We start from the raw sequence: 72,089 nt of genomic DNA, 5'->3' as shown, positions 1-72,089 counted from the left end.
TAATATATGTTAATATATACAAAACGTATATATAAAAAAATATACATTGAATTAACACATATAAAATATACAAAAAATATACATTAAAAATACATCCTCAATTAAGATGACACTTAGACATGTGAAATATACATAAAAATAATATATCTTAAATTTAATTAAGATGGCATATAAATATACAAAAAACATATATATAAAAAATACATCCTGAATTAAAATGGCACTTGACATATAAAATATATTTGAAATATACATTAAAAATACATCTTAAAATAAGATGGCACTTCACAAATAAATATACAAAAATTATATACATAAAAATATATTTTGAATTAAAGTGATACTTGATATACAAAGTATAAAAGACGTATAAATCAATACATCTTGAATTTAGGTGGCATTCACATATGCATCAGATTTTTAAAAATGGAGTGAAGAAGATGAATGTTGGAAAGGGAGAATGGAGATGGACAAAAAAAGTACTTCCTATAATTAGTGAGTCAGTTAACTTATTAAATGTTGAGCTTAATTTTTATAATATGCTAAAAATGAAAAATAAGTGCACTTTATGTAATAAACAATAAATGATGCTATTTTTTTTTAAATAATAGTTAAAAAGAATCAAGCGTATAAGAAAGCCTTAAAACTTGGCCAAATTCTACAATAAGTAGTCTTTTGGGCCACTGTAAAGCCTAGTCACAGGGTCTGGGCTTTGTACCACTACGCACAAAGGAGAAGAAATGGGAAGAAATAGCGTGGGATAACCACTTTTTTAATATGGTATTTAGTTTTTATCTAGTATTTTTAATGCTGAGCACAAATAACCACGACTTTATTAAAATTAATACGAAAAGACGTTGTTACCCTTTCTTCATGAGTGTTGTATAAATATTAAGGACATAGTGTCCTTAACATTTACACTACACATATGAAGTTAAGGACATCATGCCCTTAATATTTATACAACACTCATAAAGCTAAGGACACTATGTCCTTAACATTTACACTATACATATGAAGTTAAGAACATGAGATCCTAAAGTTTAACAACAGAAGGTGCAAATACAAGTTAAGAACATTATGTCCTTAACATTTACACTGCACACATGAAGTTAAGGACGTCGTGTCCTTAACATTTACACTAAACATATGAAGTTAAGGACATGATGTCCTAAAGTTTAACAGCGGAAGGTGCAATTACAAGACACGTTGTCCTTAATATTTACACAGTATTTATGAAGTTAAGGACATCATGCCCTTAATATTTACACAACACTCATAAAGTTAAGGACACTATGTCCTTAACATTTACACTATACATATGAAGTTAAGGATATGAGATCCTAAAGTTTAATAACAGAAGGTGCAAATACAAATTAAGGACATTATGTCCTTAACATTTACACTGCACACATAAAGTTAAGGACGTCGTGTCCTTAACATTTACATTGAACATATGAAGTTAAGGACATGATGTCCTAAAGTTTAACAACGGAATGTGCAAATACAAGACACTTTGTCCTTAATATTTACACAGTATTTATGAAGTTAAGGACATCATGTCCTTAATATTTACACAACACTCATAAAGTTAAGGACACTATGTCCTTAATATTTACACTGCACACATAAAATTAAGGACACCATGTCCTTAATATTTACACTACACATATAAAGTTAAGGACATGAGATCCTAAAGTTTAACAACAGAAGGTGCAAATACAAGTTAAGGACATTATGTCCTTAACATTTACACTATACACATGAAGTTAAGAACATTGTGTCCTTAATATTTACATTGAACATATGAAGTTAAGGACATGATGTCCTTAATTTTAGTATAAGGGTATTTTTGTCCGGACGAATAAAAAATTATTAAATACTAACTAAAAAAAATATTTTAAATGATGGCTAAAGAGTAAAAGACATCTTTAATTAGTGGTTAACCGTAAGTTTTTTTTCCCCACAAAGGAAGGCCAGCTAAACATGCAACTGGATAATTGAAAAGCGCCAAAAAAAAAAAAAAATATAAAAATGCACATATAAATAAGTGACGGTAAAAGGAAAAACAGATTCAAATTCCAAAACCCAACGCGGTGACTGGTGAGTTTGTTTTTGTTTCTCAAAATCTCTCATTCCCGCCCACTATTCGTATTTCCAGGCAAGCTTGAATTCTTCTCTTTCATCTTTTTATTTTGTTTAATTTTATTATTGAATCCGCTCAGATTTTGAATCTATTGAATGAATTGTAATTCGAAGATCTGAATTTGAATTTTCTTCAATCGGAATTTTTATGTGTATATCTGCGTTGTTAATTTGTTTGTATCTATTGATGCTTAATCGAAGAACAAAAAACCCTAGTTTTTCATTCGAATTTGAACCTGCCCTTCGCAATTGGAAGAATTTCAATTGGAATCGACATGAGAATGTCTCTGTTGGTTCAACCGATAGATTTAATTCAGTCTCTATTTATTTATGACCGAGGGAGCAACCCCATTTTTCACCTTGAATTGGTCAAAATATGCGGACTTTCTTACTTTTCGTGGAGGATTAGATCCAGTAACTGGGGGTCTGTGGCTGACTGATATTGCCCATCACCATTTAGCTATTGCAATTCTTTTCCTGATAGCGGGTCACATGTATAGGACCAACTGGGGTATTGGTCATGGACTAAAAGATATTTTAGAAGCTTCTTCGTTTTCTTTGAATCTCAATTTGCCGCTTTAGAATTGAAAGATTTTCAATTGGAATTTGGTATGAGAATATCTCTCTTGTTTCATTCCATTGATGTGATTCAGTTTTGTTATAACTTGCTTCTTAAAGAAAACACTAATTTGGTAATTTTTTGCCCTTTAGCTGGAAGATGTTAAAAATAAGGACAGAGGAGAAGGAAAATGTTGTCTGCTAGTGAGAAGAAATACTCAATTGCGCTGTCTATTTAACAGTGTTTAATTGGACCCTGACTTAAATGTTACAGTGGTTGAGAAATTAGTTTGATAGAGAAAAGCATCACTTCAAAGTTCAAAATTTGAATTCTTGAAAGTTGTAAAATGATTTAGAATAAAATTATCTGCAAAATAATGTCAGATGTTTTAGGACATTTTAAAATAAAAAGACTATCACATTAATTAGGACGATGAGAGTAGTTGTTAATCAACCCCTCCTGAATTTGGCACTTTAAAAACCAGAAATCTATGCTACAGTTGGGAACAAAGACAGGAATGGTTTAGGATTGATCTTGAATTTAGATTTTTGAGGAAGTCTGTGAAGTACTTTAACTTGAATCTGCCCAAGCTTTGACTTAACCCTTTTCCTTCCCCCTGTGACAATTGATAGAGAGCGTGAGTCGCTTTCTTGACCTTCAGTCTAATTACAAACCTTACTTTGTAATGTATTCGATGTGAGATTCTTACAGCTGAATTAACTTTTGCATCTTGACTTTACAAGGTTTCAGATAGTAATGGTTATCGCATTCCAGGCATCAGATAGGGGGTACATTTCGAGTTTAACCTAGTTGATTTTGAGGCAGTTATGAAAGAAGCTATTTGTTAGGACAACTTTTAACAGTTTGTGATCCATAGCTGTAAAAATGAAACGGGAGAATTATTTTGGAAACTGAAATCAAAGGATATTTCAATGAGAAGAAGTGTGCTATTTGGTGTAATATGAAAGAGAATTTTATAATTAGTTAGAATATAAATGAGATAAAAACTGCTTCGCCTAGGCTTGAGTAGAAGAAGAGTTACTTGAACAAGGTTCATGGAAGTCGGTTTTGCATGAGATTCACTAGATATTTCTCTCTGTTGCAATTTAAAGCTTTAGTTTCATCCTCTAAATTAGAAGGGGAGCCTTGGCGTAACTGGTAGAGTTGCTGCCATGTGACAAGGAGGTCACGGGTTCAAGCCGCAGAAACAACCTCTTGTAGAAATGTAGGGTAAGGCTGCGTACAATAAACCTTTGTGGTCCGGCCCTTCTCCGAACCCCGCGCATAGCGGGAGCTTAATGCACCGGGCTGCCCTTTTTAGTTTCATCCTCTAAATTGAAAAGTTTTAGTCAGAAGACCGTGGGGCTTGAAAGTGTTCTAGATACAAGTATCGAAATTGATCCACAGTTTATTGTTTAATATTCAGCTAGTATTTAGTGGAGAAAGTATTGGGTTATGAGAACTTGGAAAGGTGAGATAAATAATGCTAGGACTATATGCTTCATTTGCAGGTTTGGGGCACAAGGTCTATGAAGTATTTACCACCCATTATATATGTTCTTATTTTTTTATTGCTGTTTACGTATTGCTACAGTTTGTCTTTGAAAATCAGATGAGAGGAATCATCGCTAGACTTGCTGCTGGTGGAACTTGCTTGACTGAAAACACACTGCTTATTGTTGACTTTGCTTTTCCTTAATATTGTTTGAATTATTGACATTACAAGAAGAAGATGTTGATTTAATTCATTTGGTGCTTATATAGGAACTGAATTTTTCAAATCTGTTGTTGTCAAAGATTTGATAAATGCCATGTAATATAAAATAAGAAGATTCTTGAATGACATGTGATTTCTGAAGTAAAAATAAATGGAAATACTGAGTTTTTAAACTTCTTTTGCAGCAGAGCAAGAAATTTAGCCGATCGATGAAGAGAAAGAAAAGTGAGGTTCATGAAAAATACAGTGACAAGGAGAATGTTGGATCAAAGAAAGCAACACGTAGGATTGGTCGGCAACATCTGAATGCAGCAGGTTAGGCAGCTGACATGAATCTGTAGACAATTGCTGATTGAGTTCCATTTTGTTTGGCTTATCTCTCAACTGGGCATATGACTTTTCTTGTGTACTTCCCAGGGGAATGTAGAAATGTTTCAGCTGGGGAAAATGATGGGATTTTGCCCGAACAGGCTGCTAAATTATCTAGCCAAATACTCCCCAGAAGGGTGACTTGTTCCCCTGTAACAAAAGGAGATGATGCAGCAGGGACTGGGAGTCAACAACTTGATTCCCATAAGAAGATTAAGCTACAGCTTTTTCCAATAAATAAAAGTATCCGACAAAGATTGGAGAAGGTATAACTCATGCATTAAATGAATAGGACTATGCGTAACGTGCACCAATTGAATCTTGATAGTTTTGGTATTTCTGGTAGGATGGCTGCAATCCATTCCAGGAACTTACTTTAAGTACTCACAAGAAGATATCATCAGTGATTAAGCACCTTAATACGAAGTGGAATTCTTCGAGTGTGAGGTTGGGGGAGCTCTTTCTATTCCCCTATAATATTAATACAGAAAACTTGGCATCAGAGAAGCGATGGAGCTCAAAAGATACCAACGTTTATGCAGGACAAGTGTATGCAGCAATAGAAAGTCCTGCCATTTTTCGCTTAAGGTTTTAGACTGGTCTGATTCCATTTTTTCGCTTATAGCTCTTCAATCGAAAGGTTTTAATTTTGCTTCCAATTTTCTAGGTATGGCTGGTTTTCTGATGTTAAGCTCAAGGCCTCTGAGGTACCTGATATATCCCCTCCCTCTGGCACTCATTCACAATCAAGGGGTATTAAGAGAATTTTTGCTGCTGCAATGGACATTGGAAATGACAAAGTAGAAGGAGCTAAATTGAAAAATGAAGAGCTTAGTAAACCAATCTGCATGAATGAGCAGAAGATGCCTCTGAACATACCTGTTGATAATATGGTAAGTAATTATGTCATTCTGGTTCTTTTCTTTAATATCTTGTTCTGTAAATCTTCTCAGTCAATCAATCTAATGCCATTTATAAATGAGATCCCAGTGCATTAGAAATACCCCACTACAGATATTTCTTTTTATGCTAATTAAAACTGATGTATAGTGGCTTGGGGAGAAAGAACTTGCAGGAAAGTAAAAAAATGTCCAGATTTAGTATGTTGTCAATGTATGAATAAATATATGTAGGCATACCCTGTTAAATGCTGATAGGTTGGTAGCTAGGCACATCATTTGCTGGGGATGTCAAGTTTATTTCAAGTTTTACTGCAGTTCAAGGAAGTACGGGCTCAGGTGCCCGGTAAACTTCTCAAATTCCTATTTAAAATCCAATGTTAAAAAAATTTGACAAACTCGATAAAAGATGTACCTTTGCTCCTCTACCTCTGCATTCAGGCATTCCAAAGTGAGTTTTTTTTTAAGCAGGCTTATCAAAGTGGATTCTGATACCTGTTTCCTTGGGATATCTAACCCTCTCAATTGGACAGTTTGTTTCCGAAAATACTCTATGGTGATTTGGATATTCTGAATCTGAAATTGATATGCTTGTCCTGCAAGATGTATACAACCCGCATGCACCATAAACTGACAACAGAAACAACCTAGGATATGTCATGTTTATGTAACCTGTAGGCTGTGGCTAGGTCAAGCAAACCACTGTCACAATAATTGGGAAAAACTCGATGCTCGAGATGTGTGCTTAAACAAAATTGACATGGTTTTTTTTATAGGATGAAAACACAGATTAATTAATTGTTGAAATTGCCACAAAAATTGGAGGTCCTTTACTGCATGTGTAAGATCAATTGTTAACGACTACCCTACCCTCTATGATTGTATTTTCATGTGTTCTAGAATCTAGTCTCTAGGACTGGTCTAACTAGATGATTTTTACTATCGGAAATGGCTATATATGTCTTAAATTTGGTCCTTGATACTCCTTTCTAGGTTGATGGAGCAAGAAAGCAAAATGTCCCTGCAAAGATGGTAAGTCCATGGGATGATATTTTCACCAACTTAAGCATTGGCGGATTGCTGTCTGAGGCATCTTTGCAAGGAAAGATCACCAACTCGGAAACTAAAATGGATTTGCAGCCAATCCAGTTAGTTTCTGATATTAGTGTTGGAGGCTTGCTGTCTGAAGTGTCTTTGCAGGGTAAGATGTCTACTGGAATGAAACAAGAGAACAGAGTGGGATTGCAGCCATCTTCATTTGCTTCTTTTATTAGCTCAGGAAGCTTCTTTTCTGAAGCATCTTCTCAAGGAAAGGTTAGTGATTGCAATTTAGCTTCAAAAGGAAGCAAATCTGGATTGAAGGAAACGTCAGAGTATGGCCAGCACAGTGAGTCAAAATTTTCATGGGATTTTAATCTCACTAATTTGAGCATTGGAGGATTGCTATCTGAGGTGTCTCTGCTGGAAAAAGTAAAAAATCATGACCAAGGAACTGAGGGCAAACCAAGCTCACAACCTACGTCATCTTTTCCTGATTCACTCGATGCTTTTATAGCTGCCCGCCTAAATTCACACCCTGAAATTTCAAAGTTATCATCTCATGAATTGCACTCGTCTATCTTGGATGCTGAAGAGACATGCCATGCATTTCCAGTGCGTAAAATTTCACCAGGAAACGAAAATGCAACTACTTCGTGTGGAACAGCTGGTCCTGGCAATTGTCACGAGTATACAAGTTCGAAATCTTTCAGAATTCCATCATCCTCTAGCGCTCCTGAGGTTTGTTGCTCTATAATCTTTTCTGGTTTTCAGGCTAAAAAAGCTTCATTTTAGCCATCATTAGTTTTTGGCTTTTGATAATATTGCTTCCATGTGATCAATTCTCAATGTGGAGCTTCCTAATCTTGCTTCCTTCATTATTACATAACTTCTTGATGTTCTTATGGAAGGATTGACGATTTCTTACATTCTGGTGTTGTTACAGCGCACAACTCAAAGTGTGATTGCACAAGATCAGTCATCTCAGCAACCAAGGACACCCCTCATTTCCTGTCCAAGGGGGATTTCTGATGAAGACAACAGCGTTGGGCTAAAGGGCATCAAATGGGTGCTTTTCGCTCTTTAACTAATCTTGTGTCCATTTGAAATTTTGCTTCTTGTCAAGGAACAGGAGAAGTTAACATATTCCTTTCCTATGTTTGTTTGCAGGAAGACTCTTTAGGACCATTTGATCTTGGAATGCCTATCTTGCGATCGGTTAGTGGTGGCGACAGTGTTAGCCTCAGCGAGTTCATTAAATAACATATTTATGTAGCCTTGAACTGATACCATAGACACTAGGAAAATTTTCCTCAGCTCGAGGATCAAATTCTTGAACAGTTGAAACTCGAAAGTAAAAATGATGCTGTGAATTGTCCATAAAAATAGCTAAAAGAACGATACTGTGATTATCAAAGACAGTTGTATTTTTATGTAATATTAGCCTTAAGTTGGGCTTTTCATTTTCTTCAACACCTAAGACAAGGACTTTGTAGTATCTTTCATATGGAAGCTAAGATATGTTAAGTCACTGAACATGGTCGTGTTTGGATTGATACGGATAACTGATCACGTTCAACTCTAGTCCTAAAAAGGATAAGCGGTCGCTGCAAATATAATCCGGTCTAAGAGTTCGGAGTTGAATTTCACAGAGAACTAAGGTTTAGCTACAATTGTTCATTATCATCAAGAAGAGAAGCTCGAACAATTCCTAAGTTGTAAATATAAAGATCTTTATGTCTAACTAATTAACTAACAAATTAAAGGAGTGAATTAACAACTAAAGATACTAAGGGTTGGAGACAAGATTAAGGAGGCCTAGAGTTATGATTTTTCCAATTGTCGGAATCTTTCCCGCTACATCTCCTATAATATCGCCCAAGTATTCTCTACCGATACTTCGGGTGTTGTAATTCTCTTCCGAATAACTACCACAGTTTACTAGGTGTATTCTTCTGAACTACGCTAGCTGGCATTAGTTTACCGCTCACTAAGATCACAGCAAGGTTTCGTTATTCCTAATGCAACCTTTAAACATTCCGTATTGATTCCTCACGTACGTTAGGAGTGATGTTGTTCAACAACTACCTAAATGTGTACCCTTTTCCAAGCAATACACACTAAATAGGCACAGTCAATTGATGGCCATTCAATCAGCAACAATAAATACGTAGTTGAACAAGTAGAAAAATCAAACGGCTCAATTATATAAAAACATAACAAGAATCTATCCTACAAAAGGTTCCATCAAAACCCTAGATAACAAATTAGCTATTCATAATAGTATGTAAAACTATAACACTAAAATTCATAACCAATAATGGAAAATTGGAAGAAGAAATGGAAAAACTCGTAGAAGAATTCTCCACCTTGCTTCTAGCTATAACTGTTTATTATCACCAAGAATACAAGTTCGAACAATTCCTAAGTTGTAAATATAAAGATCTTTATGTCTAACTAATTAACTAACAAATTAAAGGAGTATATTAACAACTAAAGATACTAAGGGTTGGAGATAAGATTAAGGAGGCCTAGAGTTATGATTTTTTCAATTGTCGAAATCCTTCCGGCTACGTCTCCTATAATATCGCCCAAGTATTCTCTACCGATAGTGAGTACTTCGGGTGTTGTAATTCTTTTTCGAGCAAGTACCATAATTTACTAGGTGTATTCTTCTGAACTACGCTAGCTGGCACTAGTTTATCGCTCACTAAGATCACAACAAGGTTTCGTTATTCCTAATCCCACCTTTAAACCTTCCGTATTGATTCCTCATGTATGTTAGGAGTGATGTTGTTCAAGAAATGTGTGCCTTTTTTCAAGCAAGGAGAATCACACTAAATAGGTACAGTCAATTGATGGCCATTCAATCAACAACAATAAACACGTAGTTGAACAAGTAGAGAAATTCAACGACTCAATTATATAAAAACATAATAAGAATTTATCGTACAAAAGGTTCCATCAAAACCCTAGATAACAAATTAGCTATTCATAATAGTATGTAAAACTACAATACTAAAATTCATAACCAATAATGAAAAATTGGAAGAAGAAAAGAAAAAACTCGTAGAAGAATTCTCCGCCTTGCTCCTAGTGTGTTCTTGCCTCCTCAGGTCGAATCCTCTCTCAAAAACTTTCATTCCCTTTCTCAACTTGTTTAAGGAGTATTTATATATTAGGGTCAAGGTCCTTGAGTCCAAATCCGGATTGGAGTCTTTTAATTCGCGAACTTTTGACCATCGGGCTACAGACCTCACGAGGCCAGGCTTATAGCGCGGCCAACCTGGCTACAGAACTGGCTACGCCGGGCGTGTAGCGTGGTCAAGCTGGCTACAAAGCTGGCTACGCTTGGCTTGTAGCGCGATCAAACTGGCTACAGAGCTGGCTATGCTTGGTCTGTATCCAGGCTTGGGTACTTTTTTTTTTGTGCTCTTTTCTTGCATTTTCGTCCTCTGTTCATGCAACTTTCATTTGACTCTTTCTTCTGATACTCCTTGTTAGGACCGGGTTACCGGGTAGTGCAAAATTTAGCCAAACAATGTTATAACGACAATAACAAAGACAATGCAAGTTGATAATAACGGCAATTAAAGAAGATAAAGAAAACACAAATTTAACATGGTTCGGTCAAGGTAACCTACGTCCACAAGCGGAGAGGAGCAATTTTACTATACCAACAAGAGTACAAAAGAGAGTACAAAATTAGAGTAAATACTCTAATTAGTCCCAAATACCCCAAAGAGAATAACCTCACAAGATCACTCCAAAGAAAGGGTTCACACAAGCATTTCCCAACACTCACTCTCTTACAAAATACTCTATAATGAAATAAAGGAGGAGAAAGAAAGACAAGAGTAAAAAGTTCTTGAATTGGTGTGTTTTCAAATGAGGAGAAACTCCTCTATTTATAGCAAGAAATCCTTGGCCTAATAGTAGATATTATGTCATGGCAAATGTCATGATCCACAAATTTGTTATAGTGGATATTATGTCATAGCAAATGTCATGAAAATTTGGCCCCCACTTGAGAAGAAGCCAAATTAATGTCCATATTACAAATCTCCACCTTGGCCTAATTTCGGCTTATATAGTAAATTTTCTCCACCTTCTCCGCAAAAACCCCAATGGGCAAAATCATTCTTCATAAATGCCAATCAAGTTCAGGCAAAGCTTGAACTTGGACACTAGAAGAGGTTTTGTGAACATGTCAGCAAGATTGTCTCTAGTGTTGATCTCCTGAACAGACTCTTTTCCTTCAGCAATGGTTTCTCGGATGAAATGATACTTTATATCAATGTGCTTCGTCCTTTCATGGTACATCTGATCTTTAATCAAGTGAATGGCACTTTGACTATCACAGAAAATGGTAAGACCACATTGGTGTGAATTGAGTTCCGCAAATAGACCCTTCAACCATAAGGCTTCTTTGATTGCCTCGGTCACTGCCATATATTCTGCTTCAGTAGTAGATAAAGCTACTACATGTTGTAATGTAGCTTTCCAACTAATAGCGCAACCACCAATGCAAAATACATAGCCTGGTAATGATCTTCTTTTGTCAAGATCACCTGCATAATCTGAGTCTACAAAACCAACCAAAGTGTTAGTATTTCTCCCAAACTCCAAACATGTGCTTGAAGTACCTCGCAAGTATCTGAGAAACCATTTCACAACCTGCCAATGTGCTTTACCAGGGCAAGCCATATATCGGCTTACCACGCTCACTGCTTGTGAAATGTCTGGCCGTGTACAAACCATTGCATACATAATACTGCCGACTGCACTAGAATAAGGAACCTGTGCCATGTACCTCTCTTCTTCCTATGACTGCGGGGATTGAGCAACTGATGACTTAAAATGAGCAACAAGAGGGGTACTAACTGGTTTAGCATCTTTCATGCCAAACCTCTCCAAGACTTTCTCCAAGTACTTCTTCTGGGTCAGAAATAGCCTGTTGGCTTTTCAATCTCTTTTGATCTCCATGCCAAGGATTTTCTTAGCTGCTCCCAAACCTTTCATCTCAAATTCACTTTTCAGCTGACCTTTCAAATTGTGAATTTCTATTAAATCCTTAGCAGCAATGAGCATGTCATCAACATATAATAATAGGTACACAAATGAACCATCATTTAACTTCCAGAAGTAAACACAACTATCATACATGCTCCTCGAATAACCATGACCCAACATAAAGGAATCAAACCTTTTATACCATTGTCTTGGAGACTGCTTTAATCCATACAAGGATTTCTTCAACAAGCAAATATAATCTTCTTTTCCTTCAATTTCAAATCCTTCCGGTTGATGCATGTATATTTGTTCCTCAAGTTCGCCATGCAAGAAAGCTGTCTTAACATCAAGTTGTTCTAATTCCAAATCATACATGGTAACGAAGGCAAGCAAGATACGAATAGAGCTATGTTTAACAACAGGCGAGAAAATATCATTAAAATCAACTCTTTGTACCTGGCTATAGCCCTTTGCAACTAATCGTACCTTATACCTCGCATCTTTAACCCCTGGAATGCCATCCTTTTTCTTGAAGACCTATTTGCAACCAACAATTCTTTTTCCTGATGGCGGCTTCAGAAGAGACCAAGTACCGTTCTTGTAGAGAGACTCAATTTCTTCATTCATTGCAATCAGCCATTTGGCTGAGTCAGCACCAGAAACTGCTTCTGAATATTTTGATGGTTCTTCAATTTCTTCAGTTTCCTGTGCAACTGAAAAAGCAGATGCAACATAATCTCCAAACCTTAATGGTTGTTTACCTTCTCTTCTTGGTCTATGTTTGGCTATCGAATACTCTTCTTCTTCTGGTTCAACTTCAGGAGTCTCAACGTCAGAAATTTTAGCTTTTGTCTCAACTTCAAGAGTTTCAACTGTATTTTGCTCCAAAGTTGATGAGCTTGGCTCAGAAGGAATGCCAATCTCAATCTCCACCTGGTTCTGTGTACTCTTTCCTTTATCTGTATTACAAGAACTAGAAGACTCTTTTCTAGAATGTAACATAGAAGATTCATCAAAGGTTACATATCTGCTAATTATAAAGTTTGGTGCCATGGGATCAGGATACCATAGTCGGTATCCTTTCACCCCAGATGCATACCCAAGGAAAATGCACTTTATAGCCCTTGTCTCTAATTTTCCATCATTTACATGAATGTATGCAGGGCAACCAAATATCTTTAAATCAGAATAATTAGCAGGAGTACCTGACCACATTTCCTCTGGAGTCTTAAAGTTCAAAGGTGCAGAAGGAGCTCGGTTGACAATATAACAAGCTGTAGAGATAGCTTCTGCCCAAAAGGCATTTGTTAACCTAGCATTTGAAATCATGCAACGAGCCCTTTCCAAAAGAGTTCTATTCATCCTTTCTGCCACACTATTTTGCTGAGGTGTCATTCTCACAGTATGATGTCGAGCAATTCCTTCATTCTTGCAAAATTCGTTGAATTCATCATTACAAAATTCCAAGCCATTATCTGTTCTAAGCCGCTTAACATGTTTTCCTGTTTTCTTCTCAATCAAAACTTTCCATTGTTTGAAATTTAAGAAAACATCACTTTTATTTTTCATAAAATAAACCCAAACTTTCTTTGAATAATCATCAATGAAAGTTAACATATACTTGGCACCACCTTTTGATGGGGTACATGAAGGACCCCAAAGATCTGAATGAATGTAATCCAAAGTACCTTTTGTTCTATGAATCGCTGGAGATTTGAAGCTGACTCTTTTCTGCTTTTCCGAACACACAATGTTCACAGAACTCCATATTTTCGGTACTTTGGCCACATAAGAGACCTCTTTTGCTGAGGATGGAAAGACCTTTTTCACTCATATGCCCCAATCGCATATGCCACAATTTGGTGATGTCAGAATCTGATTTATCTGATATTGAAAACTGCAGCAGCACCTGTAACAGTAGATCCCAAAAGAGTATACAACGTACCAGATCTGCGTGCTTTCATGATCACAAGAGCACCATGAGAAATTTTCAGAACTCCACCTTCATCTGTGTACTTGCACCCAAGAGATTCTAGAGTGCCCAAAGAGATGAGATTTTTCTTCAAGTCAGGAACATGTCTAACATCGGTGAGAGTTCGCACCACACTATCGGGCATTTTAATTCGGACTGTACCTTTTCCAATAACTTTGCAGGCATCATTGTTGCCTATCAAGACAACTCCACCTTCAATAGATTCATATGTGGTAAATAAATCCCGACTGGGACACATATGATAAGAACAACCCGAATCTAAAATCCACTCATTGTTAGATTTGAAACTATTATTAGTTGCTAAAAAAATAGTTCTCTCAGTCTCATCAGCAGCTATACTTGCTTCGGCAGTGTCAGTATTTTTGTGCTCATTTTTTTTTCTGTATGCTTTTCTTTGTTTTTCAATTTAAAGCATTCACAAATAATGTGACTTTTCTTATGACAATATTTGCATATGACATTTCTGTATCTGGATTTTGACCTTGATTTAGGTTTCTCACTACTTGAATCTTTCTTATTGGATCTACATCTTATGAATAAGTCTTTCCCTTGGTTCCCACTAGTTTCCCCAGTAATATCTCTATCTATTTATTCTTTTGATTTCAAAATAGATTTGATATCTTTATAAGAGATATTATCCTTCCCATAAAGCATAGTATCTTTTATATGTTTAAACGACTGGGGTAAGGAAACAAGCAATAACACAACTTGATCCTCATCTTTGATTTCAGCATCTATGTTACTTAAATCCATAAGAAGAGAATCAAAAGTATCAAGATGTGTAAGTATATAGGTACCTTCAGCCATACGAAAAGTATAGAGTTTTTGCTTTAGGTAAAGCATGTTTTCTACTGCTCTTTTCATATATAGGGTTTTAAGCTTTTCTCATATGCCTTTGGCTGAGCTTTTTGCTGCAACTTCACGCAAAACCTCATTTGAAAGATTTAAAATAATACATGCTTTTACCTTTTTATCTATGACGGCAAACTCCTCGTCCGTCATTTTATCCGACATCTTCTCCTTTCCTTGCAGTGCCAAATCTAAGCCATCCTGAATTAGGATAGCTTCCATCTTTAATTGCCACATTCCGAAGTTTGTACTTCGGTCAAATTTCTCAACATAAAACTTTGTTAGAGTCATTTTGGCTATTTAAACTAACCCGGTTAGATCTGGCTCTGATACCAAATTATTAGGATCGGGTTATCGGGTAGTGCGGAATTTAGTCAAACAACGTTATAACGACAATAACAAAGACAATGCAAGTTGATAATAACGGCAATTAAAGAAGATAAAGAAAACACAAATTTAACGTGGTTCTGTCAAGGTAACTTACGTCCACAAGCGGAGAGGAGCAATTTTACTATACCAATATGAGTACAAAAGAGAGTAAAAAATTAGAGTAAATACTCTAATTAGTCCCAAATACCCCAAGAGAATAACCTCACAAGATCACTCCAAAGAAAGGGTTCACACAAGTATTTCCCAACACTCACTCTCTTACAAAATACTCTATAATGAAATAAAGGAGGAGAAAGAAAGACAAGAGTGAAATGCTCTTGAATTGGTGTGTTTTCAAATGAGGAGAAACTCCTCTATTTATAGCAAGAAATCCTTGGCCTAATAGTGGATATTATGTTATGGCAAATGTCATGATCCACAAATTTGTTATAATGAAAATTATGTCACGGCAAATGTCATGAAAATTTGGCCCCCACTTGAGAAGAAGCCAAATTCCGGCTTCCAGTGTCCAAGTTCAAGCTTTGTCTGAACTTGATTGGCATTTATGAAGAATGATTTTGCCCATCGGGGTTTTTGCGGAGAAGGTGGAGCAAATTTACTATATAACCGAAATTAGGCCAAGGTGGAGATTTGTAATATGGCCATTAATTTTGTTTTTTCTCAAGTTGGGGCCAAATTTTCATGACATTTGCCATGACATAATATCCATTATAACAAATTTGTGGATCATGACATTTGCCATGACATAATATCCACTATTAGGCCAAGGATTTCTTGCTATAAATAGAGGAGTTTCTCCTCATTTGAAAACACACCAATTCAAGAGCTTTTCTCTCTTGTCATACTTTCTCCTCCTTTATTTCATCATAGAGTATTTTTTAAGAGAGTGAGTGTTGGGAAACACTTGTGTGAACCCTTTCTTTGGAGTGATCTTGTGAGGTTATTCTCTTGGCTTATTTGAAAATTAGAGTATTTACTCTAATTTTATACTCTCTTTTGTACTCTTATTGGTATAGTGAAATTGCTCTTCTCCGCTTGTGGACGTAGGTCACTTTGACCGAACCACGTTAAATTTATGTCTTCTTTATCTGTTTTAATTTCCGTTGTTATCAACTTTCATTGTCTTTGTTATTGTCATTATACCGTTATTTAGCTAAATTCTGCACTACCCGGTTCCCGATCATAACACTCCTACACATAAAACAATACAATTTAGATCAAATATCGCATAATTAACCACTAAACCAACCAAATATAGGGTGAGTAATGTACTAAAAGTATAGCATTTTGGCCGAACATCAATAACACAAAAAAAACTTAATTTTCATTTGACATTAATCTACGAGTTTGCAATGTCATAATAAGAAACTACTGTCGCTGCGATCTGGTATTATGAAATCTTTGTTGAAAGGGATTGTTCTTCTTTTGTTGTCAATTTTAATTCAGTTTGATGTAGATTATCTAATCTGATTCAATTGGAATTTCCTCTAACATAGTTTTAAACTTTTATAATCGAAGTATATAAATCACCTTTTGAGCAGATAATTTACATTATCTTAATGAAATTGAGTAAGTTATGGTCAACTAATCTTACTGATCATTTAAAGTATGAAAACTATTTGGAAAATACCTAGATAACCCTCTCAAACTTGTTAGCTAGTAATCACATAAATATCTCAACTCGATGAAAATGTTTAGTAGAGTTACCTCGGTAGATTTACCTTTTGGCTACATATTCACATATAACAACTAAGACTGTATACTTAGTAAACCATTGATAGTCTAAATGTCTTGATTTCTTTTCTTGTAATTTCAAATCGAAGTTAATTCTCACAAATGAAAGACTCTTTCACCTGCTTTTAGCTCTACTTACAAGTTATCCTTTAATAAACTCATACTTGAAGTAAAACTAATTAATTAGAAATTTATACCAACACAAAGAGTATTAACAGAAAAATCGTTTCGCCCAACTCATTTTTGGAGTCAAATAAAGAAAAAAAGGATATGTGAGTAATCTAGCATGACCAAACACTCTTCGAAGGCATGGACTGTCTTTGTAGATTATGTGGTCGAAATTAGGGAAAGGTCAATTCAATTCTGGATGGAAACGAAATTTTATGAATTTCCTACTAACTAAAAGATCGTTTCGATATTTCAAATATATTGGAGGGTTCAATGTTACATGTCATTTCTTGTGATTCATCCATTTGGAAAGCTAATAGGAAAAGGAATTATGTAGCATTTATGCATACGTGGAACGCAAAAGAATACTCTATTGCCGGGTACGAACTCTTCTATAATTCCCATCATGGAGGAGTCGGCAAGAAATATCATATGCTTTGTATTATATTTATAAGTCATAATGGTGGAATTTTAGGTTTCCCTGACGCATAAGATAATAACACGTGGCGTAACCTAACTGCAGGCCTAAAGAAAAGTCTCGTTATTATTTACTAGTATTCATACTTGCGCGTTGAGCGGAAATATTAGATATACAACAACAACAACAACAACAACAACAACCCAGTAGGATCCCACAAGTGGGGTATGGAGAGGGTAGAGTGTACGCAAACCTTACCCCTACCCCGGAGGGATAGAGAGGCTGTTTTCGGGAGACCCTCGGCTCAAAGACAATAGATCCGTAACAACAATAGAAACATGAAATAAATAGAAAGGCCAAAATGTGAAAGACATCAAAAATGTGAAACACAACAAAAATCACTAGCACTCCTAGACAAAACACTATCATCCTAGCATGCACAACGAGGATACACGCTCGCTACCCCTAACCTACAACCCTAATGCTCGACCTCCACACCTTCCTATCAAGGGACATGTCCTCGAAAATCTGAAGCTGCGTCATGTCTTGCCTGATCACCTCGCCCCAATACTTCTTAGGCCGCCTTCTACCTCTTTTCGTACCTGCCAGAGCCAACCGCTCACACCTCCTAACAGGAGCATGAAGGCTCCTACTTGCCCGAACCATCTAAGTCTCGCTTCCCGCATCTTGTCATCCAAAGGAGCCACGCCCACCCTCTCCCGAATGTCCTCATTCCTAATCTTATCCATCCTAGTGTGCCCGCACATCCACCTCATTCCCTATTTACAATTCTTTCCTTAGAAAATCAAAAACAAAATACTAAATCCAAAAATATTTTTTTTATAGTCCCACAGTTTAGCTTTTATTTATTTATTTATTTATATTCTTTTATAGAGTCAAAACCCGAGAAATCAGAATTTTTGTGTGTCAATAATATGTTTGATCAAAGCCTAACCCCGTATCTGGGTAGACAGGTATACCATGAGTGGGGAAAGAGGTAAGTCTGAAAAGAGGCCCAGATCAGAAGGGATACCAGATTTTCTCATTGTCTATCAGATACCACAGTTGTTGTGGGATTGGTGGAGAGACTTTAAGGAATATGAGCGAAACCAGATAAAGAAATACTTGGGACATTTGGTTCACATGATTACAATAAAGCCTAGGAGGGATGTGATTGAAGTTTTGATTCCGCACTGGGATCCTAAAAATAATGTGTTCCATTTTACCGACTGTGAAATGACTCCGACCTTGGAGGAAATCGCCCATTTCCAGGGGTAGGGCCGCAATCTTCGCCGCCAAAAGCCTATAGTACCAAAAATGTGAACGAGGGTAGGTTTCTGAAGCTTTTGAACATAAATTACGGACAATATGAAGGTCTGGGAGGCAAATGGGTTAAGTTGGGCTTTTTGTTTCAGTTGTATGGCCTAGAATGCAATTTCGAAAGGAATGTGGGAAAATTGAAATCAAAGGAAGATAAGGAAACATGGAAGGTACATAGAAGGTTTGCATTTATGGTCACTTTTTTGGGGCGTGTAGTTTTCTCGGAAAGAGAGGGACGCATTGACATCCGCTTGGCAGGTGTAGTTGAGGCTCTGACCTCAGAAGGGGGTGATTATACTTTGGTCCCTATGATTCTTTCTTGCATTTTCCGTGCTTTAACTAGATGCAAAATGGGCGTGCGAAACTTTGATGGTTGCAACATTTTGTTACAGATATGGTTTTTGGAGCATTTCTATCGTCATCCTACAATCACTAATTTTAGTGATCTATGGCCCAATCATACTTATGATCACCAGAAAAGAATTGATGAATGTGACTTACCAGAGGGGATTGGCGCCTGGAAAGAACTACTTCTTACTCTGTCTGCCAAACGGATTACTTGGAACTACGATTGGTTCTCCTCTAAAGAGGTCATTTGTGAGTCTGCATACCATTCTTATTTGGTACTCATAGGATTGGATGGCGTTCAGTCTTATGCTCCACTTCGGGTAATGCGCCAATTTGCACGACTACAGGAGGTGCCACCAATATGAGATATGAGCAAGTTCTGTTATGATTTTGGTAAAGATCAACCTCATGACGAAGAAGAAATTATGAAAATTTGGTATGCAAGTAAAGTCTCGGAGTTGAATGATATGGTAGAAGACCGAGATCATGAAGAGGTGATCCCTGAATATATTACCTAGTTTCATGACCCTTCGTCGCTTAGAGATAGGCCTGAAGGATCCAACAGGAGGAGAAATGATCAAAGAGCTATAGAAAGGTTAAAAGAGGAATTAGAGCATTCTCGGATGACCATATCTAAACAACAAACCCAACTGCAAGCCGGAGTCGCTCAGATTCGTTTAAATATTGAGAAAGATTATCAATCGGCCTTATGGGGCATGGATAAAGATCTAAAGCATGCTAAAAATGAGGCGGCCCTCTTAGAAGAAGAATTGGCAAGCACTATTGGTTTAGTTAGAAGAGTTGAGGCAAATAACAATGTTGAAATGCATAAGCTGCAAGAAGACTTGAGTATCATTGAAGAGGATGCGCACCAACAACAATTGGAATTTGATCAGCAGAGAGAGCAGTTTGAAAGAGAAAGGGCCCATTGGATACGCTCAAAGGGTCAATTTCTTGCACAATTGGAAGAAATAAAAAGGCATAAGGGAGGTCATCAACATGTAGATTTTGAGGTAGAGCGGCGTCAGTGGATGATTGAGAGAGCTGTGCTAAACTGCCGTATTGAAGAATACGAGGGACGCGAGACTGAGATGGGTAACGCCCTCAACACTACCCAGATATGGTTGCAGAATTGTCACGTGAATATGGGGCAAGCTAGAGAGCAAGTACTTCAATTGGCAGAGAAAGCGGCATATATTCATGACGATCATCGTCATCTAAACAATGAGAAAGTTGGTCAACAGGCACGTGCCCTCGTTCCACAATTGCCGGGAGTGTTTCAGAATTTGTACGAGATGTTGGGGGGAGAGTGGAGGCTAAGGGATGCAGACCATTGATGATATCAGTTTAAGAAAGAATGCCATTGAAGATTAAAGTTTTAGTGTAGTCAATTAGTTTTTAGTTTCATTTTGCATTTGTCGTATTTTTAATTTTATATTTGTCGCATTTTCAGTCATATTTATGTCTTTAGAGTCAATTTGAAAAAAAAAATCAAAATTATTATTATTTCCCCCTGAACTAAGTAATGATCTGATTCATGCAGCGACATGATACGTAGGCAACCCACAAAAGGTTCGATCAAAATATTTTTCAATGGTTCTAAGATGAGAATCAAAATGAGGCGTGAGTAAAAAAAATGAGAAGAAAATAAGAGCGTCAATAAGAAGCAACCTCATAAGCCGGAATGAAACATGAAGCCTCCAAAAGCATGCTAGAAATAGTAACAATGATAGGAGCATGGCACATTATGTGTGATTCATATCTATAAAATGCTTAACCCTGACACGTTTGCTGTCTCTTACGTAGTAAGCTTAAGTTGGTTGGTTTGTGGTGAAACTGGCAACACACCATTACTTCACTAGATCTAAGGGAGCAGTAGTAATGGCCAACGATGATGAGATTGAGCTGATCACTGACGACCCCCAGGGTCAATCAGTTGAACAAGAGTCGGAGGAAATAAGAAAATTGAGATAGCAATTGTCTGATGTATATCAAGCTTGGGTGTCTGGTCAGCCTCCACCCTGTGGTCCCTCAGAGGGAACTTCCACCGTATCCCTGGCTACTTAACCACCGCTCCATACAACGAGCGACCACATCCTACCACCAGGGTATGTGCCAAACTACAGCCTCCACGTTGCTCAGGGTACCTCTAATGTGCGACCTCCAGTCGCACCGGTCAGGAACACTCCTCTAGTCGTGTCTGGCGCACTGGCATACACAATCCCGCCTCCACCTCATGTGATGAGGCCAATCAACGAGCCACCATCTCATGCTTATGATGGCCAATACTACTCTCCAAATATGGCTTTCGGGGTCTCGGCTCCATATTATCAGACTCCTCAGTATGAGTCACCAGTGGAAAATGAAAAGCTTGCCAAGACGGTTGAGCTGGATAAGATGGCCAGGAAAATAAAAAGCCTTGAACAGAACATAAAGAACATATAGGGACTAGGGGGTCACAAAAGTGTTTCATTCAGTGACCTATGCATGTTCCCTCACATCCATTTGCCACCAGGGTTCAAGACCCCAAAATTCGAGAAGTATGATGTACATGGCGACCCTATCGCCCATTTGAAAAGGTACTGCAACCAGCTAAGGGGTGCGGGTGGAAAAGAAGAATTATTGATGGCTTATTTTGGGGAAAGTCTTGTAGGGGTAGCCTCCGAATGGTTCATTGACCAGGATATCTCTTACTGGCATGTCTGGGACGACACGGCCCAAGCCTTGGTCAAACAATTTCAATACAACATAGATATTGTGCCGGATCGCAATTCCCTATCCAATATGAAGAAAAAGTCGACTAAAAGCTTTAGGGAGTATGCAATCAAGTGGAGGGAGCAAGCAACTAGAGTTAAGCCACCCATGGATAACCACGAGTTGATCACTGTTTTTCTGGAGGCCCAAGAACCTGATTACTTTCAGAACATGATGTCCGCAATGGGTAGACCTTTTGCGAAAGCGATCAAAATAGGAGAAATGGTCGAAAATTGCCTCAAGACTGGCAAAATTATAAGTCAAGCCGCTCTCAAAGCCACCACCCAAGCTATCCAAAATGGGTCGGGAAGTTTGGAAAATAGAAAGAAGAGAGATGAAGGGTCCATGATGACTTCGGGATCCAGGGAAGTTCAAAGAGGGGCATCGCACCCTTATGTGCAAGTTCAGCAGGGGCAATCCAGCTACCCTCAACATTACTATCCCCCGCCAATTCCTTAGTACTCTGTGGGACCGCCATAATATACAGTGTTTAATGCTCAATCATATTCTCGTCCTCCCAATCAATAGGTACGGGCACCAGCTCCAAGATTCCCCTGACCTCAGCAGCAAAATTTTTGGGCACCCTACAATGCTCGTCCTAGGCAGGATTATGGTCGAGAGCAGAGGCCGGTGGAAAAATTTACTCAATTTGCTGAATCATACTCTAGTGTATTCTAGAAGTTAAAGCAGATGGGCGTGATTGGACCCATCGCTCCCCACCATATGCATCCCGATTCACACGGATTTCAAACAAAAATGCTAGATGTGAATATCATTCAGGTGCTCCGGGGCATAGCACTGATGACTGTTGGACCCTGAAAAGAGCCATAGAAAGACTCATTGTTGAAAAATTGATTGTAGTCACGAATGGCGAGGAACCTCCTAATGTGACCAATAACCCATTGCCAGTACACAATGATGTTCATTTTGTGGGAATGATTGGCCGAGATCATGAATACAAGCTGGTTGGTCGAGCAGAAATGACAGTGGTAACGATTCAAGAGGGAACCAAACTGGAAGTAAGTCCAAGCCTAGATGCACTGTTGATTGTGAAAGGCGCCCAAAGCTCAAAGAGGGCAACTTTATCTGTTCCAAAAATCTCGAGGTTGGAAGTTCGCTCCAATGTTCCAAACCCAAAGTCATACGTCCTTGGAGGTCACACCATCACAAAGCAGAATCAGGGCGATACGACGGGTATAATAGAACCGATCATAATCAAGCCTGGCACACAACCCCGTGTAACAAATACGAAAACCATCCCTTAGAACTACAACAAAAATTGTAGTAACCTACAAAGGCAAGGAAATCATAGAAGAAGCAGGGGAAACTGGAGGTTTGACTCGATCAGGGAGGTGTTACTCTCCAGAAGAGTTGAGAAAGGCTAAGCAAATCAGAGAAGGTCAAATGCCAATAAAAAAACCGGTCACTGAAGAAGAAGCGGAGGAGTTTTTGAAAAAGATGAAAGTTCAGGATTACTCAATCATTGACCAGCTGAGAAAGACTCTTGCCCAAATCTATCTGTTATCTCTGCTCATACACTCAGGAGAGCATGCCCGTGTACTAATCAAAATCCTAAATGAGGCACATATCTCAGAGAATACCACCGTGAATCAGTTAGAGAAGATGGCCAATAGATTTTTTGAGGTGAACAAAATTTCCTTTACTGATGATGAACTTCCTGAGGAGGGATCCGGTCATAATAGGGCTTTGCACTTGATTGTCAAATATGAGGGGCATTATGTGAAGCGAGTCATGGTTGATGGAGGCTCGAGTGTAGATGTATGCCCCGTCTCTACCTTGCAAAGTATGAAGACCAATACAGACAGGATCCGACCTAGCAATGTTCGCATCCGGGATTTTGATGGCTCAGCGAGAGATACCATTGGGGAGATCAACCTCACCATGACGATTGGGCCTGTTGATTTTGAAATTGTCTTCCAGGTAGTGGACATGGAAACTTCTTATAACTTTCTTCTTGGAAGGCCATGGATCCATACGGCCCGAGCTGTGCCATCCACCTTGCATCAGATGCTCAAATTCGAGCACGACATGCAAGAAATTATTGTTCACGGAGAAGACGAGTCATCCATTTATAAAGACCCATTAATCCCATGTATTGAGGCCAAGGAAGGATGTGAGTCTATTGTCTATCAGGCTTTCGAAGTGGTTGTTGTGGACCATGTTGAGGAAGAAAAACCCATTCTACATCCGCGTCTCTCCGCCACATCTGTAATAGTGGCTGCACTTATGATGAGACAAGGTTATGAGCCAGGAAAAGGTTTGGGGGCATCATTGCAAGGAATTTCAGAACCCATTTCTCCGTTCAGTAACAGAGGTACTTTTGGTTTAGGATTCAGGCCAACACAAGCAGACGAAGACAAAGCCAAGCACCGCAAAAATCACGGTTGGTTCTTGCAGCAACCTATCCCTCACATTTTCTACACTTTTGTCGAGCCACGATTCAAACATGGTCAAAATTCCTCGGCGCATGCCAACATTGATGAAATTTGCCATGGCCTCAGCCAGATGTTTTCTGAAGTGAATATGATTCAGGCTGGTGAAGGCACTAGTCGTGCCGATATGCAACTAATTGGCCCAGAAACCATGATCAATAACCGGGAAGCAACTCCTCTCCCCATAAGGAAGGAGTCTTAGTAGTTGACTTTTCGCAGCTTCTTTATTTTGTACTTTGGGTTACTTTCAGGGTTGTAATCCAAATATCTTAGTATGATTGTTTTATTTTGATGTTAACCCTTCTATCCTTTCAAATTCAATGAAATGCAGTTCAGTTTCGTATTTTGTATCTTTTTCTTTTCCTAATTCCTGCTATTTTATTTCCATTTCAGTTTTGTTAATGCCGATTTTAATAACATGACATGCATGCAGAATTCACGCCCAGATCTCAAAAAGCTATCTAATTTCGAAATAATGCATCAAGAGGTCGAATATGATGAAGATAAGGTTTTTGATGAAATAAAAAGAGAGTTTGAACAATTTGAAAACAAGCCTAGGCCCAACCTCAATGAAACTGAGCCAATTAATATCGGAGGTCATGAAGAAGTCAGAGAAACAAAGATAAGCATTCACACTAAACAAAAAACCAGAGATGCCTTGATTCAACTTTTATTTGAGTATAGAGATGTGTTTTCCTGGTCTTATGATGATATGCCTGGTTTAAGCGTCGATTTAGTGGTTCATAAGCTTCCTACATATCCTGATTTTCCACCAGTCCAACAGAAGCAGCGAAAATTTAAAACGGACATGAGTGATAAAATCAAAGAGGAAATAATGAATCAATTGAGCGCCAATGTTGTCAGAGCCGTACGATACACCACCTGGGTGGCAAATGTTATGCCCGTGCCAAAGAAAGATGGAAAAACTAGAGTCTGTGTTGACTACAGAGACCTGAACAAAGCAAGTCCGAAGGATAATTTTCCTTTGCCGAACATCTATATTCTTGTAGATAATTGTGCAAAGCATGGGTACCTATTGTTACAGGGTCATGCCATTCGGTTTAAAGAATGCAGGGGCAACTTACATGAGGGTCATGACCACCATTTTTCACGACATGATGCACAAAGAGATTGAAGTATATGTCGATGATGTCATCATAAAATCAAAGACACAGGCTGACCACGTGAATGATTTGAAAAAGTTCTTCAAATGGCTTCGAAGGTATGACCTTAAGCTCAATACAACCAAATGTGCGTTTGGGGTTCCATCTGGAAAACTCCTCAGTTTTATAGTCAGTCGGAGAGGCATCGAATTGGATCCATCTAAGATAAAGTCCATTCGAGATCTGCCAGCCCCGAAGAACAAAAAGGAGGTCATGAGTTTTCTTGGAAGGTTGAACTACATCAGTAGGTTCATTGCTCAGCTCACAACTACGTGCGAGCCCATCTTTAAGTTGCTGAAAAAGGATGCTGCAATCAAGTGGACAGACGATTGCCAAAATGCTTTTGACATGATCAAAGATTATCTATCAAAACCCCCTGTACTGGTCCCACCTGAACCTGGTAGGCCTTTGTTTTTATATCTATCGGTGATGGATAATTCCGTTGGATGCGTTCTGGGGCAACATGATGCGACAGGCAAAAAGGAACAAGCAATATATTATTTGAGCAAGAAGTTCACCAATTATGAGGTTAAGTACACCCTTTTAGAAAGGACATGTTGTGCTTTGACTTGGGTCGCTCAGAAGTTGAGACATTATCTTTTGGCCTATACTACTTACCTCATATCCAGAATGGATCCTCTGAAGTATATTTTGCAAAAGCCAATGCCCATCGGCAGGCTCGCAAAATGGCAAATCCTGCTCACAGAGTTCGACATCGTTTATGTCACTCGCACCGCGATGAAAGCACAGTCTTTGGCCGATCATTTGGAAGAGAATCCAGTTGATGATGAGTACAAGCCACTTACCACATACTTCCTAGTCGAAGAGGTCAACTCAATAAAAGAAGTAGTTCCAGACGACAACCCTCTATGGAAAATGTATTTTGATGGAGCTGTCAATATCAACGGAGTTGGGATCGGGGCAATCCTCATCTCACATATTGGACAGTATTACCCTGCAACAACCCGGCTTCGGTTCTTATATACCAATAATACGGTAGAATACGAAGCCTGTATCATGGGTTTGAAAATGGCCCTCGATCTAGATGTGCATGAACTATTGGTTATGGGAGATTCTGACTTGCTTATCCGACAAGCCCAAGGTGAATGGGAGACTCGAGACATCAAGCTTATTCCATACAGACAATGTGTACAAGATTTGAGCAAAAGATTCAAATCCATCGAGTTCAGGTATATTCCCAGGTTTCACAACTAGCTAGCCGATGCTTTGGCTACTTTAGCCTCGATGCTCCCTTATCTGGGAAACACCCATATCGATCCACTAGAAATCCAAGTTCGGAATCAACACGGTTACTGCAATACAATTGAGACAGAACCAGATGGTAAACCATGGTATCATGACATAAAACAATTCCTGAAAATGAGAGAATACCCAGAGCACTCCAAGGGAGATAAAAAAAAGAACTATAAGGAGGCTCGCCAGTGGTTTCTTCCTGAATGGGGAAATTTTGTACAAAAGGACCCCAGATTTGAACTTGTTGAGATGCGTAGATGCCACAGAAGCTGAGCGGATCATGAGTGAAGTACATTCGGGGGTATGCGGATCGCACATGAATGGATATGTTTTGGCGAAGAAGATTATGCGGGCAGGGTATTATTGGCTTACAATGGAGCGAGATTGCTTCAGTTTTGTTCGCAAGTGTCACCAATGCCAGATTCATGGTGACCTAATTCACTCGCCACCTTTGGAGTTGCATCCTATGTCCTCTCCTTGGCCTTTCGTTGCTTGGGGAATGGATGTTATTGGGCCAATTGAGCCAAAGGCTTCAAATGGGCATAGATTCATTTTGGTTGCAATTGATTACTTCACCAAGTGGGTGGAGGCCGTCACTTTCAAAGCAGTCACCAAGAAAGCAGTGGTAGACTTTGTTCATTCCAACATCATCTGCCGCTTTGGTATCCCAAATACCATTATCACTGACAATACAGCCAATCTCAATAGTCATTTGATGAAGGAGGTATGCGAGCGATTTAAAATTATGCATCGCCATTCTACCCCTTACCAGCCAAAAGCAAATGGAGCCGTTGAGGCAACGAACAAGAACATCAAGAAGATTCTTAGGAAAATGATGCAAGGTTCGAGACAACGGCATGAAAAGTTGCCTTTTGCTCTTTTGGGATACCGCACGACTGCTCGCACATCTGTTGGTGCAACTCCTTATTTGTTGGTATATGGGACGGACACTGTAATACCGGCTGAAGTCGAAATTCCCTCTCTTCGGATCATTGTGGAGTCGGAGATTGAAGATACAGAATGGGTAAAGACCCGATTAGAACAACTAATGTTGATTGATGAAAAATGGCTAGCAGCAGTGTGCTTTGGCCAGTTATACCAACAAAGAATGGCATGCGCTTACAACAAGAAAGTGCGTCCAAGGCATTTTGAGGTAGGCCAACTCGTTCTGAAACGCGTTCTTCCACACCAAGTAGAAGCTAAAGGAAAGTTCGCCCCAAACTGGAAAGGACCCTACATCATCAAGAAAGTGTTACCAAAAGGGGCCTAGCACTTGGTAGATGAAGAAGGACGGGTACCAGACATGACTATTAATGCAGATGCAGTCAAAAGATATTATGTTTGATATATACCCACTGTGGAACTTTCATGCATGATTTTCTTAGATCGAGATGACGAAGGCTACCATTGCTCGCTATTCCAAGCAAGTTTCACCCTTTTGTTATCCCTTTTAAGCTGTATTTTTCTTCCTTGTTTTCCATTTTTTGGAAATTGTGTACTCAAAAAAAAATAAAAAAAAGAAGAAGAAGAAGTCAAACAATAAATTATTTTTTTTGAGTCATTGAACTACGTCCGACCTGATTCCGAAAGGATACGTAGGTAGCCTTATCTTGGGTTCGGTCCCATCGCAACAAAAATCCATATTCCCAATACTCCAAAATTGGGAAGAAGTTTGTTTTCATCTTACGGTTTTCCCGTAGAAACAGTTCCAAAAGTTGTAATTCACTTCAAGGTTCTTTTCGCCTTTTCCTGTTAAGAATTTCTGATCGATCTTTGAGAATACTTGAATTTCCCATGCCAGGGGCATTGGCCAACCTTCCACAAAATAATAATAATAATAACAATAAAAATAAAAAAAATAAAAAAAAAGGAAAAAAAGAAATGAGAGAGTCTTATCGGTGAAAACACGCATGAGCACTGTAAGGCGACAGTGAGCAGAGAGATGCAAGAGTCTTATTGGTGAAAACCAGATGGGCACCATAAGGCAACAGTGATTAGAGAAATGAGAGAGGTCAGTTAGCGAAAACCCGCAAAGGGCGCTACTAGCCAAATGAGGGTCTTCGATGCTTCTGCATGAGCACAACCAACACAGTTTCAAGGTAAACATTTGCGATGTATTTTGAGAATTAGACAGCTTAGACAGATCAGGCGTCCAGTCCAAAATGCATGTCATGATTCATTGAAATCGGCACATATCTCCAGATAAGTCTCCTTATTTTTCGCCCCGAAAGGGACACCTTTTATTTAGACACAATTCCTTTTTCACTTCCAATTGCTCTTCTATTATTTTCCATAATTTTTCTTAGATTCCCTTTCAGTCCAATCTTGCATCAAAAGCAAAGCAAAAATGGCTGCAAAACTGTCTACAGTTTTCCCGTAATACCGAGCACAATTTGGAGCATATACGGCATTGACGAAGGCAGGAATCCATCTGTGATCTCTTTTGATAAGGCGGACAAAGTGTCTCAAAGAAACTGAAAAGGTCGCCTAAGCAAGACTTGCTTCATGGGAAAAGTTGATAAGCACTACAGACACAAATTGGTTCTGAGTGCAAGACAACTAAGTTTGATTTTAAAGAAAAATTGCTTTGCTTAGATACAAGGGTTAACGGTACCGTGGACGTCCGGGTATGAAACAGCCAGGGGAGACGTCATAAAGACAAAGTCTCCAGAAAACGATACAAAGTATCCGAGCATCTCGGTACCACTCTGATAGAATCAGTGCATCAAGGCCACAAACCGACCACCACTTTAAAAACTCACAAATTTTCTTTGTTTGAAGCAGGAGCAAAGTAGTGCAGAATGGCAGTTCTCAAAGGACGAATGTCACCAAATGTAAGCTCCTTAAAATCTTCAACATGCATCACTACTGTCCATACCTCCTATTTTCGTAGCTTAACCCATGTAGAACCTTTTCGCCTAGGAGGATCCAGCTCATAGTTCCGGGTAGAAGTATTTTTTGCTCAGGTTGTTTTACGTAGCTTAACCCAGGTAGATCTTTTCGCCTTGGGGGATCCAGCTCAAAGTTTCGGGTAGAATTACTCTTCGCCCATGCTGTTTTTCATAGCTTAACCCGGGTAGAACCTTTTTCGCCTTGGGGGATGCAGCTCATAGTTCTGGGTAGAAGTACTCTTCGCTCAGGTTTTTATACATAGCTTAACCCAGGTAGAACCATTTTGCCTAGGGGGATCCAGCTCATATTTGCGGGTAGAAGTACTCTTCGCTCAGGTTTTTAATCATAGCTTAACCCAGGTAGATCTTTTCGCCAAGGGGGATCCAGCTCATAGTTCCGGGTAGAAGTACTCTTCGCTCAGGTTATTTTACATAGCTTAACCCAGGTAGAACCATTTCGCCTAGGGGGATCCAGCTCATATTTGCGGGTAGAAGTACTCTTCGCTCAGGTTTTTAATCATAGCTTAACCCAGGTAGAACCTTTTCGCCAAGGGGGATCCAGCTCATAGTTCCGGGTAGAAGTACTCTTCGCCCAGGCTATTTTACGTAGCTTAACCCAGGTAGAACATTTTCACCTAGGGGGATCCAGCTCATAGTTCCGGGTAGAAGTACTTTTCGCTCAGGTTGTTTTACGTAGCTTAACCCAGGTAGATCTTTTCGCCTGGGGGGATCCAGCTAATATTTCCGGGTAGAAGTACTTTTTGCTCAGGCTGTCTTTCGTAGCTTGACCCAGGTAGAACATTTTTACCTAGGGGGATCCAGCTCATAGTTCCGGGTAGAAGTACTCTTCGCCCAGGCTGTTTTACGTAACTTAACCCAGGTAGAACCTTTTTCGCCTAGGGGATCCTAGCTCATAGTTCTGGATAGAAGTACTCTTCGCTCATGTTGTTTTACGTAGTTTAACCTGGGTAGAAACTTTTCGCCTAGGGGGATACATCTCATATTCCGAGTAGAAGTACTCTTCGCCCGGGTTTGCTTTTCGTAGTTTAACCCAGGTAGACCCTTTTCGCCCCGGGGATTCAACATTTTTTTAGTAATACAGGGCGTCAACCCCTGGTTATATTTTCTTTTCAGTAACACAGGGCGCAAACCCCTGGTTACATTTCCTTTTCAGTAATACAGGGCGCCAACCCCTGGTTACATTTTCCTTTTCAGTAATACAGGGCGCCAGCCCCTGGTTACATTTTTTTTTCAATAATACAGGGCACCAACCCCTTGTTACATTTCTTTCTCAGTAATACAGGGCGCCAACCCCTGGTTACGTTTCCTTTTCAGTAATATAAGGCGCCAACCTCTAGTTACATTTCTTTTTCAGTAATACAAGGTGCCAACCTCTTGTTACATTTTTCTTTTCAGCAATACAAGGTGCCAACCCCTAGTTACATTTCTTTTTCAGTAATACAAGGCGCCAACCCCTAGTTATATTTCCTTTTCAGTAATACAGGGTGTCAACCTATATTTACATTTTCTTCTCAGTAATACAGGGTACACCAATCCCCTGATTATATTTCCTTACTAGTATAGGGTATACCAAACCCTAGTTGTGTTCTCCAACATAGGGTACACCACTCCGTAGTTGATTTAATTTTAAATGCAGGATACACCACTCCCTGATATCATTACCAATATAGGGTATCCCATTCTCTAACCACATTTTCCCAACATAAGGTACACAAATCTTTAGTTGAGACATTCTTTTGGGACAATAAAATAAAAAAATAAAAAAAATCATCATGACCTTTTCAGGGTATACCATTACTGTTTTTTTTTATTTTTTTATTTTGCTTTCAATAAAGAAGTAGTTTAGAATTTTGTTACAATAACTCACGAAATTTTTTCTAGTGAAAACTGGGGGAGAAAAATTTTATTCGTTTGTTTGTTGTGATGTCTGAGCAGGTTTTACCTCGAGGCACAAAGTTCGAGATGAACAAAAGAAGAAGTCTGAATCCAAAATAAAGAAAAGAAAAGTGAATCCAAATGCAGAAGCAAATGGAAATGTTATGGATTTCTCAAAACATGACTGAAGTTACGAGTTTCCCATTTCTTGTTTTGCTCAGAAGAAGCCGTAGAAGAATGAACTAGCACCTACAGCTAGCAAGCATCAAGGTTCAGATCAAAGTCTGCATGAACAACCAGTCAAGACTCAAGATCAAGGTTCAGAAGACTTATAAATAGGAATCTTGTAACTTATAGCTGATAGGCTTATTTAGTTCCTTTAGATTTTGATGTAATAACAGGGCCATGGACCGGAGCCTCGACGGAACCTAGCTCGACTTTCGAACTCATCACCCCATCATTCTTCTTGAACTACACGCGACATGATTCCCTTATAACCCAAGATATGTAGGCTGTCCAAAATCAGGACTCGGTTGCACCTTTTTCTTTTATTTTTTTTTCTCTTTTGAATAACGATATGGTCAAAACTTAGTCACACGACTCACTTTATCTTTGCCTGAAAACTTTTAATGTTTTCAAGCAAAGAGGGGCATGTTGTGAGCACCTAATTTTTTACCGTGTTTGAATATTTTCCGCTCCCATCTTCCCAGTCGTGTCCCCACTCAACTTTTCTTTGTCCCCCATGCTTGTCCCCCATGCTTGTCCCCCGTGCTTGTCCCACATGCTTTGTCCCCCATGCTTGTCCCCCACACATAACCCCTCACATATTCCCATTTTCTTTCTTCACGTGGAGGGGGAAAAAGATGACCAAAAAAGACCATCTTCTTCCCTCTATTAATTCTAGCAAGAGAGACACCAAAAAAAAAAAAAAGAGGGAGGGACGGGAAAAATATTAGACAAAAAAGACAGCAAGCTTTCTTCTTCTTTATGATTTTTGACAAAACTTGAACTCCCTCACTTGGCTTCAAGACAGAACCATTTTACTACAAAAAATCAGTTGTGTTCTACCATGAAAATCTGTCACTGAAGCTTCAAACACTATACCAAAACTCAATTGAAAACACACCCAAAAGAGAAGGGAAAAGAACGGCCTACCCCATCTCCTTCACCTTCAGCAGCTGATTACCCCCCTCTCCCCCTCCCAAAAAAAAAAATAAGTGACCCAGCGACCCTTACGATTCTGACAACTCCATAGCCGCCTCCTCCATAGGATCCTTCTTTCTCGCTCGTTTCCTTCTATTTTGCCATATTTTCCGGCAAAACCAACCGAGCAGCCAAACTCCGTCGAAGATCCGGCGAAGCTTCTAGGTTGGTTCAATTTTCCGGCGGAAGTTTCGGTTACTCAGAAGATTCTGTTTTCTTGCACTTCGTCAATAAAGGTTCTTTTCTTTGTTTTCACTTTCTTTTATGTCCATATAATGCTCTTGTCAATGTTTAAATGAATGATTTTGATTTTTTGATTTATTATTTATTTATTTTAGCATGAACATGCTTTAATTTTGCTCTAATGGTGATTAACTTGTTGTATTTGCTTAGACTAAATCGGAAGTATTTAATTTAATACGTTTGGGATAGAACATGGCTCTATTAACTCACTTGGATTTTCTTAATAATGAAAGATTTTAAAGTTTCATTCTTTTCTTTCTTCTACTGTTTCGCTCGAGTTACCATGCTTTATTAGCTTTCATCAAACCTTCTCAATTTGTGTTGCTTGAATGTTTGTGTTAGTAAGTTTTCATCGCTTTATATGGTATACTATTTAATGTTCTGTTGACTTGAATCTTATGAATATTAATTGCTTAATTGATATAAGAATGTCATGGGCTATAATGTGGGTCTTGAAACATAAGAAATTTGGGCCAAGTAATAGATCATGTTAGCTAGCCTATTTAATCCCCAATAATATCTTATCCATAAATTTGGCATCACGTTAATCTCAAACTTAGAAAGAATTAATTCATGAACACTGCTAGTATGCTTTAGGCGCATATTAATTAATCAAATTATCGTGATTATGTACACGTTCGCGTGATATAGTTATGATTTTTAAATATTAAAATTGAAGTATGCGTTAGCGCAACTTTGGGCAAAACAATCTTAGTATAATAAAATGTTATTAATTGTGTACACGTACGCGAGACATGATTTTGGCACAATAAACAAAACGGATTCACACAAGTGATTCGTTTCAAAGATAATTCCATATTTTAATAATTAAAAGCGGATAGATAAAATATGAAAACCTATAAATCACAGTTTATCCAAAATTAATTTAAGCCAAGTTTAAGTCAATAAAGCGACTGTGCTAGAACCACGGGACTCGGGAATGCCTTACACCTTCTCCCCAGTCAACAGAAATCCTTATCCAGACTTTATTTTTTGCAGACCAATAATAATAGAGTCAAACATTCTTTTGACTAGGGATTCAAATAAAAGGTGACTTGGAACACCCAAAAACTCAATTCCAAGTGACAACTCTGTAAATAAAATAATCCATACTCAAGTTTGTCACTTTAGTTGGAGAAACGCTTTAACCCACCATCCATAACATACATTATCATTTTGCGGGTAGAAAAGGGGTGTGACAACACTCGTCACTATTTATGAGAATACTGAAATCTACTGGCATAGTTGAATCAAATAGAAATTTTAAAAATAATAGATTTTTAAAATTAAGAAGATGTTGGTGACGGAGGTAAGGGCAGCAGTTTTTTTTTTTTTTTTTAAAGAGTGGGTTTTGGGGTTAGGTGTTTTCTAGGAATAAAGTTAATTACTTCTCTCTTGAAATTTAAATGTTAAATTAATTATTTTTAGGCATTTTACCGTTTGGATAATTTTATAGATTTTCATATTGATAGTTACAAAATTACATCCAACTTTCACATAACTTCGCAACAAAAATCATAAAATAAAAAAGAATCAAAGTCTAATATAATTAGAAATACCGCATTTCACAATTATATTAGCAAAACTAACCATTCTAATTTTAAACTAACTAATTTTATTACATTATTTACTTATCTTATCCTAATATTGTCAATTGTCTTGAGCAATGACAAATGACTTATTATTAGGCTGTCGCTTGGCTTAATGTGGATACTTGAAAGAAAAAATCGCATAAATAATTATTTGTATAGGAGAACGTGGATAAGAATCAACTTGAAAGAAGATATTGCATAAATAATTTTCTTGACACTTGGCTTAATCTTATAAGTAATTTTTTTTGTCCAAAAATTATCAAGTGACTTTTTATTATAGTGTCACTTGGCTTAATATGGTGTCTTTTCCTCTCTTTTTATTATATAGATATATTATATAAGTCTTGTTTTGAAACGATGAAGTTAATAGGAATACGTGAGAAGCTCTTGTTAGGCAGTGTCTAATGTCGCGAGTGTACCATTATAAAAGATTGGCAAATGAAATTATATCGGACCATTACCTATAAAATTAAAGGTAGTGATTGATTTAATGTCTAATTTAGATTAATACTGATTGACTAATTTGATTCGTTCAGTTGCATCTTGTCAATATTTTGACTTACAAATAGTCAAAATATTGTAATTTCTCCTTTCTTAATTTCTTTACCTTTTTTTGTTTTTTGTTTTTTGTTTATTATTTACAAATTACGATAGCCTCAAGCTTTTTACACTACTTCAGTTACTCCAAGAATTGGATCCGTAATCACCTTTGATTATTTCAACTTTGAACCGTTTGGGAACATACTTCTAAAGTAGATTTTATATTATTTGACTAAGTTTCTACCTGTATCCCTTTGATTGCTCCAATTTTGTCCATTATGCTTCTTTTTGGATATACTTGCATAAAATACAATTTGACTAGGTTCCACCAGCCAAAACCTTTTAATTTATTACTAAATTTTAAAAAAAATGTATCTCCAAAAACAAGAGTAAATTTCCTTGAGATAACAGAAGGAACCTGGTCATTAGCCATGGACTTGAGACATGATCTTTTTTTCCATATTATTCTACACATGACGGCGAAAGCAAAGAAGTCCTAGAAAATGACTCTTTTTACAACTATTACATTATTCCATTAATATTTGCCGGCCTAGGGACAAAGAGAATTACAACTTCCTTAACATGTTTGCCATTTCCTTTCTCTCTTTTTCTTTTTTTTATTATCAAAATGATTCATTTGTTAGTCATATCATCATCTTCTTCTAGTTATTTGCATTGTTCTCTTAGTCATTACCACCGCTTAGATTCAACACAAAAAACTTTTTAGGAGATTCGCGACGTGAAGGGAACATATCCAATCCATCATGGGGTGTGTTCAAGGTAGGGGTTATGGTTTCTCTCCGGAGAGGTTTGAGAGAATGAAAATTGATAATGGTTATGTTAAAGGAGATGAAGTTGGAAAACAACATGCAGAAAGACGACGACGACGACAACAACAATATAATACAAGGGATATGAGTCGAATTAGGGAGCAAGAAGGGAATGGGAGGAATCATGTAGTTGAAGTAGAAACTAGAATTATTGGTAGAGATCAAAAGGAGATGATGATCAAAGGAAGGGATGGAATTGGAATTGGAAATGGAAATGGAAATGGAGTTGGAGTCAGAATAGGAAATGAATTATCAAATAGAGGCACAAGGAAAATGGAAGGAGATGAATTGGTGGATGGATGGCCAAAATGGCTTGTTGATAACATTCCTAAAGAGGTTTTGGTTGGTTTAGTTCCAAAGACTGCTGATTCTTATGATAAGCTTGCTAAGGTAAGTTTCCCACCTCCTCCCGAAACCGAAACCGATTCAGGATTCTAACTTACGTGTTCAACCTTTAAAATTCTCAATAGCTAGTGAACCTATTATATATTCTTCGAACATTATGAGTACAAAATCTAATATCCATTGGAATTTTAATTGTTTTTCAAGATCTTGCCTTTGTGCATGAGACATTAAACATGATTTGAAATCAAAAATCAATGCATTTTAATTATTTTTGCAGGTAGGGCAAGGGACATATAGCAATGTGTATAAAGCAAAAGATAGGAACAGTGGGAAAATAGTAGCGTTAAAGAAGGTTAGATTTGATACATCAGAACGAGAGAGTGTAAAGTTTATGGCAAGAGAAATCATAATATTGAAGAAACTTGATCATCCAAATATCATCAAGCTTGAGGGCTTAGCCACTTCAAGAATGCAATATAGTCTTTATTTGGTTTTTGATTTCATGGAATCTGATTTAACTAAACTTATCAATCGCACTCAAGGAAAACTCACTGAGCCTCAGGTAAATGCTTAACTATTTTCCTCCTTTTTGTAATGTTTAGAGAATATTGCACAATTTAATTAGTGGCATTATGTGGTATTAATGACTTCCTAACTATTTATTGTTTTTCTGTTAATGTTTTGGAAAGAAAAAAAATTTTACTAATGAAAAGCGATCTACCTAAAATTACATGGGGAAAAAGTTATATTAAAAAGATTTAGAATATCTCGGAATTCAGACAGAAGATAGAAAACAATACAAACTGAAAATATCTATAGTTTGGGATTGAGGCTAGTTCTTATTATCGTTATAGACTGGAATATGTAAACGCGTACTCATCAAAGCATCAACCTTATGAGAATTAAACTTCACTATTATATGTTATTTTTCTAAATATAACTTATCCTGAGGTCAATTTGAAGTTATTTAAATTTGACACTAGATTCGCAAATTAAAGGAACCGAGACTACACTTTTGAACGTTTAGCAGTGACAAATTATTTTGAAAATCTAAGGGTCAATTGCGACTTCCTTCCCATTATTCTTCTCTTTAAACATGAGTGTATCTTTTGCAATTTATGAAGCTAAGAAAGTTCAAATGTGGAGGTCATATTTTAGGATTTTAGGGTAATTGATCAACGATTGAATTGAGTAAAAAACAGACAAAAAATCATGGATAATTGATGCAGACATTTTTTATAGTGGAACTAATCAAAATAGCCGTACCACCCAACCGTTTAAATTGAAAATAACCATCGGAGGTATAATATAATATATAATTTATGTATAAATGTTATATAGTCAACGTATAATCTATATGTATATCGGTCGGCTATTTGCATAAAAATTTCTTTCTTGTAATATATCTTCTAGTAATTAAACCTAATAAAATATATTTTAAACACACTTTGTAGGTAAAACGTTACATGGAGCAGTTGCTCTCAGGACTTCAACATTGCCATGAGAGAGGGATATTGCATAGGGATATTAAGGGGTCAAATTTGCTAATAGACAAAAATGGGATGCTCAAAATTGCTGATTTTGGCCTTGCAAATTTTTACCAGATAAAGACAAAAAGGCCCCTAACAAGTAGAGTTGTGACACTTTGGTACAGAGCCCCAGAACTACTTTTGGGTTCCACTGATTATGGAGTTGGGATTGATCTTTGGAGTGCTGGTTGCCTTTTGGCTGAGATGTTTGTTGGGAGGCCTATTATGCCTGGTAGGAATGAGGTAAACAAACATTTTTAATTTTTTTTTTTATTAAAATGTTATATCTTATAGGAAATTAAATATAAAATAACAATAATAATACCAACAATAAAATGCATTATTGTTGAATCGGGCTTTCGCCTATTGTTCAAAATTCTCCACTGTTGCCCCTGTGAGAGTTGGGGTCATGTCTCAATCACTGATCATTCGAAAAGACCAACTAAACATTATTGACTCACTTATCTGATAAGTTAATAAGTTAAGGTCTATTATATGAATCATTTGCGGTGATTCATCATAAATTAATCAGTATTATGTTAATTGTTAGCGTACTGTAATTCTTCTTCTTTATCTGGAGTTAGGACCGATAATATTAGCAAGCTCATACAAGCAAAGTCAAATTAATAGAAGTAAAGTTGAAAATTCATGGTATTTAAAAACTATAATAATGCTGTAACTTTCTTTTTTTTCTTTTTCAGATAGAGCAACTTCACAAGATATTTAAGTTGTGTGGATCACCAGCAGAGGAATATTGGAAGAAAGTGAAGCCACCAACAACATTTAGGCCACCACAAAATTACAAGCCTTGTTTTGGAGATGTATTTCCAAATTTACCTGATTCTGCTTTTCCCCTTTTATACACACTTTTGGCTGTGGAACCTCAATTCCGGGGCACTGCTGCTACTGCTCTCCAAAATGAAGTAAGTTACAAAATTTCATTATGTCGTTGTCATGCCTAAAAAAACATGGATTTCTAACAAAAATGTCTAAGTTATTTTACTTTCTTTTTTTTTTCGGTTTAACCATTCAGTATAACCCGATTAATTTAGAGTTGCACCAGATAGGCCATAAGAGGAATAAAGCACTCATGCATAAAGATTTTTTATTCTCGAAACTCGAATTTGGATCTTGTTAAGAATTGAAATATTTCAATCAAAATAAGTTCATCTTACTCCGAGTAGAACGAGAGTTAGTAGAATTTAGGGTGAAAATGATAAATCTGATTACAAGACATGAAATTGAGTGAGTTTGAATTGGTAATATAGAGCATTAGTAACCTTCTTGGAAGTAGCAAAATAAGTTGGACAAAGATCACTTTTAGCCCCCGGCAAAAATTATTTATATCCGATAATCGTAAAAGTGCATAAAATTTATATATTTTTTGTATATAGTAACATGCAGAAATGTGTGTGTGTGTATACACGCGCGCGCACACACACAAAAATTATAGTTTTTTTACTATTATTTTGAGATCGGTTATACAATATTATTTTTCCAAATAAACTTTTAATGTATAAGGGTGGTAAATACAAAAAAAAAGGATTCATTTCATAAATTCAGTTAGTCTTTACTGGTACAGTATATGTATATTATTGAGCACTAAAATTTTCCTAAACATTGTCTTAGTTCTTTATAACAAGTCCATTAGCATGTGGGCTCTCTGAACTACCAGTTATCAAAGTAGAAGAGGATGGGCCGGCCCAATCCATTGATATCACAAGGTATGTTTTCACTTCTTCCATTGAACTAAGGTTTCTAGAAAGAAAGAAAAAAAGGAAAAAAAGAAAATCAATTTGAAATATAGAGCTTTTTGTTAAATTATAATTTATGTGGAAGAAAAACATAGAAATGACACCAGTTAGCCATTCTAAAAGGCTACTATTTAGGAATTAGCTAATATGTTCTGAATTTCAGTTTTTCAATTTAATTTTTCGGGACACCAATATTCTGAATTATTCCGAAACTAAGATTTTTAGTTTAAATTTTTAGGATAAAAATAAGTACTGAATAATCTCTAAATAGCAGTCCTTCCCCAAGAAAAAACCATATTGCATACATGCAAATTTCAATTTGAAATGAATGTTTTTTAAGAGCTAGTATTTAAGTTCTAATTGAAAGTTATAGAACTTGGAATTGATCGTGAATACTACAAAGAAGAAAGAAAAATCAGAAAGCACGATTTTACTTTTTGTTGTTGTTATGTGGAGGGGGTATTAACATATGCTCCTTTCTTTTTTGATTTATTTATATAATTTATAAAGAGCAAACATAGGTAATTGGTCATATTCTTTTGTTTATTTCATTGCTTTTGCTTTTTCCATGACATAAGCGAGGGGTGGACTAAGCATGATTAAAATTTATTAAATATATTTCCTTTCCGCCAAGGGTCGTATAGTAATCAATATAATTTTGACTTTGGCTCCCTCAAAACATCTTTCTTTCTTTTTTTCTTTTTTCTTTTCCAACATTTGAAACCCAAACTCCAAAGTTTAAGTCGTTAATCATAGTGCTTAAGTTTTTTCTTTTGCTTTCTTATATTAAATAATTGCTCACTAGAATTCTCTCTCACACCCCTTTAATGTCATAATTACATATGTGATCATTAAAATGACTATCATTGTTCTAAGATGTAACTTAAACATCTTCTTAGGCAGTGCAAAACCACGTTTGAAACCTCTTTGTCGAAAAATTATTTTGTGTTGCTAGGTAAAAAAATATATTTTATACTTATATATTATATAATTAAATTTTCTTTTCTTTTTCATGTGTTTTATTTTTTATTTTTTGAGACCTCATAATAAAAATATTGGTTTTGTCACTCCTCCTAGACAAAAGTAATCATAAAAGTGAAGTCTTTAGGGACCAAGACAAGTTAAGTTCTTACACATGGATGTCACAAAATATACAAATATGTCACAAAATTCATTGTGTAATCATAGTCTTAATTCCATAATCCCGTGCAATATATAAGAGGATAATTATATCAGGAGTACAAGAAGCCATCATTACATTATTTCTTTTTCTTCTATTTCATTTGATAAATTACAACGTACAACAGATCTATATTTTATTTGTAAATATTAAATTAATTTATGTTAGATTTAGCTTTCAAAAAAAAAAGGCTTTTGATAATTAAATTAGAACAGAGATCATCATTTATTTATTTATCTATATAATTTATTCATACTAAGCCAAATGAGTAAATGATGTAATTTCATTGAAAAGCCCATGTTTCTACTTGGCGTAAAGATGGATTTATAAATTAGCTCTTCTTCTTTTTTTGCTATAATCATTAATTAAGACGCTTTATTTTATTTTCTCTAATCATTTTCCCTCTATTCTTTCAATTTTAATGTGGAGGGAATTGTACCACAGGAAGAAATCTTTAAAAGGCAAACGGGTTCAGAAAAATAAGGAGGGCTACCGGAAAATACTCTCTAATATTTCTGAACTTTCTGCAGAGGTAAATTCTCTCTCCTTTTCTTTTTAGTTTTTTATTAAATTATATATAAATAGAAAAAAGAACTACGTATGATAGGAATATGGCTCTTAAATTAACAAAATGAGGGGCACAAAAATGCAACTTAAGACCTAGTTTTCAATTTTTTGTAGTTTGAAGAATATATTTCTAGCTCCAAAGAACAATATTGAAAAACAGAATATTTTCTCGTGCCATACTGACTTAGTAGGCGTTTGGTCATAAATTTCAAATATTTTTTACTTTATTTGGAATTTATGAAGTTGGAATTTAAGATAAAGTTATGTTTGGTTATTTTTTATTTTTTATTTTGCAAAGCAGAGAGAGCACTTTATTTGAAATTTATGATGATGGAATTAGATTGAAACTTTACAACCAAACATTATTTTCGAAATAAAGTGAAAAATTATTCCAGAAAAAAGTGAATAAAATTCAAGGCCAAACGGCTCCTTAATGATCTTATTTCAGTAAATCATTCTTTTCACTTCTTCTCTATTTTCTTGATATTAAACCGAAGGTATGATAAAATGGTATACATTTTTATCACTCTATCAATTTTCTTCTCTATAACTTCATATTATTTATCTTAGAAAACATTAAGCTTTTCTTCAAAAATAGGACACAAATGCCATAAATGGTTCCACATGCATGCCACCAAATACACATAAGAGAGGTCGGCAATTTTATTGGTTAGACCAATTAACCTTGACTGAAGGTACTTTTGTCTAGCAATATTTGTAAGAGTCTATATATAAAAAAAATTAAGTGCAAGTTTAGTTATTTTTCTAACAAAAAAAAAAACAAAACGGAAGCACCGTTCTCCAAAAATTTGGATAAACTGTTCATATGATATTGTAAGATTTTAAAAAGAAATTGCACATTCACGTAGACGAACATTATTTGTCAATGTCCTGGATATTCACAGAAGCAGATGATTAATCATTTGTTATCGGAACAAATCGAATAAAGGGCATTTCTCTTTTGGGCTGGTCTAGTTATGCGCTGATGAGGGATTCCAACCCCGATATCATTGTTTACCCTCAAAATTGGATAGCAATTAAATTTATAAGTGATTTTAAGGATATGCGAATTAATTTGATACAAAACGATAAATTGAGTTAGAATGGACAAGTAAAAATACAATAAATTCAAACCACGCGAGGATGATTCCAGCATTGGTGAAGCATTCACCCTCGATCCGGGCTCACAATGGATAATTTTGATGAACGAGAGAAAAAGCTTAAAATAACAGTGAAAATAACAATATATTACTTTGGAATGTGTGTTTCTCTAGGTTCAGCTTCATATTGTATTTATTCAATATATCGAAGGTTTCCTACAAATGTTTCAAATGGTCCTCTGCTCGTAGGGACGTAACCAACATATCGTCAATGTAAACCTCCATTGATTTTCCTATTTGCTCTTCGAACATCCGATTTACTAGGTGTTGGTAAGTGGTACCGGCATTTTTTAGTCCGAATGGTATTACGTTATAGCGGTAGGTACTGTATTTAGTGATGAAGGACGTTTTTTCTTGGTCGCCCGGGTCCATCCGAATTTGATTATTCCCGGAGTAGGCGTCGAGAAAACTGAGGATCTCGTAGCCGGTCATGGCATCGATCATGCGGTCGATGTTTGGCAGAGGGAAAGATTCCTTGGGCATGCCTTATTTACGTCTTTATAGTCTACACATTCTTAATTTATTCCCTTTTTTAGGGATTACTATTATGTTTGCTAACCAATCCGGGTACTTAAACTCCCGGATGGACCCTATTTTAAGGAGTTTAGATACCTCATCCTTGATGAATGCATGCTTGACTTCGGACTGAGGCCTCCTTTTCTGCTTGACCGGATGGAACTTCGGATCCAGGCTTAGCTTGTGATTAGTTATCTCCGGCGGAATCCCTGTCATATCGAGGTGGGACTAAGCGAAACAATTTATGTCTTCTATAAGGAATTGAATGAGTTTTTTCCTGAGCTCAGGACTTAGCCTCGTGCCTAGATGTACCTTACGATCAGGCAGGTGTTCGATCAATATGACTTGCTCCAGTTCTTCGACTGTTGATTTGGTGGCGTCAGAATCATCGGGGACTATGAAAGATCAGGGAACTCCGTAGTCGTCGCCCTCATCCCTCCCCTGCTTCTCCGGTTCGATCGAGGCAGGTATCGGTAATTTCTATTTGATTTCGTCTCTGGCCACCAGACCTAGACCTTTCGATGTCGAAAGTGCGAATACCGGGATCACCTCGTCGACCGCGAACATCTCCTTTGCGGCCGGTTGTTCTGTGTAAACTGTTTTAATCCCTCATGGCATCAGGAATTTCAGCACCTGGTGCAGCGTCGAGGGCACTGCCCTCATGTTATGAATCCATGGTCTCCCGAATAGAGAATTGTACCTCATGTCTCCTTCGATCACGCAGAACTTTATTTCTTGAATGGTTCTGGCGGTGTTCACGGTAATATTATCTCCCTTTTAGTGGTTTCGCATGCCATGTTGAATCCTTTCAGAACCCTGACTGTAGGCACGATTTGGTCGTGTAGACCTAGTTGTTCCACGACCCTCGATCTAATGATATTAGCCGAGCTACATGGATCAATTAACACACGCTTAACTCGAAATTTATTTATGAGTACAGATATTACCAGTGCATCGTTGTGGGGTTATACGATGCCTTCAACGTCCTCGTCATTGAAAGACAAGGCTCTTTCTGGTACGTAATCTCGAGTCCATTTTTCCCTCATGATGGATACTTTGGTGCGCTTTAACATCGGCCCCTGGGGAACGTCGACCCCACCGATGATCATGTTAATGACATGCTGAGGCTCCTCCTGCTCGATTTTCTTACTAGTATCTCTATTCCTGAAATTATTTTTGGCTCGGTCGCTCAGGAACTCCCGGAGATGTCCGTTGTTGAATAACCAGGCTACTTCATCTCTCAATTGTCGGCAATCCTCTGTTATGTAGCCGTGGGTGCCATGATATTTACATATTAATTTGGGATCCCTTTGGGCTGGATCGTACTATATAGGTCGAGGCCACTTGGTGTCTTTGATGCGTCCGATGACAAACACGATAGCAGCAACATCAACGTTGAAGTTGTACTCCGATAACCTCAGCGCTTCCTTAGACCTAATAGGCCTGTCGAAACCGTTTTAGCTCATGAGCCCCCGGTTATTTTGACCTTGATCACTTCTCCTTTCATTTCTCACAGGGTTTCATCCAGACCCGCTACCCCTACGATCACCGTTGTACGGTTGATACCGATCTCTACTTGACCTTGGTTCATGATCAATCTCTCTTTTGGACCTGTCACTAGCTCGGATAGCATAAACACACCCGGAAGGGGGCCCAAGCTGATCATCTTCGCCCCTAATTTTTGATTGGTACGGGTTATGCACATCTACCCAAGTTACAGCCGGATATTCTACCAGATTTGGCTTGAACTTCTGCGAAGCCAATGAGCTTCGAGTATTGAGTCCTTGGGTGAAGGCCTGAACGACCCAATCATCTGCCACCGGCGGCAGGTCCATCTGTTCCATTTGAAACCTTGACACGAACTCCCTAAGCATTTCGTTATCTCTTTGTTTTACCTTGAAAAGGTCCGACTTCCTGGTCTCGACCTTGATGGCTTCGGCGTGCGCTTTTACAAAAGCATCTGCAAGTATAGCAAATGAGTCAATAGAATTGGGGGGCAAGTTGTGATACCATATCATAACTCCTTTTGACAAGGTCTCTTCGAACTTTTTCAGCAGGACAGATTCGATCTCATCATCTTCCAAGTCGTTTTCCTTGATGGCGTACGTGTACGAGGTCACATGTTCATTTGGATCAGTTGTTCTGTTGTACTTAGGAATTTTAGGCATGCGGAACTTCTTCGGGATCGGCTTCGGATCCGCGCTCGGAGAAAAAAGTTTTTGAACAAACTCTTTAGAGTCCAGGCCTTTCAATATCGGAGGTGCTCCGGGGATCTGATCGACCCTGAAGTTGTAGGTATCCACCTTCTTGTCGTTGGCTTCGATCTTCTTTTCTTCTGTTTCTACCCGTTCTGTCAATTCCTCGAGCATCTTTATTATCTCAGGGTTGGTCCCGGGTTCAGCTTCATTTAGCCTATTTGTGGCTAGTTCATTTCTGTGAGTGTTTTTTCGAGACGGTTCGGGCTCAACTCTACTAGGAGTGCGGCTTTGGTTCTATAGTTGGGCTATCGCTGCCTGCTGAGCTTGCAACATTTTGAAAATCACCCGTAAATTGATCTCATCCCCTTCACCGTCACGAGTATTTTGGGCTACCGATCGGACTCCCTCGCGGACGTTGTTCGCATGATCAGTGGGCAAATTTGTGTTAATGGCCATATGTGAGTTGGCACCCACCGTGGGGCTAAGGATAATAGTGGCAATTTGATAAAAAATTATCTATTGTGAGCCCGAATCGAGGGTGAATGCTTCACTAAGGATGGAATCATCCTCCTCGCGTGGTTTGAAATTATTGTATCTTTACTTGTCCATTCTAACTCAATTTATCGTTTTGTATCAAATTAATCCGCATATCCTTAAAATCACTTACAAATTTAATTGTTATCCGATTTTGAGGGTAAACAATCATGATTTGTAGCCACGTGTACTAATCCTCTGAGTTACATGCCTCATCCAATTAACTTCTAATTGAGCCTTAGTTGATATATTGCATGAGTGATCAAACTGCATTTTACTATAAATGTATTAGAAAATTTATTAAATATTTATTGCAAGCTCAATAACTAAAATGTGTTATGTTGAGAACTCAATAGCGTTTGATAGCATATTCAGTACTCATAAACTTTAAATCGTGACTCCGATTCTGATTTTACAAAATTATATTTAATTGATTGATGAGCAGGAAAAAGGAGAGTCAAGTATGCAAGGTCATAGTGGTGCAAGTAGCAGTTCATTTTCCTTAAGCAGCAGAAGGAATAAATATAGCATTCAAAGCCCTCCTCCTTCACCAACTCCAGCTTTCAAATTTAGAAACAAAATGAACCAAACTGCTAAAACTGAGGCACATCCTAATGCTCTCAAAAACATCAAGAATTATCCCATTTTGTTAGCTTCCATTACTGAGGCTGCTAAGCATTATGAAGACAACAGATTAAGCCTCAATCGTAGGGCTATCTCCACCATTGATTTCAGAAATCATCATGATCTTGATGATAACATCTCTAAGCTATTCAGCTTAGACCATAATTAATTAAAAAAAGTTGTTTTATTAAGTACTGTTTAATCGTGTATTTGGTTTAGACGTGTTATAATTGTCTATGTTCAGTTTGGTGCACGAATCATCTCGCGTTTACGCAAGATGTGTTTGGTGCACGAATCATCTCGCGTTTACGCAAGATGTTATAATTGTCTATGTTCAGTTTGGTGTTTCAAGATCCGAGAAAGGGCCGTACCCCAAGGGTGTGAACAAGTTGAATATGTGACCTATAAATCAGACAGCTTTATCATTCCTCCCATGCTCTCCTTCTATAGTTGTCTGTGTATTACTATAAAATTACTTGATGAAATAAAGAGTACAATTATGCAAAGATTTTTTCCTAAATTATTGAATTGTGATGTTTTTTTCCTTTAATATGCTTAAACAGGTTTTGGTATAACTAACAGACACATTAACTAAGGGACTGGTGGCAATGATTAATGGTTTTTTGTTTATTGAATCATTCACTAGATATTTGGTTTAATAACGGCTAGGATAGGCAGCGGCGGAACTAGAATTTAAAGTTTTTGGGCTTTGAATTTATCGCTAAACTCATAGCTAATCTTATTTATTGGGGTTCGCAATTAAATATTTATATTAATTTAATAAAAACTATCGGATTTGACCAAGGGCTATGAGGATAAGTAGTACTCGACATGATAAGATTTTCTTTTCTTGTTTGTTTGTAAACAAACAAACGAGCCCGTGGAAAAAGGTTGTCCCACTTCTCATACTTTGAGCAAAGGGGAAGAAAAGGGGGAAAATAAGAGGTAAATTATTGGTAACATCATCAATTGAAAAAAGAATAGACCCACCCAACGTGTGATAGAAGTAACTTTTTGAGGTGTTTGTTTTATTGAACAAATAATTAATAAAGTAATCTATATTATTAGTGTAAAAACATTTTACATTATATATTAATATAATTAAATCTGTAATAGTAAAATAGTCATCATTTTATTAAGTTACCAATTAATGAACACTATAGCGCTCTGACATGTTAATAACTAATTTGTTGCAAAAAAAGGTTAAACACAATTGCACTAAATATATAATCAAAGTCTGAACCCAAGATCCATCTTGATATATAGTTGATGGGATGAAACACAACTTCATTCAAACTTAACCCCAAAAAAAAAGTACAAGAAGCATATAATTATTATGTACAATAATCACTTCTTCCTAATTCATAACCGCAAAAAAGAAAATAGGGAAATCAAGTGCGTACAAGGCCATGTAACAAAAGATGCTTAATTTTCCTCTTAATCACACCACTAATCATAATAATTATCGGAAAATTTACTCTTTATCCATTTGAAACTGTTCCTCAAAGATGTTTTAAGCTTACCTTCCATAGAATACATGTTATAACTAGCTATCCTTTTCTTCCTCTTCCCCTCAGAATTTTGGCCCGGTCCATTAAAACTATAAGACTTGGTTCGATCCTCGAAATCAAATCTTGCTTCTGTATAAGATGCAGAGTGATAAGGGAATGATTTACTCTTCTCCATTATCAAGAAAATAGAAAGCTCAATAGGGTTGGGTTGTTACTTGTTAGTAGAAGAAGAAGTGTATATATGTATATGAAAATAATAATGTTTTAGTGTACGTTAGTGCGTTATGTGCATGGGCCCTGAAAGTGACTTGGATTGATAATATTTACAAGATTGTGGTAGGCTGGTAGCTTCGAGATTCTTTTTTAATATATATCATAGGATAAAATGTGTATATAATACTTAGCTGGATTTGGTGAATGTGTGGGTATTTGGTTGTTTTGGGAGATGATGGGAAATTTAGGCTTATTTTGGTACAAAGACGACAAAGAAAAGCATATCAATTGGTGGTTGAGCCAATCTTGGGTAGTGCCCATAAGCTTATTAAATAGGTTTTTTTTATTGATTTTCTTTTAATTATTATTTAAAAAAATAGCATCATTTATTATTTATTCGATAAAGAACACTTTTTTTTTCATTATTAACATATTATAAAAATTAAGCTCAATATTTAATAAGTCAACTGACTCACTAATCACATGAAAGAACTTTTTTTTTTGTCCTTCTCCCTTCTCCCTTTCCAACATTCAGAAGAAAAAGAAGGAAAGCTAATAGATAAAAAAAAAAAAAAAAACATGATTTTTGTACAAAGAATTATTGACTTTCCATTCAAATTGCTTATGTTTAGGGATTAATAATTATTATTCCTATTTTAATGGAACTATGTGCTACAAATATAAATATTTTCCTGCCACAACTGTAATATTGGGTTTCCTGTTAAGAATTTGTTATATTTCTTTTAAAACTGTGACAGTTATGTAAAGTTCTCTATTAAATAATGTGTTCTATTCCTAATCTTGTTTTCTTATTTCAAATTTATCACAACTTTCTGAACGGAAGGAGCTTGTTGTTTATCTTTTGAACGTACTTAAAGTTAGAATTATTATATACCAAGAAGGAAAATGAGTAAATTAAAGTTGGAATTGATTCTGCAGAAAGTGGGTGAAAATCAAGTTATAGGTAGCCACGACATTAGAACTTATAAAACTTGTTAACTACATATTACATGGCGAATTGATAGAAATCTTGCACATTTTTTATGAGAAAAAATGGTTTCATTTGTTTTAGAAGAAGTTTTTAGGGGTAGGTACGTTCAATAAACAAAACAAAAAAAAGGATTTTCATATTACAAAGAAACCCAATAGTCAAAAAAAAAAAATGAAGATCTAGTAAACTAAAATGGTAATACAGACAAGATTAATTTACCCTAAGATTAATAGTCCCGTTTGCTCTAATGTCAAAATAATCATTATAAATTTATAATAAAGAAAAGCTTCTCGTGAAAATTAAAATCCAGACAAACTGGATAAAAGGTAGAATATTCCTCGTTTTCCTCTTTTATTCTTTTTCTCTTTCTATTGTTTCCTTTTTGTTTTCCTTTTCTTTTGTTTTTTATTAAACAACGGAGGGGTTGAGGGGTTAGAGTAGTTGGAATGTCATGAGTCCGGGAATATAATTTAATTTACTGGATTTTTTTAAATTTATAATTTATATATATTTAATAAATTTTTTAAAATAAATATAAAATTTAAATAAAAAGTTACTGAATTCAATCAAACGCACACGTATCCCGTTATCAAGTTGGGTTGAACTCCACTTACTTAACGTCATAGGTATTGTGGGCCCAGTATGACGAGACTTTGACATGGAAAATGGGGCCCAATGGATTTTGAAGGAGACAAAACTAACAGTAAGTGGGCATTCCTCTTTTAAGATGTCTAAAAACTGGTGTTCCTGCATTTACTTCTGGACCTTCCTTGTTCCCTGCTCATTTTACATTGAGTAATCTACACCGTATAAATTTTATATTCGAGTTTTGAGAATATATATATTTTTATTATTATTATTATTTTATTTTTTATTTTTAAAAAAACGATTATTAGACAGCATTTTCCGCTTAATAGACAAATTCTATAAGTCAGACTAATGAATTTCAGATACAGAGATGCTGTGCCTGCACATTCTAACTTTTACAATCCAACCTAAATCCATTTCCTTTAGGGTTTTTTTCTTTTCTATTTATCGATTGTTAAGAAGATGTAAAGATTGAACTTTACGAAATAAACCCAAATAAGGGCAAATAAAAATCAAGAAGCACAATCAATTTAACCTAATTGCATCTGCACATAATTTCCTTTAGATCCGAGATTAGCAAATATGCCATCTCCTGCCAGCAAGGCATCTAATATTCTGTCGCACATGTGCTATTGTTGGTGACGATCTCGATGTAAATATTTTGACAATCTGTTAATAGAATACTTCCAGAAAGAATGATTCGTTTAGTAGGGTGCATCTAAATCTTGATGCGAATATATATACATCTTTCAACTGCTTCTAAAATATAATTTCATACTTTAAAACCTAAATTGTAAGAACTATAATTCATACTCCAATCCTAAAATTATTTACCAGTGCTTGCAAAACTGTAGTCAAAAGACAAACCAAACAAGTTGGGGGTAAGGAAGGAGTAAGGATATCTAAGTATGAAAAAAACAATTTGCTCCAAATAATCTTAACGAACTTCTAGCCGACTGAACAAATAGCAGTGTTTAAATTTAATCAACTAAATCAAAAATAAACATCTTTGGTAAATGCAAGGAACTCCTTTCAGAATATAGAACAATTAAAGAGAACAGCTAAGCTATCATTTCAATGCAGTTAACACCAACTCTTTACCTACTATTACGGCAACCAATTGAAATATACAATGAATATACTAATTCTCTTTTTAGAAAGGGAATTCTTAGATGAGATTTGCTCCAACCAGTAGCCCATTTGCTCCAATCTTGGTGGGCATGATTACTTTGGCAACCTGTGCTTTGTTGGCTGGATAGGTTAAACAGTGAATTAGTCAAATTAGTCAAGATGCACGCAAAATATACGTGTCACAATCGATAACCTCAACAAAGAAAAAAGATTATTCAGCAGAATGCTAGCTGAAGAAATCGGCTCCTTTTTCAATGTCATCTGTCTTGATGCTTCCAGATTGAGCCATCAATATTCTGTATACTCTCCTTGAACAGATCTCTCCCAATTTTCTATCATCACCCAACATGTTTTCGACTTTCAAATCTTTCAGCAGAAATTCTTTCTCATGTACCTGAAATTCTCAAGAGAAAATATGTCAGGAACTCATGTTACTCCCAAAGGATCAACATATTTAATGAATGATATGTATCGAATCAGATCACTCCTTCACTATTATTTGTTTAAGAGACTAAATAAGTATTACAAAACAAGCGAACATGTTTCCACAACATTTAAATGTTCAATATTATCAAGTTCTTGTTTAAATGGATCTTTTGAAGGGCGCCTTAACAGTATCCTCATTGCTCAGGAATGAATTACATTTACCAAACAATACCAGCTCCACAATGTAATTTGTCCACTAGTAAATTGACCTTTCTTAAGCATATACCCTCCAGATGAACTGAATGTATGATGATTAGATGCAGTTTTGATGTTTTCACTCTCTTTAGAAAGTCAATTTACCAGATGAACTGAATGTATGATAATCAAATGCAGTTTTCATGTTTTCACTCTCTAGAGAGGTCGTCATTATTTGCGACATCTCCAAAAGCAGATATCTGATTTAAAGTTAACAACGCTGGTGAAAATGGGAGGGATGTTTATCCCCTTCAAACTAAATAATTGACTACAAAACCTGCTTGAAATCCCTGATATCATAAGTATAAGAAATAAGAACTAGGTACTAAACACAAACGTAAAGACAACTAAACCTAATATCTAAGGTAAAAGTTTAATTAATCAGCATTGAAGCCTGGATATATCACATAATACCCAAGGGGAAATGAAGGAAATTTTATCGCATACCGATTTACTTGGATCCATGTAAACATGCAAAAGAGATTTCATTGTGGGATATTTCTTCCATATGGCAATGGCAAATCGAGGCTGAACCTTTGGAATAGCCACCAATGCTTTCAACCTGCATGAGAGGACAGTTCATCAAATAATAAATGCAGCACCCAAAACCAATGTAGCATCAAAGACACCAAAATGGGTAAAGTGGTAAACACGTGTAGAAATGGGTAAGCCATGATGGTTTACGGGATGGTAGTTTTCTTTTACCCACTAACATAGAATTAACAAGTTTGAAACTTCAACCCAAAAAGAAGCACCAAAGTACACTAGAAACTAGCCAAGGCAAAACTAGCTAAACTGTGATCATAACTCTGTCCCCTTTGGAGTCGAATGCAGCAGAGAAGACGGGATAAAGTGTCAGCAGCAAAGGATAAATATCTCTCTAAGTATACAGGACTGGTGATAGAATATGTACATAGAAAAAGAGAAAAAATGTGACTTGAAACTCAAAGATAGAGAAATAACACAAATTTGCAGAATTTGACAAAACTAACTTGGAACACGTTCCCTGCATATAAGTATGATCTTGCTTTGCTTTGATAAGCTCTAAAAGATGACTGCAAGAGCTTAGCAACATGAAGAAAACATTGAATTAGAAGGTTTCCCTGGGCAATATTGAGGGCCTAGCACAAGTGTTCAATTGCAAGGCCGGGGCACTTCCAACAACTTTTCTTGGTTTACCACTAGGAGCATCTAACAAGGACCAAACTGTTTGGGACCTGGTGATTGAAAGGGTGGAAAAGAGGCTAGCAGGTTGGAAAAAAAGGTACTTATCCAGAGGAGGAAGGAAGTATTGATCAAAAGTGCAAAATCGAGTATCCCCATATAATTCAGGTCCTTGTTACACGCTCCAGTTAGTGTTACAAGGACGTTTGGAAAAGATGTAGAGAGATTTTCTATGAGACGGTTCAAATGGGGAAAGTTTCACTTGGTAAATTGAGAGACTGTCACCGCACCAAAGTGCTGGGGTGGAATTGGGATTAAGGATCTAACGGTTTTAATAAGGCATTACTGAGAAACTGGTTATGGAGATTCGGGATAGAGGAGAATGCTTTTTGAAAGGAGGTGATTGCGGAGAAGTATGGTGTTTTAGAAAATGGGTGGAGAACAAAATATGTATCACTTAATTCGTGTGGGCTATAGAGAAATATATTGAAGGGTTGGGAAGAGTTTAATGGAAACATATCATTCAGGGTAGATAATGGGAGTAGGGTAAGTTTTTGGGAATATAAGTGGTGCGGGGACAACATTTTGTAAATCACATTTCCAAACATGTATAGAACCCCATGCCAAAAGGAAATGTCAATCAATCGGGTGTATTGGGATTTTGAATTTTAGGAGGAACTTACAAAATTGGGAGGTTGCAGAATTTTAAAATTCGGTCAATTGCTTCACAAAGAGCTTCTGACTAGGGAAAAGTGTGTTTTCTCCCATATCTCTGTATGGATCTCTAGGGCACTGGGAAAGGTGTGTTTTTTCACTTGGCTAGCTGTGAGGGCGGTGATCTTGACAGCAGAGAAGATGAGGAAGAGGAAGATTAATTGTGTCAGTTAGTGCTTCATGTGCAAAAACTCAAGAGAATATGCAAATCATCTCGCTTTACATTGTCGGATCGCGTCCTATTTGTGGTGGGAAACCCTGAGAAAGTTCGAACTCCGGTGGGTTATGCCAAGCATGATGAAAGAAGACGGAAGAGAAGAAACAGGCAATGAGATGTGGCTTCTCTAGCATCTATGTGGATCGTTTTGGAGAGAGACAAATAGGAGAGCTTTTGATGGAGTACAAAAGGATTTTGCACACTTGAAGATTAGAGTCTTATTCCTTATTTCTTTTCGGTGCACCTATGATGTTCCTATATGCATAGAAGATTGAGTGTCTTTTGAAGAAAAACATATCTTTTTGTAAGGTTTTCTACGTTTTGATATAATTCTTGTATGTGGGTGTTTTTTTGCCCTCTTTTAATAAAATTTATTACTTTATCAAATTATATAAAGAAGTTTCTTGGTAAGAGAAAAATTTGTGCCAAAACAGTAATCACAACCTCAGGAGTACGTTATCGGCGTTTGACCATCACATGTGTTTATGGGCATTGGGAAATTCCAAACTTAGAAAATCAAAAACAGCACAAGCACTTACCAGGGGCTTTTTTTTATCATGTCCTTGTCAACGCAACTCTTGGGAATAAGAGAACCATTTGCATTGACAGATAGTCTTGTTAATTTGTTTCTGTAAAACAAAAGATCATGAACTTCTTAGTACCGAACATCGTAGACATACAAAACAGTAGAAGGAAACATTAACATATTTTTCTTCTCTATTTATTATAGGCAGGTTGACCAAATAAGGAAAGTCCTTAGGCATCTTGCATACTGAAGATATTATGCCTCAAGCATCAGCAATTTTTTAATTTAAAAATACCCCTAAGTACCCTTACAGCCCCCTTAAGTACCCCCTTTCCCCGTAGGACTGGTAGTGGTAGCGCCGTAGCGGTATGGTACCCCCAAAAAATTCTCTTACCTTGTACCCTTAATTCCCCTTAGCCTCAGTCCCCTTAAGGAACCCCCTTCCCCCGGTACCGCCCCCTTACCCAATCCCTTTAAGTACATAGAACCCTCTTCGGGACCCAGAACCCTCCCTTAGACAGCCCTAGTCTCCAGGAGATGAACCAGGACTTGATAGCCTTCCATTATAAACTTCAAAAGTATTTTGCTTTGAAAAACTCTTTCAGTTACCGGCCACCCTTTACTCCTCAATAACATACTCCAAAACTTTTAACTTGAATACAAGTTTCTTTGACAAATCATTAATCTGTTAGAAAGTATTGATTGTCGCCTAAAAACTTTGCATACTAGCACTAACTTAATTATCCCAAACACTTTGTGTAATATGTACATCACAGAAGCATTTGGGGCTAAACTTCTGTAGCTAAATTGAAGTTTCAATGACACAAAGCCAATCATAAGGAAGCACAGGTGTTGGAACTTGGGACACTCCTTGAAAGTCAATGTTAACTTGTATTTTTTATGCAATTATTTAACATACTATCTTCAACATCAGGGTAACCATATATACAAGCAAAATTTCTCCACCAACATTCAGACTAATTTTCTTAAATATTATTAATTATTAAGTATTAAACAATGATCATAGCACTTTGACATATAAACTAGCTATTAAACACCATAATAAACTTGGAGGAAACTAGTTATCCTATAGGATATTACTATTGTGAAGATAAGAGTCGAGAGCAACACCAAACCCTGACTCTACCTTGTGATAACTATTAAGACTCTTTGAGCACGAGTTGAATTCTTTCAATATAAAAACAGTCTCAGCCCAAAGTACGAAGATTAGGGAAAATAATGACTCTAATGCAGGTCACTGTTCTAGATTAATCCATAAAAACTAGCGAATACAAAAAAAGAAAAAAGAAACATGAAATCCAATTCCCAGATTATGAAGCATTGAGCTAAGGGATCACTTGATTCAAGGATTTTCTATGCAAGGATTATCATCAAGGGATAGTTATAGGGCAGCCCGGTGCACAAAGCATCCTGCGTTCACGCAGGGCCCGGGGAAGGGCTACACTCTAAAGGAGTGTGATGTAGGCATCCTGACTTGATGCAAGCATCAGTAGTTGATTCCACGGCTCGGATCCGTGACATATCGATCACACGGAGACAACTTGATCGTTGCTCCAAGGCTCCAATAAAGGGAGAGTTATACGATGAATAATAATGAGAGAATTTTTTTTTTTTTGATAAGGGTAATGAGAGAATTGTTATTCAGTGAATAATAATGCAGGGATTATAATACGATGAATAATACAGGAATAGTCATGCAGGGTGCCTACTTTAACGGCATTTGTATTTACATAATATTATTTTTTGTTCCACATTTTACCTCCCCTGGAACAATATATAGATGTTTGCATAAGTTATATTAGTACTAATTATACAAAGTTTGATTGGATGGAAGGTGCTTTTTATTTTTATTTATTTAACTTAATGAATTTCTTTCTTTTAATTATTGGTTGTAATTTTTAATTCTAAGTTATACATGTTAAAATCTTATTGGTCCATTTGCCACGTAACCAGCGATTACATTTCACGCATGTGATGTGTTGAATGAAGGTGTTCAGAAGATACACTTCTGGCAAGTAGAGGTGTCTAGTTGGTCAATTGGAAAGTGAAGGTGTTCAACTGATTGTTAGTAACAAATTGATATTATATAGATGTTCGCATATATTGGATCCACTGCATTGTCCAAGAATTCAAGTTCACTGAGATATGACTTTGACATACCTAAACTGACAAGAAGCTAAGCTGTAAGTCAGCCCAGCTACATGTTCAGCTAATTCAGCTTCATCAACACAATGTCTTGAATGCACCTTAACGAAATTAATTGTTAACTTGGATAGAACCTGCCCAAAATATAAAAGGAGGAACTCAACACCCAAGGAATACCACCAGAATTTCAAGCTTACATGAATCAGACAATTAAAAATTTCCAATAATTACAAGAACAAGTGTTGCAACAACCTCCTCTATAGGTGGCCGTTTCCAACCAATATGATTGGCAGGGTCCTTGTATTGACCTTGTTCCCTATCACCAATAGCAGTAACAATTATCAGTCATTAAACAAGTATCCCAGTTTGTCGCAGATGATTATAGATGATAGATATGAACTTCCTTCATAGTAGCTCTTAAGCATACAACAACAAACCCAGTGTAACCCCGCAAGTGGGGTCCGGGGAGGATAGTGTGTACGCAGTCTTATCCCTACTTTGAGAAGGTAGAGAGACTTTTCCGGTAGACCCTCGGCTCAAGAAATAGTAGCTCTTGAGCATGATAAGTTGAAATGCATGATGGAAGATGATCAAATTTCACTGAAAGCATTAGCATATGAAAAGGTTACACTACAATTCAAATGACTACTCATTCATCTCAGCACTTTCAAACTGAATCAAAGCTTTAGATGCTCGTTGAATTAGGTGAATAGCGTGTGCCTCTCTAAAAGCTTCAGCTATTAGAGAGGAGAGAAGACACGTTTATTTACTTACATTAGGTCTGCACATCACCCTCACATGCGAGCTTGAATCTTTTTCTTGAACCAGGCACATGAAAATTCTATATGATAATGGGTGATACTCGAAACCAAGACCTTTGTCTGCTGCAATACCATGTTGAGTTGTGTGACCACCTCTCTAAAAATTAAAATTGGACACATTTATTTGCTTATATTAGGTCTGCGACGAAATCATTCGAACCATGGATTGTGGTACCTTTTGCAGGAATACATTTGGTAGTGCCTTTAACCACTGCCTCAATGTGCATCAAATGGAGCATGTTCAAGAAACATTAATCTAGCAAGCATGCCTTCTCTAAGTCATCCAAAATGATTGGTTGCATGCATCAGGTGAACTATGAGACATCTCCAAAGATGTTTTCATGTAGGAGTTTATTGCACGTTCAGCTATATTTCAGGTATTATTTTAGTTCAGACACTTATAGGATACAAATATAAAGATCTTTCGGCAAAAAGAAAAGCAGATTTTTCAATGTTTGTGCGGGGCTTTATCTCTCTGTCTGGTCTCTTCTCTTCTCTTTATTAGCAAATTGTTTGCCTCTTAGAACACAAGTCTTAACCAAGGAAAACTAACAAGCTTAAAATTGAAAAAGAGTTGGAATAAAGGACAAAAACAAGTATTGTCAACCTTTTGTTGATGTATGCCATTAGCTTGTTTGTGAGATAACAGACTGTATGAAGAGGATAAAGGCGTTGAACACGGGAAACATGACTCATCAATGATTCGCTATTCACAAGGTCGCAAAACTCCTCGGCCTCACATATGATTAATATATATGGAACTTTGATAACTTCTGATGAAATCTGCGCAGAGTAAGAGTCTAATGACATCAAAAAATTGCAAAGGCTAGAAATAGAAGCTATCCTTAGATAGAACCAATGCAAAAACTTGGAAACTGTAGCAGCAGAAGCATACAATTGCCATCATACACAACAGATGGAAAGCTCAAACAAACTTTTGGCACAGTTCAAAAAAAAACTTTGGCCGAGCTATCAAAACACTGAGACCAGCACTAAGCTCTTTTCTTGTTTGATCAAGTAGACCAGCACTAAGCTCTTTCTAACCCCAATGGACATCTGACATTATTCTTGGGATGTAAGTGTTACTTTCTTCGTTTAGATTCAAAAAATGGGGGGGGGGGGGGATGAGGATAGTGGGCCGACACACACAAATGTGAATGTGATGAAACATTAAACAACAAAGGGAAATTTGTGGGAGGGATAGAATCTGCAGCAACTCTTAAGGAGGACCAAAAGAAAGAAAAAGGAGAATTGGGAGAAAACTGTAGGCTGGCAAGCAAATTGGTGCCACGAAACCCCTCCAGCCGCATTAATTCCACAAGCTGTAATAGGATATCAACACCCATTTGGACTTGAGCCACAACCGCAAAAATTCAAAATAACAAGGTATTTCATCTTATTTGATACATAGTCACACAAACGCACACACATCTCTATAGGGGTTTGAGTTAAATTGTAATGTTGGACACAAATACATGCGCATATATATAACAGGTTTGAGTAAAATTGCAATATTAAAGCTTGGGTATTATGAGATTTCAGTTAAATTGATGGAGTTTGGTCTCTACAGGAGTGTGTAACCTTAAACATGAAATTTTATTACCAGATAAGGAAAAAGAAATTTGCTTCTGCAAAGATAATCATCATTCAAATGGATATCACATAAATATGTACATATTTGAGCACCAAACAGTCAGTTGTGAAACTATTATTCTACTAAAGCTAAATGTGTACAAAAGTTAAATATTTGACACGTTAAAAAGCAATCATAACAAGGTGGTTCGAGATGACAGGCTAGCTGAAATCTGCCAAGATTCTGAAGAATAAGTTACCTTCGATATTTCCTCCGGAACACTCATTGACCACACAATAGACTTTTCAATTGGATTTGATGAAACTCGGAAGGAAAGACCTTTTTCCGCAAGCCTTGATAGCAAATGACCTGACTTAGACAACATAACCATGTAAGACAGTTGTAATGCATAATAATGGACAAAGGAGAAAGGGAGAAACAAACAGAAAAACAAAATCTACCTCCGATCGATCCTAGTTCCACAACTTTGGTGTCAATGTGAGCTACAATAGACTTAAGGGCAAACTTTCCCTTTTCCCACTTTTCCTTTTCCTTTTCTCGCTTTTTTATCTCTGCAGCTTCAGCCTTCTGGGCCGCCTTTTGCAATTTCTCTCGCTATATAATGCACACTAGATTATATGCCAGAACTAATTAACCTCATCCAAATAAATAGGTTTTTGTTGGGAAGACTTACCTCTTTCTGCTGCTTCTTTTCTTCATTTAGGCGAAAGCGTTCATCCTTTGACATCCTCGTTTTCCCTGTTACTTCATCTACACTGCTTCTGTTACTTTTCTTGCCTTTGCCTTTACCTCTCGGTCTTGAGATGTCATCGTTTAACTCCAAAATATCACTTTCGTCGTCAGGATGACCATGGTCCTGAAAGCAAACTAGACCGTCAAAATTTACGTAGAGACAAGGCCTTGCGAGAATTTAAAGGGACTTCTAGACAAAAATACAAACATATGTTAAGAACCGTGCTTTTGAGCGCATCCTTCAAGCTAATTATTCAAGCATATCTCTGGATCGAATTATGATCTCAAGATGCGTTCTCCATTTGGCAGAATATGAACCCTATAGTCCTGGATATGAATCTGCTCTTCAGGGTGCATAGATCTCTAATATTAGATTGAAATTCTTCTGTTCTTCTAATCACTTTTAAAAAAGAAAAGAAACCCTTAGAAGTAACTTTTGAACATTTTGGATATTTGCAGTTTACAGGTAGCTGTATTTAAATGAAATGAGTGGTTCATGAACAAAACTAACTCTCCTATGTTAAGCTTAACTAGAGCACAAGCCCGGATTGTCAGAACTTTTGGCGAAAAAACGTTCATGAAGGACTCCTTCCATATTTTATTCTCTGGAAAAAATAGCACTTAGGGTTTCTGTTTTCCACGTCAGGTCCTCCATGCTCAACAGCCCTAAACCTCTCCCTCACTTTCTTCCTCAACCTCTCCCTCTCACCTCTTTCTCACAGTTACTCTGTTCCCCTCAGTCAGTGCCGTTTTGCTGGTGCGGCAAAATTATTGTACTTCAAGGCTTTAGGTATTGCGTCCCTTCGACATGTCCAATGTAAGAAAACTTTGCCTATTCTCTCTCTCTCTCCCTCCCTCCCTCCTCTCTCTCTCTCTCCCCCTCTCTCTTTCTCTCTCCAGTTCAATCTAATCTTCTCGTTGCTGATGTTGTCAACCGACTACTCTTTCCTTCCAAAACCTCTTTTCATCTTTGAAATCCCATTTTATTCAATTAAATCTTTATTTTAGTCCGACAAAATGAGATTGTTCATTTTGATAGCACAATAAAAAGTAAATTTGACTGGAATTGGGAGGAACTCGCATTAGAGTTAAAACAGTAAAATCTGTTCTTAGTTAAGCTCGAGCCCAAACTTTAACTTGAGAAACAAAAGAAAAATATTTTTTTTTTAAACCCCTCCCAAATTAGGAGGATCTATAGTGTTTCCACACTTCGTCTCCAGCATAACTCGAACTCAAGACCTAACAGTCGTAGGTGGAGGTGCTTTTACCAACTGAGCAAGCCTCACTTGTCATAGAAAAGCAGTTTACGCTCTGGCAATAAGCAAATAGAGATGAACTTGAATATCCACAACTATGTATCGCTCCCTTATTCATGTTTCAATTTACAGACAGTATATGGTTCCACCCCCATATTCCTGAAGCAAATTATGGGGTATCTTTATTAGCTTATAAAGTTGAACAAATGTTCAATCAACTTAATTTCCAGTGATATATTTTGTAGTTAGAGTACCAGAAGCCCTTAAAGTTAATCGAACATGTGCTTTTCTTTTTATTCTCTTCTTCTTTCGTTCTATCCACCCAAAAATCTTACAACCTTCTTTGATTGATGCACGTTCCAAGGAATGGTCCAACAATAATTCAATCTCCCATTGAAAGCTGGCCTTTCATTTTGAGGGGCACACATGGACAAAATGTGGGGAGCTGCAGAAGGGGGATGTTTTTATTCATATTAAGAAGCACAAGGGAATGAAAAATTATTGCTATGCAGAAAAAGCAAATACTGAAAGAAAAACAATAAACTTTAACCAGGGAAACACACCAGAGAAGGACCAGCTTCAACCAAATATCGATGAGAAACATCCTCTGCCGTGAGCATAAAATTGTCATTAACTGTTCGACAGTTTTTCGTCTCAGTTGTATAACCTGAAAGTTAATTCCAGCATGGAAAAATTACTTCTTTATTTTCTTATTGAAGTGATGATAAGATGCAAAGACATCTGTTGTCACTTAGCCAGTAGATTAGACAACAGTAGCTTACCAAGAGAAATTGTGGACTTAAAAGGTCTGGAGCTCAATTCTGTCTCCTTTACAATTGCCTTAGTGGAACAAACTTTCTCCTCCTCATTCCAGGAAACAAGCTTACCACTATCCTCAGATTCATTATCAGACTCCAAACAAATTAGTCCATCAATTCCTGAAGAAAAGCTTATATCTAAGAAGAGCCGCACGTTCAAGTCAAAGAACTGCATAAGAAAAAACCTTTCACAAAGGCAAATCTATAAAATAAATCTTTTCAAACAAAATCTACCAAAATAGTGATGCAAGCCCTTCTGAGTTATAGCAGTCCACCTGTGCAAGGAAAGGTGTGGACAAAACCCTGAGGCGTAAGAGAATCATCTGAGGATTGACATTTCTTTTGTTAAAGTGTTACTCCCGGAGAATAGAATACCCAACTAGACCAGCAAATGAGAAGAATTCTACAAGTTTATGAAAGCTAGGTTGGCATTTTCGTAATTGTTTCATATAAACTTAATCCATATGCCAATGTGCCCATTTGAGTAAAAACTAAATATATATTAAGACCAAAATATCCCCTTAATCATCCTGTTCTTGCACCGGAGGAAAATACATATGAGGTATACACCTGACTAGCTCAAACCATTATGCCTGACCTCGACTCAAGGCACACGCTGAATCTGCCTTTGTGCACAATAACTGAATAGCAACACAATTCATAGGAGCAGTCAGGGTGATGCAGCACAAAGAGCAAACCGAACTTCCACTCGTCCATTTATGAAGAAGAATTACAGAAGTCTGCTACTATTAGTTAACATGATATGTGTCCAAAGGAAACAGGTAAACACACGGGGAAAAGAAGTTTTGACTCTTTAAGGACAGATTGTGATTGGAATGTGGCACATTTAATTTAAGTCACATTCTGGTGGCAGACCAGAGATACTGTAAATGCATTTCATGTTCTTTTTTTTATAAGGTAAGTAATTTTATTAATCAATGGGATAAAAACTCCCGTATACAAGAGGTATACCAAAAAGTAGAGGATCTGCAACAAAGCATGAGTCTCTATGAAAGGCACTCAATCATCTATACAAGTTGGAATCTAAAGGATGCACCAAAAAGCAATCAAAGAAAAAAAGCTATTCCTCAAATGTACAAGATCATTTTCAATCCCCTCAAACGCTTTCCTATTTCTTTCCTTCCATATAACCCACATGAGAGCTAGCGGAGCAACCTTCCAAGCCCTATGTTTTTTGATCCTACTTCTGAAAGCCCGCTGAGCAACACATTTCTGAGAGTACCTGGAATTACCCACTGTGTACCAAAGCAGTTCAGGGCCATCCTCCAGAGACCCAAGGCCATCTTGCAATGTATCAGAAGGTGATCAACTACTTCGCCCGAGCATTTGCACCATTTCATGTTCTTTATACAGTTAACTAGTAAAGTTGGAGAAGCAATGTTCCAGAAGGGCCTAGAAATGCGCGTTTATATAATAATATGAAAGCTTAAGCCTCAACGCCCTTGTAGGCTCATACTGCCTTGAAGGAAAAGCAACTATAATGCCCATGATACATCAACTAACGCCTAACGGTCAAGCTTCTGGATTGAACGATGATGACAAAGCCATCACTATAAAATAATGGAGTAACAGTTATCAAATAAAGAATAAACTGAGGATGACTGATGTATAACGTTAACTAATGACAGAAGGACCAAATGATTTAACTGGGATACTAACATAAATTAACTGTTACGTCTTACACCTTCTCCAAATATCATGAAGTATAATTCATTTCCTATGCATTTTAGAGTTTTTGCACAGTTGACTTGCACACAAATCTCTCATAAAGAACTATATATGAACTCTCCCAAAAAACTTTCCTGACCGTCGCTTGTAAGTTTTGCTATTTCTCAATTTTTAAATTGCTGGGATTTAAACCATCTCTGACTTGTGCTATGGGAATTAATTATCTTCTTCATAGAAGAAAATATTTGGTGTCAGACGTTTGCCTCTTGACACTAATCTAAAACCCAAGAAAAGAAATCCCTTCATAGTGGTAAATCTGATGTGACAATACTCGGCATTCAATAATAACTTTGAATTAGGCCAATTGAAAGCTTACCGCCATCATTTTTGTGGTCTAAAGTTGACGAAGAGCAATTCTGTGAAACAGTAATAGCTTTAGTACATCTGACTATGGGGACACTATACTTTGAAAGCTCTGATGCCGGTGTTTCAGCAACCATGGATGGGGTCAAATCAAGACCTGCAGGAGAGACTATTTTCATCAACACTTGTTTCCCTTCTTCCTTCTTTTTTTTTGAAAAAAGGAAGTCTACTATTGAATGCATAAATTCCCAAACTTCAGAGAAATAAGACTTAAAGGCACAAATTGCAACAGAAATCTCAGTGATGGAGAAAATCTACAACCAAGCCTTCAGCAATCATTCCAAACCACCCAAAATAAACAAAGGAATGTAGAAGATGGCATGTAGGTTAACAGAGTACAACAACAACAAAAAAAAAACCCAGTGTAGTCCCATGAGTGGGGTCTGGGAGGGTAGACAGTACGCAGACCTTACCCTTACAGTGAATGTAGAGAGAGGTTAACAGAGTACAGCATTAGCAGAAATTCAGAACACTTTTCAAGATAACAACCTAAGTCTCCAAAGAGCCATATACAAGAATTAATTAAATTCAGTGACAAGTGTCCAGCATCGTAGAATTTCAAGTTAATTTCTGAATAACCATAAAAGACCCAAAAACCAATAATTTGTCTAACAAGGGATTCACGGTCAATTAAACTTCAAGTGAAATACAGTTCACAATTATAAACAATTCAAAATGGTTTCTTAATGATTACTCAATATGCAAAAGTGCATAACGTATTCAGGGGCGGTGCTACCTTGTCCAAGGTGAGTCAATTGAGACCCTTTCCCATGAAATTTAGACTGTGTAGATAGGTAATTGTCTTGTACGTATGTGTGTGTGTGTGTGTGTGTATAGAGAGAGGTTAACAGAGTACAGCATTAGCAGAAATTCAGAACACTTTTCAAGATAACAACCTAAGTCTCCAAAGAGCCATATACAAGAATTAATTAAATTCAGTGACAAGTGTCCAGCATCGTAGAATTTCAAGTTAATTTCTGAATAACCATAAAAGACCCAAAAACCAATAATTTGTCTAACAAGGGATTCACGGTCAATTAAACTTCAAGTGAAATACAGTTCACAATTATAAACAATTCAAAATGGTTTCTTAATGATTACTCAATATGCAAAAGTGCATAACGTATTCAGGGGCGGTGCTACCTTGTCCAAGGTGAGTCAATTGAGACCCTTTCCCATGAAATTTAGACTGTGTAGATAGGTAATTGTCTTGTACGTATGTGTGTGTGTGTGTGTGTATATATATATATATATATATATATATATATATATACTACAAAACCCCTTGCTTTCTTACTTCTTTATATTTTTTGAAATTGAACATATCACAAAAAGAACACAAATTAAACTAAATATCACGCGAAAAATTCCCAAATCCAAAATTGCAGATATTCACGTTGTTTTCTAAATAATCACTTAGAGACCAAAAACAAATAAAAGCTTATTTTCAAACAAATGTGTCCAAAATTGTGGTATTTCAGGATAATTGCTTCAATAACAGCTTAAATATCCAATAATTCATAATTCAAGCAACTCAAATTCAAATGAAAACCCGTCAAAAAGTAAAAGAAAAGGAAATATCGAACTCACCGGAAAACTTAGGGTTCAAAATTGAAGAGGAACCAAATGAGCATTTAACAAATGAGACTTCGGGTTTGGAAAAATCAGATAATGGGGTATCAGCGACAAATAAAGGAGTGGACTTTGAGGGTTTAAATGGTGTCGGGTCATCGTCATCGTCGATGATGAGGACTGGGGGCTTCAATTTAGTACTCGACTCCTCAATTTTTTGCTTCTTCTTGGACGGAATTGCCAGTGGCGTCGATAGATCAACGGTGTCGTTTTGGTTGACGGAGAAATAATCGGCGCTGTTGACAGCGTCATCGTCGTCGGAGAGAATGTCCACGGCGATCGGCTGAGACATTTTGAGAAGTTAGAAATATTAAATGCTTCTTTTTCGAAAGCGTCTTCAGTATTAGGGCGGGAAAGGAAAGGGAAGGGAAATCGTATAAGAGAAGGCAAATGGATATGTTTATGGATGAATTATTCTAATTTCATTTCCACATAGAAAATATTTCTTACTATGAGTAAATTATATTTTAACTATTTTGCCGTGTTTAGTTTGGTAAAAAAAAAAAAGTACCATGTAACTGTAATATAAGATAAAATATATGATATACGAATAATGTTCTGACTTCTGACAATGGTTTTTGGCAAGTGTTTGGATATTTTCAACAACAATAATTTTCAAGGGCTTAATACTAAAAAGAATGTTCATAACGTAAACTAATTTTTCAAAAATTATTTGTTGTCATACATAAAATATGCTAATTGAACTTGCATTAATAAGGTGGAATTTCAATTAAGTTATCAATTAGACATTTTCATGCTAGCAAATTAGGGAATGTTTTATCCCATAATATGAGACGTTTTGGTGTGAATTCGGATTTAATGGGCCATTAATATGATAACGGACATGCAGAGGTGTATCTATGTGTTGGAGCAAGGGCCGCATGAACCTAGGGGTGTCAATGGTTCGATTCGGCCGGTTATTTTATAAAATTTGTATCGCACCAATTTTTCAGTTATTATATTATGTATAACCAAACTTAGACTTTTAGAAACCATACCATCATGTTGATTTCTCTTCGGTATCGGTACGGTTCGGTAAATTTTCGGTATTTTTAAATATCATTTAAAAGTCACTGGTAGAAGCAGAATACAATAATATACGTACTTTTATATAACTTAGCAAAACTCTCTAGATATTTTTACTATTCGAATGAGAGCCTTGGCGTAACTGGTAAAGTTGATTCCATGTGACGAGGAGGTCACGGATTCGAGCCGTGGAAACAGCTTCTTGCAGAAATGCAGGGTAAGGCTGCATACAATAGACCCTTATGATCTGGCCCTTCCCCGGACCCCGCGCATAGCGGGAGTTTAGTACATCGAGCTGCCCTTTTTAAAGGGTGATGAATTAAGAAAACATGAAAGATGACTAGAGTATAGATCCATCTAAGCGTAAAAGAAACTAAGCAAATACAACAAAAAATAAATAAATAACCACACAAATGAAAAGATATTAAGCAAGTTGATACTTAAGAATAAAGTCTTTATATAGAAGATTAAATATTCCAAAATATAAATTTAAATCATACAAAAGAAAATATATTCAATATATTGTAATTTGCTACTCATAATCACTAGAATACCGCGTGTCTTAACAGTGAATATGCTGAAAATAGTTTAGTTCAATAAGAGTAGTATAATAGGTTTGAAAATTAGGATTTTGAATTTAATTAGTTGTTGCCTTGTAACCATATTCATAATTCCAATGCTCAAGGAAAAATTTATATTAATGCTTTATTATTTTTAAACTTAATATATAAATACATTTTCCCATGTAAATTTATTCGGTACGGTTCGGTAATTTTTTGGTTTATTTTCATAAAATAAAAAATTTACCCTAATTATCGGTATTGTTATAGATTTATATAAAAATCTACGGTTTTATTAAAAAAAACCTACAAATCGGTTCGGTCCGGTCGGTTTAGTCGGTTTTTAAATATCCATTGACACCCCTATGTGAACCCATGCTGCTCTCTTTATACCATGTATAATAATGTTATATTTCTTCAAAAATATTTAAATATACATGTGTACACCCAACCTCAAGTAGTCATATGGTTCAATGATTATTGAATGCACCTTTAAAAGTGAAGTTAGAGGTTCATTTCTGAGTTTATACTTTGTAAGCATATCTAGTGTCCCCTCTTGTGTTTAAATCAAGTATTTTTTTTTTCTATTTGGTTTATTCATTAAAAATCCCCAAATTTAGCACATTGAAATCCTTGAATCCCTTTGTCATCGCAAAATATATCTAAATAAAATACAACTAGTCTGGTTCAAAGGGTGGCCGGTAAAGACATATCAAATCCATGACTGACACTTTTCAAAAAAGTATAAATCTAACTCCCGAAATTAAAGAAAGAAGAAAACTGGCAAGATCTATTACTCAGGGAGAGACATCCAGAAGAAAGACAAATAATTTCAAGAAAAAAGAATGCTGAAAAAATAGAAAATATCATTACGTAGACATTAAAAAAAATTGACAAAAGATAAACACACATATGTGTGTGTGTGTTAAAAATCGCTAAACTTTTAAGAAATTTTTTAATTTTAACATATAAATTTTATATTCATCTTTTTGTAATAGTGCACCCTTTTTTTTTGGGAATCTTGGATCCGCCTATGCGAACATCTTGTGGTAAACCAAGAAAAATAAAGATTTTCATGCTTGCTGATGTTTGATTATAATTCAATATTTTATGACACTACTTGTCTTATATTTTGAGGATTTAACGATAGATTGCGTGGTGTTTGAGCTTAATTGAGTTGGTTTTATATGTAAGAACATTTGAACGTGAAGTGGAAAGAAAATTGGACAAAATGGCATTGAGACGTGAAAGTAAAGCACGAATGAAAAATCGACACCAAGCACGGAAAGGACGACGCCCCATACACACTCCAGGGCGCCAACCCTATCGTGCTCCATGGCGCTTCGCGAGGCGCGGAAAGATGCCTAGCGAGGAAAAGGCAACGCCCTAAATGCCGCTTCACATTGACACTCCATGCCCGAGAAAAATTAGTTTCCTTATTGATTTTGGACTCGGACACGCCGATTTTTATCTATAAATACCCTCTAAACTCATTTTGGATGGGTTGAAAATATTTTAGAGGCAAGAAGGACTGCAAAATACAATTGGAGCCCGAAATCATCACATCCTTCACCCATTTCTCTAGTATTTGTAGTTTTATGACTCAAAATACTTTAGTGATTGTCCACATTGTCCATACAATTATGAGTGGCTAGAACCCCTCTTGTTCTGGGGTTATTAGTAGTTCTTGATTGTTGATATTTAATGGTTGATGAGATTACTTGATTATATCATAATGATTTGTTTATACAATATTGTTCTTAATTACTTAATTGCATAACTAACAATAGAATACTATACACGAATTTATAATTGAACTCTAAGGCGGAAGCTATAAATTGCATATATGATTGAATAAAGTAAGATTTTGAATCTGGTCATGAGAGAGCACATTCGCAATTAGGATAGGCATATGATAATTGTATTACTTGGTTATTTTTGCGGGAGTTACTCATGCGTTCTAGTTAATTAATTTGATTAAATAGACATAAAATATTATATTTGCTTGAATATGCAAACGAGGTGTCCAAAGAACGCTGTGAGCAAAATTAAGTCTATTAATCAACATATCAGATAGATTAAGCATTTAAATCAACCGAAAAACACAACGGAATAGGTACTAATCCATAACCCCGAAATATCCCATCAGATAGATTAAGCATTTAAATCAACCGAAAAACACAACGGAATATGTACTAATCCATAACCCCGAAATATCCCATCTAATTGAGTTTGCTCTTAAGTTATTCGTGTGCTCTACTTGCATCATTGTCTCTTTGCGTAATTGTTATTTTTCGGATTTTAGTTATGTCAAAACACAATCATCTTTAGGAAAATTACTTAAACAATTAATTTGTAATTAGTGTAGTTTAGTCAGTAGTTAATCATAAGTACTCGTGGGAACAATATTTTCTTATCACTTTATTACTTGTTGATTGCATATACTTGAAATTTGGACTAACGTTAATTGGTTATAGCCTGAAAGGATAGTGACGTGACCCAAATGGTGGATATATAAAAGGCATAATATTAAATACTATGTGTGTGGATAAGTGAGGCCCAAATATAATTGGCTTGTGATGGATAGACACTCTTTATAAATAGAGGCCAACCCCCCTTTCCCTAGCTATTAAAAACCCTAGTGTAGTCTGTCTTTGGAATACGTGGTAATAGTAGACGTCCATCAGTCAAGTTCGCCAGACTGTGAGAGCGGGTAGTTAGTGGATTGTGGAAGTTGGTCTCAGGCTTAATCGTCGTTTGTTGTCATCGTTGAATCGATATAGTTGAATGGTACGCTTTCTTAAACTCTAACTCTAGATTGATTGTATAATTGTCTCTTAATTTTTACTATGGCTACAACTTAATTATCTTACTATTGGTATAAGAGCCACCATAGTTAGAAATTAAGATCAAGAATTAATCTTCAATTTAAACGAAAAATAATTGTTGTAAGTTTCGGATGGTAGTTCGTCATTGTTTTTACTGAAACATTGTTTAATCTCTTATGTGGCCTTGTGATTAGATTAAAAAAAGGAAGAAAAGTTGATAACGAAAAGTTGTTGGTAGCGATAAGAAGCCCTGAGTGGCTTAGTCAATTAAACCATTCCTATTTTGTAAAGGAATAGAAAGATTCCTTTACTGAATTTTGTTTCATGTGATTTGTATTGAATTGGACGTGATATTGGAATAATAAAAATTCCTTTTACGAAAAAGTTAGATCTTTTTCAAGTTTACATGGAAAGCTACAACTTGGATATGTTGAATATAATTTCTAATCAATTTTATTTTTTTGTCTTATCAAAAGATTGTTTTGTTTCATGTCCGATATAACAATTGTATTGAAGTCTGTGTTTGGTGTATTATTTGTATACAAAGTACGAAATTAAATTCAAATATAATACTGAACGATTTAATAGTATATGGGCTTATTCACATGTATATGGTACTACTTAAATAAGAATTTATGATTAATAAATAGTTTTACTAAAGTAGTCTATTTAGTTGAAGTCATTGAAAATTCTTAATAATTTTATACATGTGAAATAATATAATACATGGATTCAGAGATATGATTAATAAATAGTTTTCACCAAAGTAATCTATTTGTGTGAGTCATTGAAATATTCTCATTATACCGTGTCTAAATTGTCATTGAAATATTACATTAGTTGCTGGAGTTTATTTACCTTATGATACTAGTGACTAAATTAATTTATGAGATAATATATTATATTTCAACCCAAAGGATGGAGCTTAATATCTTGGATTCTCATGTATATATAAAAAAAGACAAGGACAATTTGTTATAAGAGGAGGTTTTGTGTCTTTTGCCTAAGGGAAGGACAAAATGTATGCCTTGTACTCTTGGATAATAGGGGAAGGAGATTTTGTATCTCTTGCCTAAAGGTGAGGATGCAATGAATGCCTTGGACTCCTTAATTTTTAAAAGGGGAGACAGTTACATCTCCCACCCAAAGGAGGGGTGTAATGGATGTCTTTGACTCTTTTAATTTATATATTCATGCCCACAATTTTTTTTCTAACTTTTATGTTGTTTGCTTAAACATCGTTAACAACATGACTACTTAGTTGAATTCCATTGAAACTCTCACTAGTAGCAATAACAACTACAAGAAGTGAAAACAAGATATTGAAATAATGTTAGGTCAGATGGACCTAGACTTTGCATTGACTGAATATAAACCTGATGAACCTATAACTACTAGCACTGCTGATAAAAAGGCAAGTATGGGGAATGGATGAAGGCTAATAAATTGAGCCTTATGGTCATGAAGAGATCAATTTTTGATCACATAAAAGGTGCAATTAAGGATAATAGAAATACAAAGGATTTCTTGAGTGCCATTGGACAGAAATTCCTAGAATATGATAAAGCTCATATAGGTAGCCTGATTGATTCCTTGTATACCATAAAGTATGATCGTATAGGTAGTGTATGTGATCTGTAATAACTCGGCCGGTTGTTTTGAGCTTTAAGGTTTCGTTCAGTGGTTTGAGGTCTTGAGTAGCTTCATATTGTATATAATGACTTGCGTGCATGCTCTCGGATGATTCAGAATGAATTCGTATGAGTGATTCTCACTTTAGAAGCTTAAATTGAAAACGTTGACCGAGGTTTGACTTTTGAAAAAATGATCACAGAACGGTGTTTTGGTGGCTTAAATAGGTTCGTATCATGATTTTGGACTTTGGCGTGTGCTCGAAATCGATTTCGGAAGTCTGTAGGTTGATTTGTGTTGTTTTACCGAAAGTCGGCAATTTAAGGCTTAGAAGTGGGATTTTCATCTACAAACTTTGGATAAGTGATTATAATCTATTTTTAATCATATTTCATCAATATATCTTAGATTTTAACATCAAAATCATGTGAATCAAAGTGAAAATTTGTGAAATCTTTGTCAAGTTTTTGAACAATAAGAATTTGAGTTTTGAGAGTCGATTTGGACTCGGATTTTGAAACTAATCACATATATGAACTTATGGAGTCATGGGTAGTCGGAATCTACCATTGGACCCGAGTTTTGACCGGGCGGCCTCCGGATTCACTTTTGTTGACTTTTGAGGAATTGTGTAAAGATTATAGTTTTATTTATTGGAATTGATTTCTCTTGCATTATTTGATGTTATTAAGTCGATTTTGATTAGATTTGTGCCGAGCGGAGGTGAATTGTAAAGGAAAAGCTATTTTTGAGTATTGATTGAGAGCTTTTACGGTAAGTATCTTGCCTAACGTTGTGTGGGGGAACTACCTCGCATGGATTGATTTGTTTGTACTATTTGAACTACGTGAAAGATGTGTACACAAAGTGATTAGTGTGTACATGGATTATACGTGAAAAATTAACCGATTTAGACTCTTAGGTTCTTGTATACATTAAAATGAAGTTAGTTTATCATGTTATATCCTCCATTGTTAAATTTGCCTTTAC

The 72,089-nt window shown here is 36.5% G+C and overlaps 3 protein-coding genes across 7 annotated transcripts; 2 read left to right on the top strand and 1 right to left on the bottom strand.

The window, feature by feature from the left end:
* Positions 1-1,975: 1,975 nt before the first annotated feature.
* Positions 1,976-8,202, top strand: LOC107798720 (uncharacterized). 4 transcript variants are annotated; one of them, XM_016621752.2, is made up of 8 exons: positions 1,976-2,103; positions 4,607-4,736; positions 4,839-5,056; positions 5,137-5,378; positions 5,458-5,683; positions 6,683-7,468; positions 7,674-7,796; positions 7,898-8,202. In XM_016621752.2, the coding sequence occupies exons 2-8, from the start codon at positions 4,631-4,633 to the stop codon at positions 7,988-7,990; spliced, it is 1,794 nt and encodes a 597-aa protein (XP_016477238.2). In that variant the 5' UTR covers positions 1,976-2,103; positions 4,607-4,630; the 3' UTR covers positions 7,991-8,202. The 4 variants fall into 4 exon arrangements, with proteins under 4 accessions (XP_016477238.2, XP_016477239.2, XP_016477237.2 ...); XM_016621753.2 differs by having other exon boundaries at positions 1,995-2,103; positions 4,610-4,736; XM_016621751.2 differs by having other exon boundaries at positions 2,063-2,161.
* Positions 8,203-35,537: 27,335 nt separating this feature from the next.
* LOC107822426 (putative serine/threonine-protein kinase At1g54610) lies at positions 35,538-46,711 on the top strand. The gene is made up of 7 exons (XM_075228315.1): positions 35,538-36,169; positions 36,402-36,686; positions 37,579-37,896; positions 38,355-38,576; positions 39,283-39,377; positions 41,032-41,119; positions 46,008-46,711. The coding sequence occupies exons 1-7, from the start codon at positions 35,714-35,716 to the stop codon at positions 46,353-46,355; spliced, it is 1,812 nt and encodes a 603-aa protein (XP_075084416.1). The 5' UTR covers positions 35,538-35,713; the 3' UTR covers positions 46,356-46,711.
* Positions 46,712-50,427: 3,716 nt separating this feature from the next.
* LOC107822427 (uncharacterized) lies at positions 50,428-65,445 on the bottom strand. Of its 2 annotated transcripts, XM_016648968.2 has the most exons (13): positions 65,012-65,445; positions 63,375-63,518; positions 61,274-61,429; positions 61,055-61,158; positions 59,177-59,359; positions 58,944-59,097; positions 58,742-58,851; positions 57,517-57,692; positions 56,341-56,404; positions 56,104-56,222; positions 53,936-54,025; positions 51,749-51,863; positions 50,428-51,014 (listed from the first exon to the last, which is right to left on the bottom strand). In XM_016648968.2, the coding sequence occupies exons 1-13, from the start codon at positions 65,343-65,345 to the stop codon at positions 50,847-50,849; spliced, it is 1,917 nt and encodes a 638-aa protein (XP_016504454.1). In that variant the 5' UTR covers positions 65,346-65,445; the 3' UTR covers positions 50,428-50,846. The 2 variants fall into 2 exon arrangements, with proteins under 2 accessions (XP_016504454.1, XP_016504456.1); XM_016648970.2 differs by lacking the exons at positions 56,104-56,222; positions 56,341-56,404.
* Positions 65,446-72,089: the final 6,644 nt, after the last annotated feature.

Source organism: Nicotiana tabacum, chromosome 13 (assembly GCF_000715075.1).
Source record: "Nicotiana tabacum cultivar K326 chromosome 13, ASM71507v2, whole genome shotgun sequence".
Classification (NCBI taxonomy): domain Eukaryota; kingdom Viridiplantae; phylum Streptophyta; class Magnoliopsida; order Solanales; family Solanaceae; genus Nicotiana; species Nicotiana tabacum.
This window is presented reverse-complemented; position numbering and strand designations above follow the sequence as displayed.

Bases quoted from the DNA above. Each gene is read 5' to 3' on its own strand.
- LOC107798720 (XM_016621752.2), top strand. From the start codon at position 4,631: ATGAAGAGAAAGAAAAGTGAGGTTCATGAAAAATACAGTGACAAGGAG. The intron at 5,057-5,136 runs GTATAACTCATG...TATTTCTGGTAG, and splicing joins TCCGACAAAGATTGGAGAAG to GATGGCTGCAATCCATTCCA. The intron at 5,379-5,457 runs GTTTTAGACTGG...CCAATTTTCTAG, and splicing joins CCTGCCATTTTTCGCTTAAG to GTATGGCTGGTTTTCTGATG.
- LOC107822427 (XM_016648968.2), bottom strand. From the start codon at position 65,345: ATGTCTCAGCCGATCGCCGTGGACATTCTCTCCGACGACGATGACGCT. The intron at 56,405-57,516 runs GTTGACAATACT...TATTGGTGATAG, and splicing joins ATGGCATACATCAACAAAAG to GGAACAAGGTCAATACAAGG. The intron at 51,015-51,748 runs GTATGCGATAAA...TGAGAATTTCAG, and splicing joins ACATGGATCCAAGTAAATCG to GTACATGAGAAAGAATTTCT.
- LOC107822426 (XM_075228315.1), top strand. From the start codon at position 35,714: ATGGGGTGTGTTCAAGGTAGGGGTTATGGTTTCTCTCCGGAGAGGTTT. The intron at 37,897-38,354 runs GTAAACAAACAT...TTTCTTTTTCAG, and splicing joins TTATGCCTGGTAGGAATGAG to ATAGAGCAACTTCACAAGAT. The intron at 39,378-41,031 runs GTATGTTTTCAC...ATTGTACCACAG, and splicing joins CAATCCATTGATATCACAAG to GAAGAAATCTTTAAAAGGCA.